The sequence below is a fragment of the Cajanus cajan genome, chromosome 9, assembly GCF_000230855.2.
Source record: "Cajanus cajan strain Asha chromosome 9, NIPB_CcT2T_4, whole genome shotgun sequence".
NCBI classification, from domain to species: Eukaryota; Viridiplantae; Streptophyta; class Magnoliopsida; order Fabales; family Fabaceae; genus Cajanus; species Cajanus cajan.
In genome coordinates this window covers 47,753,209-47,825,297 of record NC_138525.1, presented here as the reverse complement: position 1 = coordinate 47,825,297, position 72,089 = coordinate 47,753,209, and the positions used below count along the sequence as shown (strand labels likewise).

The 72,089-nt window shown below is 36.2% G+C and overlaps 5 protein-coding genes across 10 annotated transcripts; 3 read left to right on the top strand and 2 right to left on the bottom strand.

Annotated features, from left to right (window-relative positions):
- Positions 1-23,063: 23,063 nt before the first annotated feature.
- On the top strand, positions 23,064-23,755 carry LOC109791820 (17.9 kDa class II heat shock protein). The gene has a single exon (XM_020351169.3). It carries the CDS (start codon positions 23,136-23,138, stop codon positions 23,610-23,612), a length of 477 nt encoding a protein of 158 aa, XP_020206758.2. The 5' UTR covers positions 23,064-23,135; the 3' UTR covers positions 23,613-23,755.
- Positions 23,756-27,835: 4,080 nt separating this feature from the next.
- LOC145952124 (uncharacterized) lies at positions 27,836-31,915 on the bottom strand. Its single transcript, XM_083064352.1, has one exon. The coding sequence runs from the start codon at positions 31,913-31,915 to the stop codon at positions 27,836-27,838; it is 4,080 nt and encodes a 1,359-aa protein (XP_082920478.1).
- A 3,428-nt stretch (positions 31,916-35,343) lies between these two features.
- LOC109791817 (uncharacterized) lies at positions 35,344-36,318 on the top strand. Its single transcript, XM_020351167.2, has 2 exons — positions 35,344-35,698; positions 35,807-36,318. Exons 1-2 carry the CDS (start codon positions 35,344-35,346, stop codon positions 36,316-36,318), a joined length of 867 nt encoding a protein of 288 aa, XP_020206756.2.
- A 1,983-nt stretch (positions 36,319-38,301) lies between these two features.
- LOC145952123 (secreted RxLR effector protein 161-like) lies at positions 38,302-38,928 on the top strand. The gene has a single exon (XM_083064351.1). The coding sequence runs from the start codon at positions 38,302-38,304 to the stop codon at positions 38,926-38,928; it is 627 nt and encodes a 208-aa protein (XP_082920477.1).
- Positions 38,929-39,794: 866 nt separating this feature from the next.
- LOC145951668 (uncharacterized) lies at positions 39,795-64,383 on the bottom strand. 6 transcript variants are annotated; one of them, XM_083063392.1, is made up of 8 exons: positions 64,242-64,383; positions 63,533-63,720; positions 62,951-63,008; positions 62,334-62,444; positions 61,488-61,545; positions 61,163-61,259; positions 59,825-59,917; positions 39,795-40,057 (listed from the first exon to the last, which is right to left on the bottom strand). In XM_083063392.1, exons 4-8 carry the CDS (start codon positions 62,410-62,412, stop codon positions 39,989-39,991), a joined length of 396 nt encoding a protein of 131 aa, XP_082919518.1. In that variant the 5' UTR covers positions 62,413-62,444; positions 62,951-63,008; positions 63,533-63,720; positions 64,242-64,383; the 3' UTR covers positions 39,795-39,988. The 6 variants fall into 6 exon arrangements, with proteins under 6 accessions (XP_082919518.1, XP_082919519.1, XP_082919522.1 ...); XM_083063396.1 differs by having other exon boundaries at positions 40,001-40,057; positions 59,825-59,958; XM_083063395.1 differs by lacking the exon at positions 39,795-40,057 and adding an exon at positions 53,598-53,986 and having other exon boundaries at positions 59,825-59,958.
- Positions 64,384-72,089: the final 7,706 nt, after the last annotated feature.

Here is a 72,089-nt window from a genome sequence, read left to right as displayed (position 1 = left end):
AAAATGTTATTCAATTAACATTATTATTGGTCGTATATTAAATATTTTTTTTAAATAATAATCTTAAATGCAACAAATCGTATTCACTATATACAAACAATAAGCAAAAATAAATAAACAAACAAACAACAATAAAATAATAATAATAATAAATAAATAAATAAAAGAAAAATTAAGAGAAGAAACGATACCAAATGAGTTGAATCTTTGAATATGATGATCAAGAAGGTGCTTTTTGGCTACCTTTCACACTACAGAGGTGTCTCACAGATTTTAAGAAATACAAAAGAGAGGGGGAAGAGAGAGAAAAAAATTTCGAGCTCTGAAGAGTACTGGACGAAATTTTTCCGGGCTTGAAAACTGTGCCCCAGACATCTATTTATAGACTTCGGGAAGGGGTCCAGAACGGCCCGTTCCAAAATCGGAACGGTCGTTCTGGACATGGCTGTTGTGTGAAAAATTCGTATACTGGAACAGCCCGTTCTGAAATCGGAACGGCCCGTTCCAGTTTTGAGAATAACACCCAATTTTTTAGACCAGATCGACCTTGGAACGGCCCGTTCCAGATGTCGGAACGGTCCGTTCCGTTTTAGGAACGGCCCGTTCCAGGCCCGTTCCAGCTAACCTTTTACCCCTTTGTTGAGGAGTTTGGAACGGCCCGTTCCAATTTCGGAACAGCCCGTTCCAAATTAGGGTTTTTGGCCTTTTTGGAGCCTTGGAACGGCCCGTTCTGGACCTTGGAACGGCCCGTTCCGATTCTAGAACGGCCCATTCCAAGCCAAAAAAAAAAATACTCAATTTGTGCTTTTGGGCCCTCTAAAGTCCTGTCTTCTTGTCGGCATGCTTCGGGAGCTCCTTCCCTTCATAGTAGATGTCTATTTCATCACTTTTGTGAGTCCAGATAAAATTGATTATTCACAGTTGCCCCTCTTTATTTATTTCTTATTAAATAATCTAAATAAGGTAATTTAGATCATTTATGATAAGAAAGAAATAAAGATGTGAATTAATTTTATCCAGCTATTGTTGATGAAGTAAGTTCTTGAAAGATTCAATGCTTTTGCTTGAAGCTAGTCCAATGCTAGAATGTTGTGTTGGAATCATCAAGTGCTGGTGCTAGATCAACCAAATGTTAATGTTGAATGCTTGTGCTGGAGGGTTGAATGCTTGTGCTTGATCAACCGAAAGCTTATGTTGAAGTAGTTGAATGCTTGTGCTTGATGGAGTGGTCGAATGCTTGTACTGGATCAACTAAATGCTGGTGCCAATTCAATCAAATGTTGATGCTGGATTGATTGAATGTTGATGGACTGGATGCTAATGCTGGAGTGGTCGAATGCTTGTGTTGTATCGACCGATTGTTGGTGCCAATTCAATCAAATGCTGGTGCTGGATTGATTGAATGTTGATGGACTAGATGCTAATGCTGGAGTGGTCGAGTGCTTGTGCTGTATCGACCGATTGTTGGTGCCAATTCAATCAAATGCTGGTGCTGGATTGATTGAATGTTGATGGACTGGATGCTAATGCTGGAGTGGTCGAGTGCTTGTGCTGTATTGACCGATTGTTGGTGCCAATTCAATCAAATGCTGGTGCTGGATTGATTGAATGTTGATGGACTGGATGCTAATGCTGGAGTGGTCGAGTGCGTGTGCTGTATCGACCGATTGTTGGTGCCAATTCAATCAAATGCTGGTGCTGGGTTGATTGAATGTTGATATTGGATCGACCAAATGCTTGTGCTGGATTAGTCGATGGGTCGCGCCAGGTAAATACTGGGCTTATACAAAGAAAATTGTAACTTGTGTCAGGTAAGTACTGGACTTATACAAAAGAAATTGTAACTTGTGCCAGGTAAGTACTGGACTTATACAAAAGAAAAATGTAACTTGTGTCAGGTAGATACTGGGCTTAATAAGAAAAATATAACTGGTTCTAGGCAGATACTGGGCTTTAAAAAGAAAAATGTAATTGGTGCCAGGCAGATACTGGGCTTTAAAAAGAAAAATGTAACTGGTGTCAGGCAGATACTGGGCTTAAAAAAAGAAAAATATAACTGGTGTCAGGCAGATACTGGGCTTTAAAAAGAAAGATATAACTGGTGCCAGGCAGATACTGGGCTTTAAAAGAAAAATATAACTAGTTCCAGGTAGATACTGGGCTTTAAAAAGAAAAATGTAACTGGTGCCAGGCAGATACTGGGCTTAAAAAGGAAGTCATATATGAAGTAAGTGCTTAGCCTAAAAACTCTACGTCATAAGTTCTAGGAAGCAAGAGATGCAAATGAAATGTGATGCAATAATGCAAAATGTTATGAGACACAACTTTCAAGACTTAAACTTTTGTTTATTTCCCTTTTTGTTTTTGCTTTTGCTTAATTTTTCAGAAATTCCTCATCGTGACACACAGTCAAGGATCATGGATGAGTGAGGTCTTTGGATACTTTCATCTTGAATGATAGTTGGCTACTACCTGTGGGTTACCCTTAAGCTGTTGTAAACACTTATGAGTTGAAACAACATTATCCTGTTGGTTGCGCTTTGTAACATTTATCAAGAAATTATCAAGCATACTGTGGCTTTTAAAACTCATAAAAATAATTTGTAATGCCTTGAATTTTTCTTTTTTAGATGTAACATGCATTTCCTTTCAGTATATTATCATAAAATGCAAAAAGAATTGGCAACAAAGAGATAGGATAATCTTATTTAAGAGAGTAAGAATGTGTTTACAAAAGAAGTCATTGTATGACAAGAATGATAAATATGTACAATGGTAACAATAGGAGGTCTCTGTTGTGAGTGACACTTTCCAGATGAACAATGCTAGTACTACACTTCAATAACCTTGATTGCTCGCTAATAAACTTGAGAGGATAATTCAACGTATTTGCCCCAGTTTGTTTTGCTCTACCGTGTCTGGCCCCAATTGATACCTTGAAATTTGGCATGATGCTTATCTGCTAGATTTCTTTTTCGAGTTTTCAACCTAGCATGTCACTTTCAATTTGCTTAGATCGCCTTTTCAGGTTTTCAATCTAACCAGCTCTTTTTTTGTGTTTTTTTTTACCCTAATTTTTGTCTAGATCGCCCTTTCGGGTTTTCAATCTAGCGAGCTTCCCCCTTTTTTTTTGTTGACCCTAATTTTTGCCTAGATTGCTCTTTCAAGTTTTCAATCTAGCGAGACGCTCTAACTTTTGCCTAGATTTCCCTTTCGGGTTTTCAATCTAGCGAACATTTTTTCTTTTGTATAAATGGCCATGAAAAATTGCATTCAACCTTTCTCCTCAATGAGATTTAGTTGATCCAAACGGGTTTGGACCCATTCTGCTTCTTCTAATTTGGCTTTCGTCAATACTCTTAAAGATGGAATTTCAACCTCGATTGGAAGGACTGCTTCCATTCCATAAACTAAGGAAAATGGGGTTGCCCCAGTTGATGATCCTCTTGATATTCTTGTTTGCCGCTCATGTAAAGCAAATGGAAGCATCTCATCCCAATCTTTGTATGTCACCACCATTTTCTGAATGATCTTCTCGATGTTCTTGTTTGCTGCTTCAACTACCCCGTTCATCTTTGGGCGGTACGGGGAAGAGTTATGGTGCTGAATTTTGAAGTCAACACATAATTCTGTCATCATCTTGTTCAAGTTGGTTCTATTATCAGTGATGATTCTGCTTGGCATACCGTAACGACTAATAAATTCCCTTTTGATAACTTTGCAACCACATTTTGAGTCACATGGGCATATGAAGCGACTTCAACCAACCCATTTGGTGAAATAGTCAATAGCAACCAAAATGAAGTGATGTCCATTTGACGCTTTCGGCTCAATAGGGCCAATAACATCCATTCCCCACATTGAAAATGGCCAAGGTGGTGACAAAACATTAAGAAAAGCATTGATGTTATCAGCATACCTCTAGTATTTAGAGCAATCATTTTCCATTTCCTCACAAGTCTGATTAACTGCACAATCAAAATTATTTGATGCAACACTAGCATTATCACTTTTGAGCGCATTTTTTGCATTCTTTAAAGTTAGAATAAGATTGAGTAAAAAGATTAAGGAGAAAGGAAGAGGTAAAAGGTGAAAGATGAATGAATGTTTTTTTGAGATTAAGGAGAAAGGAAAGGGTAAGAGATGAAAAAAGAATGAATGCATTTTATTTAATATTTAAAAGGAAAAACATGAGCCCTTATTTAAAGAAATAAATCTTAAAGCCTTGGGCAGAGCAATAAGACTGACATTACAAGAAAATTACTTAAAATTTGAATTAAAAACCAACAGGCAGCTTGACAATCTCCCAATTGTTAAGTTCCACGTTCAGTGGACAAGCGTGAACCAGACTAGCATGTTCATTCTCGCAAGAGTCTTGCTCAACAATAGCTATTGAGTTTGGAAACTCAAACCCATCACACCAAAAGCTTTCTCACAGATCACTGAGAGGGACCCCATCTACTCTCCTCAATAGAATTAACTGTCGGCCCTCCATGACCTGGTAGAGGGTTATTCCCAATGTTAGGATTGTCCTCTTTAAAGTTTAACCACCCAGCCTTAGTCAAACTTTGTACCTTGGTTTTTAGTGCCCTGCAATTTTCAATGGAGTGACCAATAGCTCCCGCATGATAATCACATTTGGCATTAACGTCGTATCCCCTAGGATATGGTGGTTCTATGGTCTTCATCGGGCAACGTACTACTAGTGAATTTTGTAGTAGGAGAGGGAACAAGTCAGTATAGGAGATAAGGATAGGGTCAAACTCAATTGGTTTCCGATCTTGGGTATTTTGTGACCTCACATGGTTAGAATTTTGGTTACATGGCTGGGTAGATTGAGGTGGTCGTGCGGTAGGTATTGTGGGTGAAGCTTGCAGAGCTTGATGGATAGGTTGTTGAGGATGTGGTGAGACGGTAGTGATATTTGGGTAGACCATGTGAGGGGTATAGAAATAAGGAGGTTGGTTGTTAGGTGACCTAGGGGAGTTGAATGTCACTGCATTTGTATCTCCTTCTTTTTTCTTTCCTGCACCATTTGAAAATTTTCTTGAACCAGCTATTTCAATAGAGTTAACCGCAATCTTCCCACTCTTCATGCCATTCTCAATCCTTTCCCCGATGATGACTATATCAGAGAAATTTGATAAAATATTCCCAATCATTTTATCATAGAACGGTGCTTGTAAAGTATCAATGAACATGGCTACTGCTTCTCTATCAGACAAAGGAGGTTCCACTTGTGCTGCCACTTCTCTCCATCTCTGAGCATATTCCTTAAACGTTTCACCATCTTTTTTAGACATGTTACGTAGTTCAAACCTATCTGGAACCATGTCAAGATTATACTTATATTGTTTAAGGAAAGCATAAGCTAAATCCTTCCAAGAGCGGATATAAGCCCGTTCAAGATGCATATACCAATTTAAAGCTGCCCCAGTTAAAGAATCCTGAAAACAATGAATAAGCAACTTATCATTGCGAGCATACGCTGCCATCTTTCTGTAGTACATGGTCATGTGATTCTTTGGACAACTTGTTCCTTTATATTTATCAAATTCAGGAACTTTGAACTTTGGGGGGAACTCTATGTCTGGAACCAAACAAAGATCGACAGCTTCACCAATATCATAGCTACCTCCTTCCACAACCTTTAGCCTCTCTTCTAGCATTTGTAACTTTTCGCTAGACTGAACATGCTCAATTCCTGAGGTTGGTTGATATCCCCCAGAAGTTTGGTGAAGATTCCCTTGGTTGGTGAAATTAGAATTTTGGGCTTGGTAGGGAACTTGATGTTTGTAAGAGGTGGCATTCATGGGTGGAACCTCATGTTGGGTTGGTGGCATTTGTTTAGGCGGCTGGTTAACCAATGGTTGGTGCTTATCCGGAGGATCCATGATTGTTGGAGGTGTGTAGTTGGGCGGAAGGCCATATTGTGGCCATTGGACCTCTGGAGGGTCAACATGTTGGTCGGGATTGTTAAGATGTAGAGTTAATGGTTGTGCTGGGGCTGGGGTAAAGCCAGGTGGATACGCAGGAGAGGTTGATGATTCTCCTCTAGCTACTGGAGGGGTCCCTTCCATGTTTTTCACTTGTATAGATTGCAACATCTCTATAATTTGGGCCATTTGTTCCTTCAGTTGATTGATATCATTTCTCATTTCTTCGTTGCGTTCCTCCATCTCATCCATGATCTTGGCCTGAGAGCGTGTTCTATAACGATGCCGAGGAAACACTTTGTTTTTTTGCTTTATTGCTTTCAAAATACAAAGTAAATTTTTATGAGTATAAAAGAAAAAAGAAGACACAAATTATTATTATTATTATTATTATTATTATTATTATTATTTATTTAATTTTTTTTTGAAAATATTGGTTTTGTATTCAAATTAAAGAGTGATTCCCCATATCTTAACGCTAGAGGCAAAATCTCTTAGGTTATACAACGGTTGACACTTATTTCAAGGGAGCATTCACTCCTCAATGGATAAGGTCATCTTACTAGCAATGCAGCAATACGAACCACATTTTCAAACAAGGATCAATCATTTCAAGATCAAAATGTGATTAACAATCACTCAAGGGAGAATTCTCTCCTCAATAAATGATGTCTAAAACAAGTTATCAAGTCAAATGTGCTATTATTTTAGCAGATCTTACCTACCCTTTGGAGATCATTTTTTTAGCACATTTATCCTGATACTCTTGCTTAACCTTGATACATTGCTAGTATGATTTTGAATCTCCTCCATATTGAATATTATCAATTATTTTAAGGTTTAAAAGGGAAAGAAAAAAAAATGAGATGAAGACTTAAATTAAATGAAAAGAAGAAAAAAATGAGACAAAGACTTAATTAAAATGTGACTTACTATGCCCCTAATATGCATGTATGCATGACTTTTTTTATCATTTATCTTTTATTTGTTAAAAAATTATTTTAGGCAAGAAAAGTAACCTAAAAAATGATATTGGATATAAATGTATGATGCATGAATGTATTAACAGTTTTTTTTGGTATGAATATATATAAGAAGAGGGATAGAGAGTAGTATAATGTGACCTATTACGGTAAACCTAGGGTAGGAAATTTTTAAGGTTAACACCCTACTTTGGAAGGTCATTAAGTCCACCTATTAGTGCATGGTTTTGTGGGTGGATCTAAAAACTCCCCAAGATTTATTGGTCCCCAGGTTGCCCTTATCATATAAATAAGGACCTAGCGCATGAATTAATCACAAGTAGGGAACATACCCTCTCAATATGATTAACCCATGCAACTAGTAACAACCTGAGCGGTAACTCAACAACGGTCAAGTGAGCATCAAGCCCCTCAATAAAGTCATCAAGCCACCTTCTCTTCTTAGGCTCGCACAGGCTCGGGTATAGAGCCCAAAGTGTGTGAGGTACAAGTGTTGATGGGTGTGTAAGATAACAAACAAACATGCAAATAAAATAAACAAAACTCTAATTTAAACTTAAATCCAAACAAAGCATGCGAAGCAAACAGAAATAATAAAACAAATAAATACAACAAACAAATAAATACAACAAATAAAATAAAAGGAAAGGAAAAAAATAATATTTATAAAGTCATAATTTTGCGCAATTAATTTAACAAGGCCTGACTCTCAAACTTCTCCAGTGAAGTCGCCATCTGTCGTAACCGGGATCACGACGGGATGACGCTAACATTTTTATTTTTCAATGGAGCCGCCACCAATATTTTATTTTAAGGGAAAAACATTGGAAAACCCTTTAAAAGATAATCTTTAAAATTAAAGTTGGGTTCGGGAGTCGATTACATGTAGGGTAGGTATTAGCACCCTACAACGCCTGTAAAAATAGTACCTTTAATTAATTGCGCAAAATTATATGAATTTATAAATATTTAATTTCTTCCTCAAAAACGTATGTGACATATATTTTCTTTCATCTAAGATGCCCCTTTTTTTTTATTTTTTTATATTAGAAAATTATAGGGATTTGGGTTAGCAAATGGCTAATCAATAAACCCTTCCAATAACATGAAAGATAGAATTGCTATTCAATCCATGTTATTGACTTTTATTTGTTGATACTAAAATATGTTTAAAGTGTAGGACAATGAATAAGTATTATATTAACTTTTATGATTTACATGATATTAAAGGGTAGAAGTTCTACTCAATTAATATCATTAACCATAAAAATAAATGTACATAAGAAAAATTATGTTTATATTTTTATTTAAAGAAATAGATTTTGCACAAGGATCCAAGTTAGCAAATGGCTAATCAATAAATCCCTCCAATAACGATAAAAATAAAAATGCTATTTAATTAACGTTATTGGTTGCAACAGATCTTTACTCTTTAGAAAGAAATTTCATATATGAGAGTTTAAGCTAGCAAATGACTAGTCATTAAACCCCAGGACCTAATAATGTTAAAGATAAAAATGTTATTCAATTAACATTATTATTGGTCGTATATTAAATATTTTTTTTAAATAATAATCTTAAAGGCAACAAATCGTATTCACTATATACAAACAATAAGCAAAAATAAATAAACAAACAAACAACAATAAAATAATAATAATAATAAATAAATAAATAAAAGAAAAATTAAGAGAAGAAACGATACCAAATGAGTTGAATCTTTGAATATGATGATCAAGAAGGTGCTTTTTGGCTACCTTTCACACTACAGAGGTGTCTCACAGATTTTAAGAAATACAAAAGAGAGGGGGAAGAGAGAGAAAAAAATTTCGAGCTCTGAAGAGTACTGGACGAAATTTTTCCGGGCTTGAAAACTGTGCCCCAGACATCTATTTATAGACTTCGGGAAGGGGTCCAGAACGGCCCGTTCCAAAATCGGAACGGTCGTTCTGGACATGGCTGTTGTGTGAAAAATTCGTATACTGGAACGACCCGTTCTGAAATCGGAACGGCCCGTTCCAGTTTTGAGAATAACACCCAAATTTTTAGACCAGAACGACCTTGGAACGGCCCGTTCCAGATGTCGGAACGGTCCATTCCGTTTTAGGAACAGCCCGTTCCAGGCCCGTTCCAGCTAACCTTTTACCCCTTTGTTGAGGAGTTTGGAACTACTCGTTCCAATCTTGGAACGGCCCGTTCCAATTTCGGAACAGCCCATTCCAAATTAGGGTTTTTGGCCTTTTTGGAGCCTTGGAACGGCCCGTTCTGGACCTTGGAACGGCCCGTTCCGATTCTAGAACGGCCCATACCAAGCCAAAAAAAAAAAACTCAATTTGTGCTTTTGGGCCCTCTAAAGTCCTGTCTTCTTGTCAGCATGCTTCGGGAGCTCCTTCCCTTCATAGTAGATGTCTATTTCATCACTTTTGTAAGTCCAGATAAAATTGATTATTCACAATGATAACGCTTATAGGCTTGATTTACCCTCTGATGATGGAGTTAGCCCTACTTTTAATGTTAGTGATTTAAAACCTTTTGTAGGTGCTAGTGATGATGATGAGGAGTCTTTAGATTTGAGGACGAATCTTTTTCAAGAGGGAGGGAATGATGGAAGAGCATGGACCAAGGGTCCAACCACTAGAGCTATGGCCTGGAGATTACTAGAAGGCATGACTGCTTCAGAACTTAGTGGGCCCAATGGGCTTGGTGGGCCTAGGGTGCTTCTCACTGGGGCTTTACTTGATTGACACCATGTTTTTTGCAAATTCACAGAATAGGAATTTACTTTACTTTTGGTCTTGTATTTTGACCATAGATTTGAGTTTGTGAACTTTGGGCTTGTAATTGGGCTTCATGGGCTTTTGGGCTTTTGATACCCAATATTGGGTTCATTCTGTTTCTTGTAATTTTTCCTATTCATTGTATTTCTTTGACCATTGTATTTAGGTCATTAGTTTAGGATTTAAGGAGGAATTCTTAATTCAAAGGATTAGGCAAAACTAGGTTTAATTTAACTTGCATTTAAGTTGCATTTTGAGTCACATGGTTGGCGCCACTTTGGCTGAATATCTGTGACTCAAATTCAACCCTAAATGCAACTTAAATCAAACCTAGTGTATACTTAGCACATGGGGACCGGTGATGCACATGTGGGTTAAGGTTTGAATTCAAAATTCAAATTTGAATTCAAATCTTGGCGCCACATGTGAAGCCTCCACATTAGCGCCAAGTTAACCTAATTCCATATCTATAAATGCCTTCTTTATAACACCATGTAATTACTTTTGAATATATGAAATTTGTGAGCAATATTCTGCCAAATTTCCTCAAGAGTCACCGGGAGCATCACCTTCAAACCCTAGGAAAAATCACCTTAGTTCCTACCTTTTGAAGTGAGCTTTCCTTTGTTCCTTAAGCTTGGATGCTTCCATCCATAGTTTAGGTATCCTTTGTCCAAAAACTTCCTTCATTCAAGTGACTTTCAATCCAATTCTACATCTTCAAAGAAGAGGTCCAAGCCTAGGCGAATCCAAGGAGGAGAACACCTACCACTTCTCCTAGTTTTGCCATCAGAAAGGTCCTATCATCCATGTGGTTCGACACGTGATAGCCTATCAGCCACCGAGACGGCTCTTGAACACGGCATTGGTCGTAATAACAAACCTACAAGACCATCAATGGCTTAGCCAGGGTTGTGTTATTAGTTAACCTTCTTATCAACGTCTCAGCCCGGCAAAAGGCCAAAACCAACAGGTAACTCTGATCATACACCTCTCGGCACGATGAATGATCGGTAGAACCCAACACTAGGACAACATAATTGGCTCTACTCCTCAGCAGCCTTATGGAGGAAGCCCATGGGCCAAGGGCCCAACTACTAGGGCTATGGCAAGGAGGATATAAGAGGAGTGGGCCCAAGCTCAAGGAAAGCCCATCACATTGTTTAGTTGGGCTTTGACTCAAGCCCAAGTAGAATAGGAGTAGTGTAGGGTTGGGCCTTAGAGCCTTGTATTTCTTTAAGGCCTTGTATTTCTGGCCATTTAGATTAGGAGGTTCATTTAATGGTCATTTAAATTTAGGGTTATTTAGGTTGCATGTGTATTTGCATTAGAATGTAATTAGTTTCACATTTGGTTTACATTTCGGCCATGTGCAACACATGCACATGGTGTGACCGAAATGCAACTCAAATGGAAGCCTAATGACATTCCGAATGAAGTGCACATGGTGTGATCCGGGTTTAGGCTCCAAAATTTGAATTTTGAATTTAAATTTTGGGCGCCTAAGGTTAAGACCATACCATGGTTTCACTTAACCTTAGGCTAACCCATGGTTCACTTTGACCTAATTTTCTCTATAAATTCTATAAGGCCGAAACTTGTAAACACTTTTAGATGATATACATGAGATTTCTCTTCTTAGAACTCTCCCCCTCCGAAAGTCACTTGATCCTTTCTCTACCCTTCTTGAGCTCCTCTCTTTGTAGAGCTAGGATCACTCATCTTCTTCCGGACTTGGCTAGAGCAAGCCTAGGTCAGCTTGGTGCAACTTGGAGTCTTCTTCCTTGACAACCTTCCAAGGAATCCGAGAAGCATTGCATTGTTCTTGAGAATTCATAAGTGGATTCTCATCAAGTGGTATCAAGAGCTTCGGTCTTCAAGAGATAAGTTCATCATCTTGTCTTTTGAATTTTGATCCGTGGTTCATCTTGTTCTTGTGTTCATCTTGTTCACCTTGTGTTCTTGTCATTTTAGAGTTTAATCTTTCCTAGATCTAATTTTTGCCTTAAAAATTTGATGGATCTAGTATCATGTTGCTTGAATGATTCATTTATGCGTTTATGACTATTTGCTTCCATCAATCATGCTCCAACTCTTTTGCCTTTTAGGAATTTCTGCCTATGATCTTTTTGCTTTACTTGAGTCATAATTGAAATTTTATTCGGTCAATATATGTTTGAGTCATTTTATTTTGAATCCATGTCTAGAAGTAATGTGTAGTTCTTTATTGTTCATCATTCTTAGCTAAGCTTGTTTAACCTTTTTTTTTCATTTGCATTTTGAAAATTTTTTCTGGATTTGGCCGAGATCCTTAGTGTTGTGTGCTCATAATTTTGTGTTTGAATTTGAGTTCATAAACTACTATTAGTTCATTAGTAGTTTTCTTAGAATTTTAGGTTTCCTATACTAGAAAATGTCTTGAACTTTTTTTTCTCTAATCCGTGAGTTTGATTTGTGTGTGAGACTTGTGTGCTGAAAATTGTGTTTAAGTTTCAATTTGAAATTTGAATTGAGATCCAAAACTGTGCATGTGCTAAACAAACAAGCAAGCCTAAAAAGCATGTTGCATTTACATTTCATGTTAACCTAATTTTGTTGCCATTTGCATTTCAAATTTGAATCCGGTTTTGTGCTTAATTCTAAGTGTGACCGAGAGTGGTATTTGCATATTGTGTAAAGAAAAAGGCAATCTCCTAAGATAAAAAAAAAAATATAGAACAAAGTTTCAAAGAAAAGTACAAAAGCAAAGTGATTAAAATAAAAAGTGCTAAACCTAATTTCTAAAAGAAAAAGCCATATAAGGAGTTTTGTTCACAAAGTTTCTTCTCGGTTTGCCATTGTTCATTGTATACATTATGTTTTCAGCTTACATATCTTGAGTGTTTTGGTTTTGTTAATCCATTCTAGATCCTTTCTAGGTTACTTCTTTCTTGTCCTAGCCAACTCTTGTTCTTTGTCATCTATATTGTCTTCTTCTATACTCTACTCTTGTCTTCTTTCATTCTCAAATATCTTTGCTGTTTATGTTCACCTTGGAACTCAAATGTGACCTATGTTTGACCTAGCCTATCTCCTTAGAAGCTAGTTCTACAAGGGTCATCAAAAGAGGACTAAGAAAAGGAGGAGGAAGGGACAAAGGTGCTCTCAGATTTGGCTACCAAAATAACAAACACCAAACACTTGTGGCTGGAATTTTGGTGGCTGCTGGACTTGTTACATCCGTGGAGATCCTTGGAGTTTCAAATTGTTTTGTATTTGAATTTTAAAAAAAAAACAGAGTATTAGTGACGGATTTAGAGACCACATTTTCCTTATTAATTTGAAATTTTGTTGCAAAATTGGTCACTAATCCCTCACTAATTTTGGTGGCTATTTTTAACTTCTCTTTAAGCCACTTGTTACTTTTGGTACACAACCATCTCTCCTTAGGTGTTAAGTTTCGTTAGAACTTGGTGAGAGTGGTCCTTGATTGATCTTTGGTATCTCTCAAGCTCTCACCTTAGGACACGTTTAGATAGTTTATTTCTTGCAATCATACTTGTTTTTAATTGCTTTCATTCGTCTAGTATACCTTAGTTCACAAATCACAAAAAATAATTTTCATTGAAAAAGATTTTTGTGGAGATTAACTACAAAGGGGATTAGTAATTTTTACTTGAAGAGGCTTGGTTATTAAGTGGCTCTTAGTAGCTCACAGGAGTTCATAGTAGTTCTCCAAGAAAAGAAGAATAAAAGAAAAGCAAACCTTAGAGTCGATGGCACAGGCGCCCAACCTTCTCCAAGTGTCAAAAACTAAATAAAACTGTCTCCGAAACAAAAGTGCTGTTCTAGGCTAACCTCATCTAATTTATAACCTAAAAGGGTAAAAAGGTAAAACTACCAAGATAAAAATTACAAAAATAAAAATAAAACATAAAACTTAAAAAGCTGGGACGCGAAGTGAATCACGGCCGTGACTGAGAATCACGGCCGTGATCTTCTCTGGAGCACATCTATGAAGGGTCAGTGGCGTTCACGGGTGTGATTGGGAGTCACGGCCGTGATTTTCTCTGGTGAATCACGGGCGTGATTTAGAATCACGGCCGTGATTTTCCTTGTAGCTCAGCATTTCCTCTTTAATTCTTAAATCTTGATCCTGCTCAGAGAAAACACAACACATACCAAGAAAAGCATAAAATAGGAAAATGATATAAAAATTTATTAAAAACATGAAAGATATGCATGATTATGCTATGAATTCTTGTGAATTAAAGTGCTAAAATACGAGTAAAATACACAACATCATATACATAGTCCTCCAAGTATTTAGTCTTAACCTTGTAAAAAAAAATTGATTTTACAAATTCTTTCTTTAAAAGAAATCTTTCTCCTATAATGGAAGAATTTTCCACTCCCCAAAGTGATAGTAATTCAAGTGATTACAATGATATGTCAAAAGTAACACATGAATTAAGATCACTTAAAATTTGGAAAGAGCAAGAGTCTAAACAAAGATTAAAAGAAAAACTTGAAAGAGAGGCTCAACTTGCTCTTTTAGAGGAGGAAATTCGTGTATTAAAGGAAAAAGAAGAAAAATTACACCACAAGCACCGAAGTAGACATAGCTCCCAAACTCATAGTTCAACCCTAGGAGATTCCATGCATGGTGATAGCCTAGCTTTAGGAGATCATTACCAACAACCTCCTAGAAGATTTCATAGGACCTCCAAAACAAGGGAATCTAGGGTAGATCTCCCTTATTTTCATGGTAAAGATGATGTTGAGGGGTACCTTGATTGGGAGATGAAGGTTGAACAAATATTTACTTGCCATCAAGTGAGTGAAGAAAGAAAAGTATCCCTAGCCACTTTAAGCTTTCAAGGTCATGCCATGTATTGGTGGACTTCACTTGTGAGGGATAGGCGTCTCCATAATGATCCTCCAATTCAATATTGGAATGAATTAAGGAGTGCCTTGAGAAGGAGGTATATTCCCTCTTACTACACTAGGGAGCTTATCAACAAGCTCCAAAGACTCCATCAAAGAAATATAACTGTGGAAGAGTATAGACAAACGATGGAGTTATACTTAATGAGAGATGGCATTAGGGAGGAAGAAAATATTACTATTGCTAGATTTTTGAGTGGATTGACTTTTGAGATAAGAGATAAGGTTGAGCTTCTTCCTTATAGAGATTTGAATGACTTGGTTCAGCTTTGTATCAAGGTTGAACAACAAATTTTGAGAAAGAATTTCAAAACAAGCTCATACTCATCTTCTTACTCAAAGGTTGACTACAAGAGGGAGGGCAAGAAAAATACTTTTGAAAGCAAAATACTTTTGACTCCCCAAAAAATCTAGACAAGGGTAAAGAAAAAGAAAAAGACAAAAAAACAAACACCTCACACACTAGCACTAAGTCTAGTGACATTAAGTGCTTTAAATGTCTTGGGAGAGGCCTTATTGCTTCTCAATGCCCTAACAAAAAAGTCATGATTCTAAGGGGCCAAGACATTTATAGTAGCCAAGATGAAGCTACTACTTCTCCATCTTCAAGTGAGGATGAAGAAGAAGCAAGTGAGGAGGAGTCATGTGAGGTCACTTACCCTTACAATGGGGAACTTCTTATGATGAGAAGGGTCCTCAACAACCAACTTAGTGATACACAATCCCAAAGAGAAAACATCTTTCACACAAGATGTAATATTTCAAACAAGGCTTGTTCTCTCATAGTGGATAGTGGATCTTTGTGCAATTGTTGTGGCACTAGGATGGTTGAAAAGTTAGGCTTGACTACCAAATAAATACTTGAAGGGTCAATATAAGTTAAATAAGAGGCATGCAAAATGGGTTGAGTACCTTGAGCAATTTCCTTATGTCATCAAATATAAAAAAGGCTCTACAAATATAGTAGCTGATGCTTTGTCAAGAAGACATGTTTTGTTGAACATCCTAGGTTCTCAAATATTAGGGTTTGATGACATCAAGGAATTGTATGAGAAAGACCTTGATTTTGATAACTTTTATTCTTTATGTATTCAAAAACCTTATCAAGGTTACTATATTTTTTAGGGGTATCTTTTTAAAGAAAATAAACTTTGTATATCCCAAGGATCTATTAGGAAACTCTTGGTAAAGGAGAGCCATGAGGGTGGGCTCATGAGGCATTTTGGAATTGAGAAAACTCTTTCACTTTTGAGAGAGAAATTCTTTTGGCCTCATATGAAAAAAGATGTTCAAAGATTTTTTAGTAGTTGCATAGCTTGTTTACAAGCTAAGTCTACCACAAAACCTCGTGGACTATACACCCCCTTGCCAATATCCAATGCTCCTTGGGTAGACGTTTCCATGGATTTTATCCTTGGATTGCCTAGGACCCAAAGAGGAAAGGATTCCATCTTTGTGGTTGTGGACCGTTTTAGTAAAATGGCACATTTTATTCCATGCCACAAAATGGATGATGCAAGTAGTGTTGCTAAGTTATTTTTTCAAGAAATTGTGAGACTTCATGGGTTACCCAAAACTATAGTCTCAGATAGAGATGTTAAGTTCCTTAGCCATTTTCGGAAAACTCTTTGGGCAAAGCTAAGAACTAAACTTCTATTTTCTACCACATGTCATCCCCAAACTAATGGGCAAACTGAGGTAGTAAATAGGTCTCTAGGGACTATGTTGAGGGCATTCCTCAAAGGCAATAAAAAGTCATGGGATGACTATCTCCCTCATGTGGAGTTTGCCTATAATAGAGTGGTTCACAAAACCACTAACATGTCTCCTTTTGAGATTGTTTATGGATTCAATCCTCTCACTCCTTTAGATTTATTGCCCCTTCCGGATGTTGCTTCCTTTATTCATAAAGAAGACACATCTAGGGCTGAATTTGTTAAAAAATTGCATGAGAGGGTTCGAAGTCATATTCAATCCCAAACTGAAAAATATCAAAAATATAATAATAAGGGTAGAAAGGAAGTTATCTTCAAGGAAGGTGACTGGGTTTGGCTGCACCTTAGGAAGGATAGATTTCCTTCCAAAAGAAAGTCCAAGTTTAGTCCTAGAGGAGATGGACCCTTTCAGATCCTTAGGAAAATAAATAATAATGCCTATGTCCTAGATTTCCCTTCTGCATATGGTGTTAGTCCTAGTTTTAATGTTTATGATTTGTCTCTCTTTTCAGGACTGACTACCCAAGAGGAGGATGCTTTGGATTTGAGGACAAATCCTCTTCAAGAGGGAGGGGATGATGGAGGAAGCCCATGCGCCAAGGGCCCAACTACTAGGGCTATGGCAAGGAGGATACAAGAGGAGTGGCCCAAGCTCAACGAAAGCCCATCACATTGTTTAGTTGGGCTTTGAATCAAGCCCAAGTAGAATAGGAGTAGTGTAGGGTTGGGCCTTAGAGCCTTGTATTTCTTTAAGGCCTTGTATTTTCGACCATTTAGATTAGGAGGTTCATTTGATGGTCATTTAAATTTAGGGTTATTTAGGTTGCATGTGTATTTGCATTAGAATGTAATTAGTTTCACATTTGGTTTACATTTCGTCCATGTGCAACACATGCACATGGTGTGACCGAAATGCAACTTAAATGGAAGCCTAATGACATTCAAAATGAAGTGCACATGGTGTGATCCGGGTTTAGGCTCCAAAATTTGAATTTTGAATTCAAATTTTGGGCGCCTAAGGTTAAGACCAGACCATGGTTTCACTTAACCTTAGGCTAACCCATGGTTCACTTTGACCTAATTTTCTCTATAAATTCTATAAGGCCGAAACTTGTAAACACTTTTGGATGATATACATGAGATTTCTCTTCTTAGAACTCTCCCCCTCCGAAAGTCACTTGATCCTTTCTCTACCCTTCTTGAGCTCCTCTCTTTGTAGAGCTAGGATCACTCATCTTCTTCCGGACTTGGCTAGAGCAAGCCTAGGTCAGCTTGGTGCAACTTGGAGTCTTCTTCCTTGACAACCTTCCAAGGAAGCCGAGAAGCATTGCATTGTTCTTGAGAATTCATAAGTGGATTCTCATCACAGCCTCTCGGCCTGGAAAAAGGCAGAGAACGAAGGGAAACTCCAACCCTTTACCTCTCGGCTCGGCCAATGGCCGAGAAGGCCAGGCAACGATTAGCACGATGATCATGATTAACAAGGACAAATGCACGATTAAGGCATAATCAGCCGATTAACACCGTATTACCTAATTTGGTAAGTGTTAGAAGAGGCCCACCACGTTCAGGGCCCATGACAGGTAGTATAAATGGGTCACGTAAAACGAGATATGCACTGTTCATTTATTACTCTTGAGAATCGTGCTTGTCCTGACTTGAGCGTCGGAGTGTTTTTTGCAGGTACCTCCCCTCTCTGAAGCAACTGCCCGGAGCTCTCGTTCGACCCTCCAATTACCAGAAGATTATGAGTGTGCCCTTAAACAGGTACAAATACTAAAAAATGAATTCTATCAAAATGATAAATATGTCAAAGTCACACATAATAGGTGGGTAAGAAATAAAGATACATAAGTTCAACAAGAAATAAAGGAAAATAGTGCACAAATGAAGGCAAACATAACATGCTCTGATGAAAAGCCTAATGTTTCAGAGATATCACACATTGAAACTATCCAAACTACCACATGTACACAAGTTTAATAAAAAATATTTAGTCAATACAAGCATATATTATAACAAAGATCTTTTTCAAGTTTTTTTAAACAAATAAATAAAATTAAAGTAATTGATTTTTCGTCACCAAAGACATCATACTCAATACTCAGGAGTTCGAATCCTACCTTGTGGTGCCTCCAACGTAACGAGGAGATTAGTCACTGCTATCGACGGTGGATACTTCAGGGACGAACCAAAAAGACATCATACTCAATACACTCTCTAGTTAAATCATTGTTTCTAGGAGTCAACAACTCAATCATAAAACTGGTTTTTGATTTCAAGTTATTGCTCAACGTGTGAAAATGTTCTTAATTAAGGTATAGACTGCACAACTCTACAATTTCTTTTTCTTACTTTTTATTTTTTTCATTTCTCTCTCTAAATTATAACTTATTTGCAACTTAGTCAATTATATATAAAAAATAAATAAAACATTAAAAATGTCAGATTTCACATTTTAAGTTAAAACGTTTTAGTTGGAATGGATTCCCAATGTGGTCAAGAGTTACTCCTATGAGTTATTATCCTCTTATTTGAAAGAGTAAAGAAATTTTTTTCAAAACTTGTCATTAAATAGAACTTTTGGGCCTTGGAGGAGATCACAAAATAGGTAATATTTATATTTTATCTACATCACATGTTATTTATTTATTTTTTATAAACTTGGGGAAGTTGACAAAATAGGTACTATCTAAACATAATGCTTATTTCACATATTGTAATGCTTCCTTTGTCCCAAAATTCAACATGTCAAAACTTGTAACAATATAGAACCATGTAACTACATATTTAAATAAGTTCTGTATGAAAATTAAAAAAAAAACAATAAGAGGAACATTAGTGAAATATTCTTAAATATATATATATATATATATATATATATATATATATAATTGTTTTTAATACCCATCATTAAAATTAATATTATAATAACCATCAAATAAAGTCATAGAAGTAAAAAAAGAAAGTACAATACTTATATAAAAGGAAAGAAAAAACTGGGGAAGTTGGCACTAAAAATAATGGCCTTAATCTACTTATTATGATCGATAATTATAGTCTGATTTCTCAAAATCATTAAAAACATTAACTTATTACTATCGTTATGTTTATGCATTTATTCAGGGATATGGATGCTGCTAGAGATATGATTTATTTTCATAAACAATATTATTATAAAATTATGTATCTTGATGTCAAAACAGCTAACATATTGCAAGATGAAATTTTATAGCAATTGTTGGTTGTTTCAATTCAAATAAGCTTCTTTGATTACAGAGATCCTCCTATGATGTGTTTTCACTATTAATTACATCACTTTAGACTAGAGTATCAACACATCAGGTAGTTATTAAAAATACATTTGAATCTCTTAGCACTAGGATGTTTAAGGATAAACTTCTAGGGTTGTCATGTTCTTATATTGTATGAAATTTTAGGACAAATATTTTGATAGCAAAAATAGTAATGATCTTGAAGTTCATAACTTAATTTTGGGCTCTGTTTAAATGTTTAAGGTGTTGGTTTATGTGTCCAATAAAACTCAAGTAAATGATATTCAAATGTTGTAAAAAAAAAAAAGGTAAATACAAGCCTGTAAAAACATATGCTCTATTTAGTTCAGCTTATTTTAATTAGCATGATTTATTTCAAGGTAGTAGCTTGACATGTTTATTTATTCCTTCTCTGTGTTATAGTGACTCTAACACTAGATACAATCCAATCTGTGGTCCATCAACAACATCATTCACAAACCAAAAGAATCATATTATGGAGAAATATATTTTTTCACATTAGGAATTCTTTAGTAAATATTGGCCTTCACAATATGTTTTTTTTTCCAATATTATCAACCAAAAGGATTTCTTAGAGTACGTAGAACTAGGCATCAATGAATTGGATTTTATCGGGCAGAAAACTTGCAACCTCAATTGATCAAAAACATATGCATATTCATGCAAAGGAAAATTAATGATTGTAAATATGATAAATACAAACAAAATGTGGTAGCTCAAATCAATCCTCTCCTAAAGTAACAAAATATCTTAACAACAACAATAGTAAACAAGATATTTGGCTAAGAAAAACCCAAATACATAATGACACACTTGTAATGAAGATATTCATTGTGGGGATAACAATAAATAAGTTATTACTGCCTTTCAAAATCCTGTCCAACATGGAAGTTGGTTAAGTTAGTTTATTCATTGCAACTCTTAAAACTAGTTGGTACAAATAATGATTAAGGCTCTAACCAAAAATACATTTGAATCTCTTGTGACTAAACTTGTGCCTAAGAAAGCTTTAGGTAATGAAATTCGGTTGTGAAAAAAAAACTACTTAATACAAGTCTAAATCTTGTTCTTTCCAATTTTCTGCAGTATAAGATGTTTCAGTTTAGTTTAGTTTTTTTGGTATCCCAAATGGTTGGCATGTGTGCTCCTTGTTGTTACAATGATCCTACTACCATAACCAAACCAATCACAGGCTTCTACTAATAGTTGTAATTGCCATAATATCATCGAGAATTGTCTTATGGGGAGCTTTTTTTATTTTTTATTTTTTAACTTTCTCATTAACATGTTCATACTTAATCTGATATATAATTTAGGTTGGTAAAAGAAAGACAAAGATAAAAAAGGTGGAAAGGGATAACAAAATAAAGGATAGAAAGAAGTAAGAGATAAATAGAGAGATGAAAGAAATTATGCATTGCACTTGTATTATCATTTAATCTGCCAACATTTAAACCGTCTAAATACAATAACCCTATTTTATTTTTTGATTAGCACAAAACAAGCTAGTTGTGCAAGGTAGAGATTGAATCCATATTAGTGGAGTCGTCGGTGACATAGTCGTAGGTCAAGTAGCAACCGCAATAAGCATTGTGGAGGTGAAGTCATTCTTCATGTCAAAGAGCGAGCCAAGCAGATCATCTGGAGGAGGTCCTCCAAAACGAAATTGTTCGAGTGCATCGACTCACTCGAGCCAAAGTTCTCGGCTAAGGTTGCTGAGTTGCAGTAATTATGTGCTATCGTTGAGACTTCAAACTCCTTAAAGGTTGTGGAAAGAGGCCGGTAGAGCTTCTTGAGCTCATCAATGAGGGTGAGGATGAAGGGCTTGGAGCGAAGGACCTCCTCCGACTCCTTGTTGAGCGACTTACCTTGAGGATAAGTATTTTCAAGGATTAGAAGTTCGAGCAACACTACATCAGTTCTTAAATAAACTGATGTAAAACACTCCATATTTATATTATTTCTCCTTAAAAATGATGCAATATACTAATTTTTTTTACATTTAATTACAAAAATGTTATTATATTTTATTTCTACATTATTTTTATGCTAATTGATGTAGAAATTATATTGTAGAACAATACTTTTGTGATAGTGAATGATTAGTTTTGGTTTAAGTTCATGTATAAAAATTATTTATTTTTTATCCTTCTAAACTTTCTAAACATTATTTTCTGTCATTATAAAATATCTTTAGTCCTTGTAAATTTTAGTTTTGGTCTCTAAAAAAATGATTTTCTTTAATTATTATCTATCTAAAATCTAAAATAACTATTTTTTGTATCAAACAATGATTTTGAAATGTATGCATAAATAATATTTATTTTAAAAGCTTAAGATACTTTTTAAATATGTCACACACTAATATGGTATCATTATCAGTTATAAATAATACCTAAGAAAAATACTAAACCTTTTAATGAATAAACAAGTAATTAACAATGACTATATGATAATGGAGACTAAAAACAATAATTCTAAATTTTAGAGGGTGAAAAAAATGTATGATTCTAAATCAAAACTTGCTTATTTTGTAGGAACTAAAAATATATTATATTTAAATGAAATAATAAATATAAAATAAAAAATATTTAATATAGAAAGAAGTACCTTAAAACATTTGTTATTACTTAAATTTATAATCATATATAAGGATGGATAGAAAACAAAAATAGCTATGGCTAGTTTAGTTTTATTTTTTTACTTTTGATCAATTAAAGGGACAAAAAATCCCAAAACAGAAAAAAAGAACTACTACATCAGTCTCTCATGAATAGTATTGATACTATCTAACAGAAACTGAACGGAAACAACATTAATGGATAGCCCAAACATTGAAAGCCCGTCTTCCGTGGATAGTGCGAGTCTATCTGTTTCTTGTCCTGGACTGAGCCCACATTACTAACAGATCCACACACCTCTTCACTGGAAAAAAGTGAGGGTAAAGGTCTATAAAAAATTAAAAACCAAACAAATTATCGGTCGAATGAATTGAAGATTATAAAGTCCTATTTCGAATAAATTTTACTTTTTCAGTGAAATTGCTTAACGCAATTGCATATAATTAAATGATAATTACGATGTAAACATATTTAAATTAAATTCTAAATAGTATTATTTTATTCATCTAACATTTTAAAAATTGAATTTTTAAAATCGACTTAACAGTGTGAAATTTTGAAAAGATAGCACAAATGTCATAGCATTTTAAGTTGTGTAAATAAATAAATAAATAAATTAAATATTAATAAGTAAAAAAGAAAAAAAACTCATTTTTGCCTAGATGACACCCCAAGATTCTGGAAGGTTGTAGAAGAACAGAAAAAGGCAGCGTAACCGAAGCTGCTGGAAGTTCCACGGTACTCATTAATTTCCTCCAGAAGCTTCCATTTCTTTCTCGAATGATTCATCTTCTCCATTCAAATACCCATTCCGTGGACACACAAACATAAGAAACACAGCAACCAACGCTAATTCGAAAAGTTCCGAATTCACCAAAGTAATGGATTTCCGCGTGATGGGTTTGGAGTCTCCGTTGTTTCACACGCTGCAACACATGATGGATCTTTCGGACGACGGGGCAGGAGACAAGACACACAACGCCCCAACACGGTCTTACGTTCGGGACGCCAAGGCCATGGCTGCGACACCCGCGGATTTGAAAGAGTGTCCCAAGTCTTACGTGTTCGAGATCGACATGCCGGGGCTGAAATCTGGGGACATTAAGGTTCAAGTGGAGGATGACAACGTGCTTCTCATCAGTGGGGAGAGAAAGAGGGAGGAGGAGAAAGAAGGCTCCAAGTATCTCAGAATGGAAAGAAGGGTCGGAAAGTTCATGCGAAAGTTTGTTCTTCCTGAGAATGCAAACACTGATGCAATCTCTGCTGTGTGTCAAGATGGTGTGCTAAGTGTTACGGTGCAGAAACTGCCTCCTCCTCAGCCCAAGAAACCAAAGACCATTGAAGTTAAAGTTGCATGAGGGACTTGTTTGAACTACTGTACAAATAAAAGTGTTTTCTCTTGTTAAGGGGATTCTCCATGTTTGAGGCAGAGACTTGCCTTTTAGTTGTTAGAAGGTTCTTTTTTGTTTGGTTGTATGATCGTGTTGCAGTGAGTTGTGTTTGTACCTGTCTAAAGGATACACCAATAATCTTTTCGTATTCTGAGGGCCGAACGAGTGCTCCGAACCAATATTCCGGTGTGGGGGAGGTACCTGCAAAAGGCACTCCGACGCTCAAGTCAGGACAAAGCGCAGATATCGATGGCAATTAATGAACAGTAACCTTACCTCGTGACAAGAGCTATTTATACTGACATTTATGGGCCCGGATTCCCATGGGCCTTGGGACGTGATTACCGGATTAGGTAATACGCCTCTAATCGGCTTACTGGTGTACTTAACTCTTAATCCTTGATTATCTCCTTATTAGTGGGAACCCGGGGTTATAGATTATCTGGTGTCCGAATGCCAATCGGCTTCCTGGTTCGGACATTCGGGTGCCGATTGGGTTTCGGTTACCACGTGGCCGAATGGCCGAACCAGATAGCCGATTGGCCGAGCTAGGTGGCCGAATGGCCTTGCTAGTACACTTGCCCCCTAGCCTTGCGGAAGGTATACCTTTGGCAAGGGTACAAAAATAGGGTTCGAAGGGTGATGTGGGAAATCGAAGGGTCGGATGGATATCCATCGTTGGATCGCGAAGATCTGGCGGTTACACCATTTCAAATATTTTGAATTTTCCCGCCCCTCTCCCTTGCTATATATAGTGATGTGTGGTAGGGCCTCTCACGCTTACTACTCGCAGCCGAACAGTGTCATCCGAGCAAGTTTACGGGCTAAACGACGCACGCCGAGTGACCATCTTGAATTTAGATTTTTGGTGAGTCTCATCACATGGCTATTTCCTCCGAAAGCTCTTCGGCTAGTGTGGCTCGGCCATCATCATCTGAGGGGTCGTCGTCTGAAGATTCGGGGCCGAACGCGGATAGGTCTGATGGAAATACAGGTGCGTCCGAAGAGGTTTCAACTAGTGGGAGTGCAGAGATGCCCTTTAAAACTAAGCGTATCTCGAATCGGCAAAGATATGGGCCGTCTGAGGTACTTGATTACGAATGGGTGAACGGGGAGGTTACCTCGTATTATTCACGCTACCGAGACACAGACATGATTACCAACTTGTTATCTTATACCAAATGCCTTCGATTTAGTGCCGAAGAAGACCCGTATCCGATTGGGATTCGTTCGTGCCGAAACGACGCATTTCCGAATCCCGACATGGTGTGCTTAAACAAAGAGGCCGAGAGCATGGCATCTTTCTATGTGTACGATTGTCTTCTTCGAGACTTGAAGGTGAAACTGCCGTTCGACACATTCACCATGGGGGTTTTGAGAGTCTTGAACGTGGCTCCAACACAGCTACATCCGAACAGCTGGGCCCAGCTGCAAGGGTTCAAACACTTGTGCATGTGCTTGGCGATTAAACCTTCTCCTCTACTTTTTCTTTCGTTTTATTCGTCTCGACCATCAGATTTAGCCAAATGGGTTTCCCTTAGCCGTGTGGCGGATCGGCTGCTTTTGGATAGTTTTACCTCATCTTACAAGAATTTCAAAGCTGGATTTTTTCGGGTGACCATTCGGCCTAATGGGAGACGTTTCTTCTTCGGGACCGATGGGAGGAGCCTGTTTCCCTTGTACTGGACGCGTGCCCCTCGGCCGTATGATGTGGTGCCGAATGAGCTGCTCACGGCCGAAGAGCAGCGGAATTTACAGTTTTTGCTTCGACTCCCTAGGCGCTTGCCGACTAGGTCGCTAATAAATGTGGTCGAATCCTCCCGATGGGGAGATGACTTGATAGGTGCGTGACTTTCCTGTTTCGGCCTTTAGGTAAAATCATATTGATGTTCACTTGTTTGTTTGTGCAGGAATCATGGTGACGAGTGGTGCCGATGAGTTCAACATCCGCGACCTTCTGGCCGGTCGGATTCAGCAAGCTCGAGCATCGGGGATCGTAGGCAGCTCGGCCGTTGCACACGTACCAGGTCCGAACCAAGACAACCGAGTGCCCCCTACTCCGGAACGGAAGCGGAAGAAGGTCAAGAAGGGGAAAGAGGTGGTTCAGGAAGGGCCGAAACAAAAGAACAATGAGGAGCGGCCTGAAAAAACAAAGAAAGCTAAACATGCTTCGTCTTCGCCGGGTGGGACGACCATATGCGTGCCCCCCATGATTATGTCTAGGAACTTTCTGAGTGAAGAAGTGACTGCTGAATCGCTGGTTCGGCCACATGCCGTTTCTGAACAAGGGCGCGAGTTCTTAGGCCAATATGATGCCGTAGCCAAATGGAAGTACTTTTGTGAGGTGCAGGCTCGGTCGTTAGCACTCGCACAGCATCTCATGATGGAGCCCATTGGTGAGTTAGTGCAACTGAGGCGAAGGGTAGAGAATGCCGAAAGGGAAATGGCCGAGGCTGTGGCGACCGCCGAGGATGCTCAACAAAGGAATCGGCAACTCGCGGCCGAGCTAGATGTGCAACGGCGCAATAACGACACTCTTCGGCTAGATATGCAAAAGGCTGCGAACGAAGAGAAGCGTCGCCTGGAGGAAGCCGAGGCGGAACTGAGCAGGGTGAAGGAACAGGCCAAGGAGCGGATTGTTGCCCAACATGAAGCTGGGTTTCGCCATGCTCTTCGGCAAGCACAACAGTTTGGCCGTTTCGAGGAGGGTTTTGAATTTGACATGTCGAAAGACTTTTACCAAGGGTCGTTCATGTCATTTCAAGACATGCCCCCGGGGGCCGTTCCTGATAGTGATGTGCCGACAGAGGATCCTGAGGCCGAGGAGACGCAGGACGGTTCGGATGGTGAGACTGAAATCCACCAGTCGCGACCGGAGCAGAATGCCGAGCCGGAGGCGCAAGTGGATGATGAGAACAATGCCGAGGAGTAGTCATGTAGGGGACTTGTTCTTCCTTTTTTGTATGAAAGGCCGATAGAGCCTAGTAGTCGTTGGAATTTTAATTTTTTACTTTGCTTGTAGCCGTGTTCAATATTGTTTAATGCTTATTAATGAAAACACTTCGAATTTATAACTTCATTTCGGCTTTACTTGCTTTCGCTTTTACTTGCTTTCGACTTTATTTGCTTTCAGGATGAGCAATGCCAAGTGCATTCACCGAAATATTTTGCCGAGTGGGTTCACTTCGGATTGCTTGACTTTTTGAGCAATACCGAGTGGGTTCACTCGGATTGCTTGGCTTGTTGAGCAATGCCGAGTGGGTTTACTCGGATTGCTTAGCTTTTTGAGAAATGCCGAGTGGGTTCACTCGGATTACTTGTCTTTTTTAGCAATGCCGAGTGGGTTCACTCGGATTACTTGCCTTTTTTTTGGCAATGCCGAGTGGGTTCACTCGGATTGCTTTGCTTTTTTAGCGATGCCGAGTGGGTTCACTCGGATTACTTGCCTTTTTTGAGCAATGCCGAGTGGGTTCACTCGGATTACTTGACTTTTTGAGCAATACCGAGTGGGTTCACTCGGAGTGCTTGGCTTGTTGAGCAATGACGAGTGGGTTCACTCGGATTGCTTGACTTTTTGAGCAATACCGAGTGGGTTCACTCGGATTGCTTGGCTTGTTGAGCAATGACGAGTGGGTTCACTCGGATTGCTTGACTTTTTGAGCAATACCGAGTGGGTTCACTCGGAGTGCTTGGCTTGTTGAGCAATGACGAGTGGGTTCACTCGGATTGCTTGACTTTTTGAGCAATACCGAGTGGGTTCACTCGGATTGCTTGGCTTGTTGAGCAATGCCGAGTGGGTTCACTCGGATTGCTTAGCTTTTTGAGCAATACCGAGTGGGTTCACTCGGAGTGCTTGGCTTGTTGAGCAATGACGAGTGGGTTCACTCGGATTGCTTGACTTTTTGAGCAATACCGAGTGGGTTCACTCGGATTGCTTGGCTTGTTGAGCAATGCCGAGTGGGTTCACTCGGATTGCTTAGCTTTTTGAGCAATACCGAGTGGGTTCACTCGGAGTGCTTGGCTTGTTGAGCAATGACGAGTGGGTTCACTCGGATTGCTTGACTTTTTGAGCAATACCGAGTGGGTTCACTCGGATTGCTTGGCTTGTTGAGCAATGCCGAGTGGGTTCACTCGGATTGCTTAGCTTTTTGAGAAATGCCGAGTGGGTTCACTCGGATTACTTGTCTTTTTTAGCAATGCCGAGTGGGTTCACTCGGATTACTTGCCTTTTTTGGCAATGCCGAGTGGGTGGGTAATTCTAGGTGCAAGGTAGTTCTTAGCTGACCTGGTTTTCTGGAACTGCTTGCTAACCTGGCTAGTTGATCGGCGCGTTCATTGTTTTCTCTTGGCGTGTGTCGTACTTGTATTTCATCGAACTTGGAGCACATGTTGTGGAAGAGGTGATAATAACGGAGCAGGTTGGGATCCTTTACTTGAAAGTGATTGTTAACTTGCTCCGACACAATCTGTGAATCTGTCCAGCAAATTAAACGCCGAACCCCAATATCATCTGCCAATCTTAGCCCTGCTAATAGCGCCTCGTATTCGGCCTGATTGTTGGAGGCTCGGAATCCGAAGTGCATTGACTGCTCAAGGATAATCCCCTTTGGTCCTTCAAGAATTATGCCTGCCCCGCTGCCAACGTTGTTCGAAGAGCCATCAACGTGCATTGTCCATTGATCGCTTTGGAATTGACCACTAGGTTGCAACTCATTAATGAACTCAGCCCAGTGTTGTGATTTAATCGGCCCCCTTGGCTCGAACGATATGTCAAACTCCGACAGTTCAACGGACCATGCCATCATCCGGCCTGCGAGCTCGGGTTTCCGTAAGACCTTAGCGATAGGGCAGTCAGTTCGAACCACAATCTTATGTCCCTGGAAATATTGCCGCAATCTCCGAGCAGTGTGAACCAATCCGAGTGCCACTTTTTCAAGTAATTGGTACCGACTCTCCGAGTCTTGCAACATGCGACTGATAAAATAAATGGGCACTTGAGTTTCTTTTTCTTGTATCAAGACTGAGCTAATGGCTTCCTGGGAGACACACAGGTATACCACAAGGGCCGATGATGGGTCGGGCTTAGAGAGTATTGGGGGCGTTCCGAGACGCAACTTCAACGCTTGAAAAGCCGTTTCACACTCTTCGGGCCATGCGAATTTCTTTGTTCTTCTTAGAAGTTTCAAGATTGGTTTTGCTACTTCTGTGAGGCATGGGAGAAACCTTGACAGAGCTGTAAGCCGACCAGCCAATCGTTGTACTTCTTTGACACTTTGAGGACTTCGCATTTCGATCACGGCTCGGCACTTATCAGGGTTGGCTTCAATGCCTCTGGCCGAAAGCATGAAGCCAAGGAATTTGCCGCCTGCGACTCCGAAGACGCACTTTTCTGGATTGAGTCTCATGTTATAATGCCGAATTTGGTGGAAGATCTCACTCAAGTCTGTGATGTGATGATTAAGGTTATTGGATTTGACAACCATATCGTCCACATAAACCTCCATATTTTTGCCGATCTGACTTTTGAATATTTTGTTCATAAGTCGTTGATACGTTGCACCGGCGTTCTTAAGGCCGAATGGCATTACTCGATAACAATAGTTAGCCGAGTCGGTGATAAAAGCCGTCTTCTCCTCATCCTGTGGGTGCATTTGGATCTGATTATATCCTGAATAGGCATCGAGAAATGTCAACATGTTGTGCCCCGAGGCACCATCAACCAGACGATCAATGTTGGGCAAAGGATAAGCATCCTTTGGGCAGGCTTTGTTCAGGTTGGTGTAATCCGTGCACATTCGCCATTTTCCGTTTGGTTTTTTGACCATAACTACGTTAGCAAGCCATGTTGTGTATTGTACTTCCCGGATGAACCTCGCTTCAAGTAGTTTGGCCACTTCATTTTCAACCGCTAGTTTCCTTTCGGTGCCCATCTTCCTTTTTCGTTGGGCTATAGGCTTGGCCTCTCGGCAAACAGAGAGCTTGTGGCACATAACCTTAGGATCGATGCCTGGCATATCTGAGGGGATCCATGCAAAAAGATCTCCGTGCTTCTGAATGACCTTGCTTAACGCACGGCGATCTGATTCAGATAATCCGGCTCCCAAGTACGTGACTTGCGATGTATCGGGGCCGATCCGGACTGCAACTTTTTCTTCTATTGACTCCATTCGCTCGTCTGCATTCATTCTTGGATCCAAGTCCCATGCCGAGGATTTATCTGCTACCATAGGGTTTACCACGTGAACTCTCCTTGACTTCGATTGCTTTTCTTCCACGGGGGCTACTCGCAAACTAGCGAAGTAACATTCTCGAGCTGCCTTTTGGTCGGCATGCATTGTAAGAATTTTTCCCTTGTCGGATGGAAATTTCATTGCGAGATGTGGTGTTGAGACAATAGCTCCCAACCTATTCAATGACGGCCGACCGAGGAGAATGTTGTAGGAAGTATTAGCATGTACCACTATGTACTTAACTTGGATTTCCTTGTACTCTTGCTCGTTGACACCGAAGCGAGTGAAAAGCTTAATGTACCCCTTGGTACTGACTCTTTCTCCCGAGAATCCAACCAAGGGATCATCGTATGGCATGAGTTCTTTTTCTGAGATCCCCAACTGTTTGAAGGTATTCCAGTACAAAATGTCGGCCGAACTGCCCTGATCCACCAAGGTTTTCTTGATTATGCAATTGTGGATTTCAACACTAATTACCATTGGATCGTCTTGTATGGGATCGATCCCTTGGAAGTCAGCGTCAGTGAAGGTTATAGCGGGTAATCTTCGAACAGGTTGCCGACTGACCATATTGACCGACCGGACGGCGCGTAAATGCCTCTTTTGCGCCGAAGAGGTTGAACCTCCTCCCGCAAATCCCCCCGCGATGGTGTTGATGACTCGCCTATGGGAAGATGTCGGCTCATCTTTTCTCTCACGTGATCTGCTTCGCTCGCGGCGAGGTCTATCGGCGCGATTTTGCCGAGGTGGGTCATGTCTAGGTTGACGTTGGCGTTGCGAATCAGACCGATCCACGAACTTATGAAGCTGCCCTTGCTTGATTAAATCTTCAATTTTGTCTCTGAGGGCCGCACACTCTTCGGTAGAGTGCCCCCTATTGCGATGGTACCGACAAGATTTACTAGTATCGGCGCGCGGTGGCGTGGCAGCTCTTTTTGGGACGGCCAGAACCTCCGATGTTAGAGCTTGTTCAAGAACTGCAGCGCGGCTTGCATTGAGTGGAGTGTAGTGAGTGTACTTCGGACCCCGCGTTGGCCGATCCCGAAGTGTGATCTCCTTACCTCGCCCCCGATAGGATGGTTCCGCCGGTTTTTCGGGCTTTCCTGACGGTTCAACTCGGGCTTGATTTCGGAACTCGGCCAACTCCTCCATCTGCATATATTTATCTGCTCTTCTTCGCAGGTCGTTAATATCTGTAGGAGGTTTCTTGCAAAGGCTATTGACGAATGGCCCCGGCTTTAGCGCTGTGGTCAGATGATGAAGCGCTACGGCCGGGTTGAGGTCTCGAATTTCTAGGGCTGCCTTATTGAACCGATCCATGAACGCACGAAGCGTCTCCTTCTTGTCTTGCCGAAGGCTGACTAGTGACAGAGAGGTCAAGCTATGGGGACGGCTTGTCGCGAACTGGATAGTGAACTGTGACGACAAGGTGCTGAAAGAATCGATTGAATTGGGAGGTAGTCGGGTGAACCAACTCAAGGCCCTACCTTTGAGAGACGTTGGGAAGATACGACATAAGGCAGCGTCGTCCGTAGTGCTCAAGGTTACCTGCGTAAGGAAAACATCGAGATGTTCATCAGGGTCAGTGGTACCATCATACTTATCAATAGGTAAAGATTTCCAATTGTCCATCAAAGAGAGTTGCATGATGGATGAAGTGAATGGGTGTCGGTGCGATCCGATAGTTGCCAAATCTGTGGGTCGGCCTACTGTTGGTATGACCGAAGGGAATTTTTGAGGTGCCACCGCCGAGGCATGAGGGGCCGAGGTGTGTACTGCCTGGGATTGATATGACCCCTGGGTTTGCGTGTTAGTAGCCTGAGTAGGTTTCCACGATGAATCTTGATTTCTCAACGCCTCATTCTCGGCTCTCAAGGCTGAAAGCTCCCTCGCATCCTTTTCTCGCTGCTGCTTCATTTTCTCCATCTCTCGCTTCATCAGTCGAACAGTCTCCGAAAGATCAGTTTCATCTACCACTTCCACGTGCTCTTCTTCTTCGGTTTGATGTTCTTCCATGTTCGTTCTCCTAGTTATCGCCATTGCTTTCGCTCAGTTGATCTTTTAGAATCGTTTCGGTTCGGCCCCACGGTGGGCGCCAAAATGTACCTGTCTAAAGGATACACCAATAATCTTTTCGTATTCTGAGGGCCGAACGAGTGCTCCGAACCAATATTCCGGTGTGGGGGAGGTACCTGCAAAAGGCACTCCGACGCTCAAGTCAGGACAAAGCGCAGATATCGATGGCAATTAATGAACAGTAACCTTACCTCGTGACAAGAGCTATTTATACTGACATTTATGGGCCCGGATTCCCATGGGCCTTGGGACGTGATTACCGGATTAGGTAATACGCCTCTAATCGGCTTACTGGTGTGCTTAACTCTTAATCCTTGATTATCTCCTTATTAGTGGGAACCCGGGGTTATAGATTATCTGGTGTCCGAATGCCAATCGGCTTCCTGGTTCGGACATTCGGGTGCCGATTGGGTTTCGGTTACCACGTGGCCGAATGGCCGAACCAGATAGCCGATTGGCCGAGCTAGGTGGCCGAATGGCCTTGCTAGTACAGTGTTAAATGAGAAAGAATTATGTATTATCTTAAAGTATGATATATCTAAACTTAAGTATCTCTTGAACACAAATTTATTTTTGCAATGATTTGTAATTACTCTGTATAGATCACATATCTTGTGACAATTACCATGGACATCCACCATAGATACATTATAGCACAAAGTGGTTGTTTTAATATAAAAAGCTGGTTCCAAAAACTTGTTTGAGCATCACCAGTTTTCATTTTTAGGACATCTTCCAATTTAGAATTTCATCATATATAGTATTTCACGCAGTAAAGAAACTAAAATCTTTTTGAGCAGAGATTTTGCAGATTAAATGAAGACTCAGCCTTTTATTAGCAGTCAGAACATTTCATATAGCTTTACCTAGCAAAGCTACAACTGGTTCATAGTTTTGGTCACGCATTTTTTGGGTTCATTATGTCTCTATCTAATCATGTGTATACCCATATCGGTTCTAAATAAATATCTTGTGTTCCTAAGTATATCCAATAACATAAGTATGTTTTGGATACTAATTGATCTGCATACTATAACATCATTACATTAACTAAAGTTAATCTTTCATGTAAGAAATTAAATGGGATAATTTGATTAAAAAGCATTTCTTAATTATACAACAAAGAAATATAATTACTATCTCGGTTTTATCTTTATATAAGACTCATTCATCTTTTAAAAAAAGTTAATTTAATTAGTAACACTAAGTTATCGATAATTTTGAATTTTTTAAGATTAATTATTTTTCACTTAATTACTATTTACCAAATAATCAATATTTGAAAAGAAAATATTAATAATATGAAAATTAGGTGTATTATTTTTTTTAAGATTCTGATAATAATGTTTAATTTTTTTTGTTTTATTCAGCACGTTATTAGTTTCCTCCAGAATCTTTAATTTCTTTTTTGAATAATCCATGCCCCTTTAATTACCACCACCCTTAGAAGAATTTTTTACTGTACTAGAATTTTTTTTAAAAAAAAATACAAAAATAAACCTTCCGCTAATTTATTTACAAAAATAAACTACTTTATTATGCATGATCAGAATTCGTTCTCATGAGAATCGAATTTTGACTAGCACAGTAACATAAATTTCTCAATTGAATGTTTGAAGGTAATACATTTTTCCTGCCGAAATTTGATCCCTCGAAATTCGAATTCCGTGCAAGGATTAAACTTTTTTTTTTCCAGTAATTTTAATATATATATATATATATATATAAATTAAATATTAAAAATAGTTATATTTATAATAAATTAGAATTTTAATAAGTTAAAAAATTAATAAGTTAGATATTTTCCAGAAATGAACGTTTTTGAATGAGATGGATACTTGCTATTTAAAATTTTTGAATTGAAAAAATTATAACTTGCAAGGAAGCTTCGCAATGTTTTACATGCAATTATTAACTATCTCCGTAATAGTGACCAGTTCCACAACAAGGACGACGTCTGTTACGTGGTGAATTTTTTCATTGTGGTTCTTGCCCTTGGAATCCAGGATCAAGTTGTGGAGGATTTAGGTCATTTTGAAGGGCCATTTGTTGGAAAGCATTTGAGGAGCTATCAGGTTTATTTGCAAAATTCGGTTGATAAAGAGACTGCATGTAACTTTGTGCTGAAGATGAAGTTGTAAAATCAACTCCAAATAAGTTTGTAAAAAATTCATCTGAAGTAGTTGTAAACGAATGCCTTCTATCAATTATGTTTGCTTCAAGCGTGATGTTTGGTGGAGGAAATGTAGTCTTGAGATATGATCGTGTGGAAGACGTACCGGTATCAAATGATGTGGTAGTCCCTAGTTGTTGATGGCTCCTCCTTGGATCTTGTAGTAGTGGTGGCATAGATAGGAAATGGATGGAAATGACAATCTACCATTCCATGTATTCTCGTGTGTGACACAATGGGCCTTGCATTGGATGACCCTTTAATGTTAGTTCACGCCTATTGTTCCACACATCTATCTAGTGTGCGTGTCTTATGATCCAATTTTCATCTTGTCTTCCTATCATGTCAATTACGTACAGATCGTCCAAATTGTTAGGTGGAGAAGGGGCTTCTTGGAAGAGCCTAAACTGTAATCTGACTCTATCTGTTTGATGCCATTCAACAATTGCAAAGCAAAGGATGGCAGTACATGAAGTCCACAATTGTGCATCTCTATAAGCTTCCATGGGTATTGAGGGTTGCATGTTGATATTTTGTATTTTGTAACTCTGTTTTAATTGGTTAATAAGTGTATTGCTTTACTGCAATGATAGTTACAATTTTTTGAATTATTTCTCTTTATGATGAATTTAATATGAATGTGTAACTATTACCTTTAAAATGGCTCCTATTATTCTAAATAAAAGTACCACCTTTTCATATTCTCTTTTCTCGTTTTATTATCAGTGGTATCAAGAGTTAGGTTAAGAGAAAGGCAGTAGTCCAAGAGTGTAAAAAAAAGGAGAGAGAGAACAATTATCCCACCAATGACTTTTGAAAATTTTGTGCAGTCAGCCATTCCACGTTTTGATGGTCACTACGACCATTGGAGCATGCTGATGGAGAATCTCTTGAGATCCAAGGAGTTCTGGTAGGTTGTTGTAGATGGTGTGGCAACACCAGGGGATGGTGCAACTCTTACAGATGCCCAACAAAAGGAGCTTGATGTGATGAAATTGAAAGACTTGAAAGCCAAGAATTATTTGTTTCAAGCCATTGATCGATCTATCCTTGAAACTATTCTTTATAAAGATACTTCCAAGGATATTTGGGATTCAATGAAAAAAAATATCAAGGCTCCTCGAGAGTTAAACGTGCTCAACTTCAAGCTTTGAGAAAAGACTTTGAAGTCCTTCAAATGAAGGATGGTGAGTCTGTAACTGACTATTGTTCAAGGACCATGGATATTGCTAACAGTATGCGATTTCATGGTGAAAAAATGAATGATATAGCCATTGTTGAAAAAATCCTACGCTCCTTAACACCAAAGTTTGATTATGTGGTGTGCTCAATTGAAGAGTCAAATGATATTGAAGATCTCTCCCTAGATGAGCTTCAAAATTCTTTGTTGGTCCATGAACAAAAGATGAATAGAAGTTCAACAATGGGGGAACAAGCATTGAAGGCTTCTACCAATACTCCTTCATACAACTCTAGAGGAAATGGTAGAGGTAGAGGTAGAGGATGTGGGTGTGGAGGTCATGGAAATAGAGATTTTAGCAAGAACTCTAGAGGCAACCATGACCAATTTCAAGGCAATGATAGAGGGAGAAATCATAATAAATGAAAGGTAGAATGCTTTAGATGTCATAAATTTGGTCATTATGCTTCTGAATGTTATACTAGACTGCCTAATCTTAAAGAAAAGCGTGAAAGTTCAAATTTTATCAAGGAGAATGAAGTAGAAACCCTATTGATGGCAGTTGAAGATGCAAAAGACAGCGAGGCAAAAATTTGGTATGTTGATACTGGCTGTAGTAATCACATGAGTGGAAGTAAGTCCTCTTTCTCATATTTAAATGAAAATTTTCATTCTACCGTGAGCTTTGGTGATTGCTCTACTGTGAAAGTGATGGGAAAAGGTGATATAAAAATAAAAACCAAGAATGGTTTTGTAGAAACAATTTCTAATGTGCTTTATGTCCCTGACTTGAAAAGAAACTTGTTAAGTGCTGGTCAATTACAAGAAAAAGGTTATGAAATTTTTATTAACAAAGGTTATTGTGAAATTATTGATCTTGTTCGAGGTGCTATTGCAATTGTAAAAATGAGTTCAAACAGGTTATTCCCATTGAAAATTGAAAGCATTCAATCTGGTTTGTTGGCTAAAGTTACTGATTCTGCTTGGTTGTGGCATATCGTTATGGTCATTTGAGTTTTAGTGGACTGAAGACCCTTGAACAAAAAGACATGGTAACAAGCCTTCCACAAATTACTGTTCCTTCTCATGTATGTGAAGAATGTGTTGTTAGCAAACAACATCATTCTCAATTCCCTAATGGAAAATCATGGAGAGCAAAGAGTGTTTTGGAATTGGTTCATTATGATATTTGCGGTCTAATAAATCCTTCGTCTAATGGAGGTAAAAAATACTTAATTACTTTCACAGATGATTTTTCTAGAAAAACTTGGGACTATTTTTCGCAGGAAAAATCTGAAGCTCTCTCTTCATTCAAAAGCTTCAAAGCTCAAGTTGAAACTGAATCGGGAAAGATTATTAAGTCTCTTCAAACAGACCATGGTGGAGAGAATTGTTCAAATGAATTTTCTATTTTTTGTGAAAACACAGAATCTGGAAGGAGTTAACAACAACATATACACCACAACAAAATGGTGTCTCAGAGAGGAAAAATAGAACCATTCTCAACATGGTACGGAGCCTCTTGACTAAGAGTGGTGTTTCAAAAGATTTTTGGCCTGAAGCTGTTAACTTGAGCGTGCACATTCTAAATAGAAGCCCCACATTTGTTGTGAAGAATATGACACCAGAGGAGGCATGGAGTAGAAGAAAACCAACTGTGGACCATTTCAGGATTTTTGGGTGCATTGCTTATGCTCATATTCCTGACAAGAAAAGATCAAAGCTTGATGACAAAGGTGAAAAATGTATCTTTCTTGGTGTTAGTGATCAATCAAAAGCATATAAACTGTATAATCCTATCACTAAAAGATCATTATTAGTCGTGATGCTGTTTTCAATGAAGAAAGATTTTGGGAAAATAACAGATGAAACAAAGCAAATACTTGCAAACTTTGATGGAGATAATGAAGATGAAGAGTCACAGCCAATGGAGCTAGAAGAACAACAAATTCTAACAACCACGTCTGAAGAAGAGAGACCTCAACGTGCAAGGAGAAGGCCTACATGGATGTCTGATTTTGAGGTAACAGGTATTGAAGACCCCATTACTCATTTTGCTTTGTTTTCAGAAAGTGACCCTACAACCTTTGAAAGTGTTGTTAAAGAAGAAAAATGGAGAACAGTGATGGATGATGAAATTGATTCCATTGAAAGAAATGATACTTGGGAACTGTGTGATCTTCTAGATAGGCACAATACCATAGGAGTGAAATGAGTTTTCAAAACAAAACTGAAAGAAAATGGTGAAGTGGATAAGTATAAGGCACGTTTGGTGGCTAAGGGTTACAAGCAACAATATGGGGTTGATTACACAGAAGTTTTTTCACCAGTTGCAAGGAATGACACAATCAGGTTGGTAGTTGCATTAGTGGCACAAAATGTTTGGCCTATTTTTCAACTAGATGTAAAATCAACATTTTTACATGGTTACTTGGAGGAACATGTATTTATTGATCAAACCCCTGGCTATGTGAAAATAGGAAATGAGAACAAAGTTTACAAACTAAAAAAGGCTCTTTATGGGCTAAAACAAGCCCCTCGAGCTTGGTATAGTCGCATTAAGTCTTATTTCATAAAAGCTGGTTTTACAAAGTGTCCTTATAAGCATTCATTATTTGTTAAATCTGGAGAAAAAGGAAAACTTCTTATAGCATGCTTGTACGTTGATGATCTTATGTTTACTGAAAATTGTAGTTTCATGTTTAATGAATTCAAGAAGTCTACGATGAATGAATTTGAAATGACTAATCTTGGCATGGTGCTCTACTTTCTTGGCATAGAAATAGTGCAATCAAAAAGTGGAATTTTTCTTTCTCAAAATAAATATGTGGGAGAAATTCTAAAAGGATTTCATATGCATGATTTCAATTCTGCAAACACTCCACTAGAGTGTGGTTTTAAGTTATGCAAAGATCATGAAGGAAAAAAATAAACAGTACACTTTACAAACAGATTGTGGGTAGCTTAATATATCTAACTATAACTAGACCAAATATAATGTATTCTGTAAGTTTGATTCGCAAGTACATGGAGAATCCTACAGAAATGCATTTACTTGCTGCTAAAAGAATCCTTCGTTACTTGCAAGGAATAAGAGAGTTTGGACTATTTTACAAGAAATGTGAAAAGTTCAATCTATTGGGGTTCACTGATAGTGATTATGTAGGAGATCAAGATGATAGAAAGAGTACTTCAGGGTGTGTTTTCATGCTTGGCACAGGCGTTGTCTCTTGGTTCTCTAAAAACCAACCTATTGTTACTTTATCAAGCACAGAAGCAAAATTTGTTGCAACAATTTCTTGTGCTTCTCAAGCCATATGGCTAAGGAGAATCCTTGAAGAGTTGAAATTCCAGCAACATGGCACTACTAGGATATTTTGTGACAATAATTTAGCAATCAAACTTTCAAAGAATCTAGTACTATATGGAAGAAGTAAACACATTGATGTCAAGATTTATTTTCTAGGAGATTTGAGAAATGATGGAGCCATTAAATTGATTTATTGTTGGAGTGAAGATCAAGTTTCTGATATTTTCACCAAAGCACTCAAGAGAGAGTCATTCATGAAGCACAAAAGGTTTCTTGGGGCCTGCATGCTAAATTTTGTGAAGCCTTTAAACTGAATGTTAATAAACATCAGTTTAAGGGAGGGTCTGTTGATATTTTATATTTTGTAACTCTGTTTTAATTGGTTAATAAATGTATTTCTTTACGGCAATGACAGTTACAACTTTTGAATTATTTCTCTTTATGATGATTTTAATATGAATGTGTAATTGTTACCTTTAAAATGGCTCCTATTATTCTGAATAAAAGTACCACCTTTTCATATTCTCTTTTTCTTGTTTTATTATCATTGCAAGTCTTGATATAGGCCCCATAAAAACTACAAAAAAATATATATAACTTTTGTTAATTAAGATAATATGTAAAACAAAAGAAAATAAAAATAATTTAAAATTGTGCTATGAACATTTACCTGATTAGTTTGAATGTGGTCAAACATGGTTCTGTACCCCACAACATCATTATGAGGTTTATTCGGAAAGTTTAGCACTCTACCCTCGCTCCATCTACACACTAAAGGGTATGTTGGTGGATTACTGGAAATTGGCGCAATATATGGCATGCGATACCATGCCCAAGGCATTAAAAGTGATGCACAACCACTCATTGTTTTGCTCCCAACTTTCGTTGCCCTGCACATTTCCCCGTACAACATAGCTAAACAAGCACTCTCCCAACTATATCTTCTAGTTCTTCTAAGGTTAGTTAGTAAAGATAAATACATAAGATGAACTTTATTGCCTATTTTGTTAGGCATCAAAACACCTCCAATCAAACCTAATACATATGCCCTAACATGGGCATGAACTTGTTCCTCTAATGGTTGTTCTGGTAATGGCAACATGTTATCTCTAAGCCACTTCAGTTTTCACCATAGAGCCAACTGTGACACCCTCTACCTTGCATACCATAACACAAATAATAAAATTTGAATAACATAATCTTTCATTATTAAAATACCAAACGTATTCAGATAGAGAGCACCACATCCATAACTTAAACAAATAACATAATCAGCAAAAATTACAAAAGAAATAAGGCTAAGGTTTTCAAAATAATTTAATAGCAATAATATCCTAATCTAATCTTATCTACGTCCGGATATCACATGTCCCATCAGAGCGAAACCCAACATTGAAGCCTAAGCTTCATCACCAACATTCTCAGCCTCATGCTGATGATCACCTGTACAACAACCAAAGGAAAACAACACAAAAGAAAAAGGAATGAGAAACATCTCACTCTGGCTCACGGTGTAGGAATACACATCGAATAGCATAACACAAACAAGACATGTATATATACATAGCATAGATGGATTAACAACAATATCACATCCCACTCATCCAAGACATTAAAATCACTTTAACATTTAACATTAAAATGAACATGTAATGGACACGAACTACATATTATCATGCATGTGGTGCCAGTAACACATCACATGGTGCATTGCCGCTAGAAACACACGTAGAGTAGTCTAGGAGTATATGCCAGGTCACACCCTCTACGCACTCTCACTAGAAGGACATACTACCAGAGTCTAGTCGAGATAGCTAAGCCGCAAGATACATTCCATGCACATAATGGACGAGATTGGGACTTACAAATCGAGTTATCCCCAAGGACTAATCCCCAAGCTTTTACACAAGGGGGCCTTCCCTAGCAGTGTATTCCATATCGTACCCTTAAAAACATTTATGCAAATGATGCATGTAAATTAAGACTCTATGCATTCTTATATCACATTATCATGTCTCATGATCACATATCATTATATCTCATGTCTCATATTCACTTTTCAAATTGTCTCATCATGTCTCATCTGTATATAATGAATATGAGACATGAGATATAATGATATGTGATAATTGTAGACACCCAATTTCGTCCAGGGGCATACAAACAAGAAATGGACGTCTATTATCAAGAAAAGGAGTTCCCAATCATGGAAATATCAAGACATGACATCAGGAGGCTAAAAGCCCAAAAAAAAGCTAGTTTTAGTAGCCCGGAATGGGCTGTTCCAAAACTGGAACGGGCCGTTCCAATTTACAAAAAGTGCCTAAATCCCTAAACTGGAACGGGCCGTTCCAAAATCGGAACGGGCCGTTCCAGGCTCTTTAAAGAAGGCTAAAACACACATTTGGAACGGGCCGTTCCCAAATTGGAACGGGCCGTTCCAAATAACAAAAAAGGCTTGAATTTTTCATTTGAAACGGGCCCGTTCCAGAATGGTTTTTATGTGTTAAACGCGCCTCCGAAACGGGCCGTTCTGATTTTAGAACGGCCCGTTCCAATACACTAAATTAACACATAACGGCCAGATCCAGAACGAGCCGTTCTGGACCCTGTCTGAAGCCTATAAATAGGAATCTCGGCCACATTTTTTGGGGACCCCGAAAATTTCGTTCGGCACTCTCTAGAGCTCGAAATTTCTCTCTTTTTCTCTCTCTCTCTCCTATTGTACTTCTTGAGTATTGTGAGGCATTTGTGTAGTGTGAAAGGTTGCCATAAAGCACCTACAATTTCAATATTGGAAGATCCAATAAAGCTTGTTACGAGGTATTATTCATCAATCCCTTGTTCTATTTTTCTCTTCCTTTATTTTAATTATTGCTAGCATAAACGCAATCATGTAGATATTTTAGAGTCAATTGTTAATTTAAATTTTAAATCATGTAAATAATCATCAATAAAAGGGGATATAATATTTAATTTATTATTTCTTATCGCATTAACTTCATCATAGGGTACCGATTTAGGGCGTTGTAAGGGTGCTTAATACCTTCCTTACACGTAACCGACCCCCGAACCCAATTCTGGTTATCAAGGCCATTATTGGATCTTTTAAAAATCTTTTCTTTTTCCAATGTTTTGAGTAAAACATTGGTGGCGACTCCATGAACTCATTTTTTAAAACCATTAATTAAGGATTAGTCTGGTGTCCGGGCATTCCTTAATTGATGAGATCTTTAAAAGGATGTCTAAACCATTAGTCGCGAGATCGGAAATTTTTGGGTTGCGACAGATGGCGACTCTACTGGGGAAGTTTAAAGAGGGTCAGGCCCATTTAATTGATGAAGATAATAGAATAAAAAATAATAATTTAAATATTTTTCCCGCTTTATTTTGTTTGTTTTATTTGTTTGGCTTTCATATCTGTTTGCCTGTTTAAATTCAGCACTTGTTTGGAATAAAAATTGTACGCAAACCTTTGCACACAACAGTTCCCCCTACACCCGAGGGCATGAGGGTATTAAACATAGGGAGTGGTTGACGTACGACCGGCCCAAGTTTGGCCTTGGAGCCTGCGAGCCTTGTCGGAAATCACACTCAAGGTGATAACCGGTTACTCTAGCCCGAAATACTGCGACAGACCTTAGAGTTTGCCAGGTGACGGTGACAGAGATACTGGGTCCCTATAATGGGGGCACCTTGGAGGCCTTAAAGACCAGTGAGATTAGTACCATCCTATACAAAGCACTTTTCTTGACAAGGACCACAGACCAAGGATTTGATCATGATCGTTCGTGGGTGTACGTTGATTGAGCATATGTGTGTGCATTTGTTTGTATTACTTTGTTCTAATAAGAGTGGATTGGAATTTTAAAATAGGCAAACAAATAATATAAAAAATAATAATAAAATTTTATACCCCTTTGTACATTCTTAGGTCAGCATTCCATTAGCATCATTTATGTAGTTTCCTTTTTGTAAAAAAAAAAAAAAAAAAGAATCAATAAAAATCAATATAGGTAGTCTCATCTTTACCATGCATCATTCCCCTTTAGATAATAGAAACATGATAAAGATTAGGCAAAAAAAAAGGACATGCATTCTAGATTAGTTCATTAATTTCATTCATTTTATTTTATTAGCTAAGGAGGATTAGATTGCCTATGTGTAGAAAGTTAAGAAAAGTGAATGCTCTAATATACGACAGTATCTGCTTTATAAAGAAAAAAAGCCCAAATCAATTTTTTTTAAAAAAAATACTATGGTTGGGCCCTTGCTTTGATATGTTTGTCGAAGTAAGTCTTCTTAGAATCTAATATAGATTCTCACTTAATACTGTTGAAATCTATTTAAGCATTCACAAATAAACAAATCAATGAGACTAATATTTATTATTCTCAACTTTCTCTACATTCTGCATAACATTCATTTAGAACATATCCCTCCTTGTAAAAGAATAAATAAGAATAAAAAGGGAAATTAACCTATGTGCGTTAATCGGAAGTAATGGAAACAAGCCATGCATAAAGAGTTGAGGGTAAAGAACTCCACAATCATTAAGACGCCAACTCTTACCCTAAGAGGATAAAGTCGTGTCGTGCAACCGTGAAATCCAAAGGGAATGGATGGATCCACACTCTTAACGAGTTGCAAGCTAGTAAAGAGAACCTGAGGATGACGAATCTCTCAAACACTAAGGCAAAACGATTAGAGCTTTCTCAAAAGGTGATTTCAACAAGAGAGAAGCATTGCTTGTTAAGAAGTTGCTAGAATGAAAACCCGCAAAGGGCGTTCTAGGCAAAAAAAAAAAAAGCAATATTTGTTCGAGCTGAAAATCAAGAGACAGCTTGAATGTTCCTCTTCAGATTTCATAGAAAGCTCTATCATCGCTTCTACCCATTCCTACATCTCAGGAAAGATACGGGTTGAGAAAACCTTCATGAGAGAAGAAGCCAAAGGCCCTCCCTCTACACGAAATCTTCTGAAGCCCCACATCCAAGCAAGTGGAGGACTAGCTCTACAGTTAGATGACCTAAGCCTCTCTAAGGGGCAACCTCCTTCTTTTTCTTTGTGTACGAATCACGAACTTGGGGCATGCCCGGGCCCTCAAGCTACATTAAATGGGCACGTGTAAATTGACAATTATATCTTAATGCCATACACTTTTCTACTTTATTTCTCTTCTCCCTTTTATCTACTCTAAGCCTCGTCAACAAACCCTAAGTGAACAAGTACATTTGAAATAAGGACGTCATTAGAAACAATGGCTTTATACACCATAAAAAAAAACATAAAGATCAGTCAAACTTGGTATGACTTGTGGATAAAATTCCAAACGAAATCAGTGCCAGGGGGCATCCCCCTTCAATGAAGGAATGAAAAATGATCACAAATGCTGCAAAGACAAAAGCCTGGCAGGAACCCACTAAGGGGGCTGCGCAAAAGTTAGGGCAAAATCTGCTAGGCAACCCACAATTAACAAGGGTAGTCTAGGCAAAAATAAGGATCAAAAGAAAATGTCCGCTAGGGAACACATCTCAAGTAACCTAGGCAAAAGTTAGGACAAAGCAGCATCCCGAGCTGAAAATCGAAAGGCGGCTCGAGAAGATCATTTAATCAATATGTAATCCCAAGTCATCGCTTAACTCTGAAGGAAATAATAAGCTAACGTGAAAAATGATTTCCTCACTTTGAATGTGCTTGTTCATCAGCCTAAACCACTAGCCTACCTCGGCCAGCCATTCTTCTATAAACCATTTTTGAAAAAATCCTTTCTACCAAAACTTTTACAAAAAATATATATATATCATCTTCCTCTCTTTCCTCTTGACCTATATGGCATTAAGATAAATTTGAAAGATACATGGAATATGCACAGTGAATACTCACAAGGAGAAGATGGAGGTGTCCTAGAACAGAGTCTAGGTACACTTAATCAAAGGGCTAACATATCATATCCGGTACAAGCAAGAGGGCCGAACTACACAAACTTCAGGTTCAAGAAGCAATACTGAATTCGACAGGGCTAAAGGCTAACAGTCCATGTCATTGATCAATGCGCATAGATTAATTTCTTGAAAGTAAAAATAAATTTTCATTTTAAGCACTAGCATAGAAGCATCATTGCATAACATGCATATGGCACAAGCGTACACAAAAGGGTATAAGTTCATTCAAAAAAAAAATCCAATTCATTCCTACTTTGCATTTTCTTTTGCATTCTTGCATTCTTTGTGTGTGTCTATCCATCACTTGTTGGAGGAATCAAGAGGCCAAAGCACTCGTAAAAAAGGATCAATAACTTGATAGTGCCTTAAAGCCAAGATCATGTCAAAAAGCATAGCCCCAACAAGGGCATTCCATATAAGTGGTTTCATATAGCCACCAAGAAACAAAAGACATGTCAACAACAAGATGGGATAGAACCAGACAAGGAAGAATAATCAAGTCCACAAGCATGAAGAAGGCCATCACGCCTTACTCCTCAATCGAATGAAGGATGATCTAAGAGAATGCCAAGACCAGGATTGACTTCCTAACCAGAGCCAGGAGTGGCTTCCAAAGTAATACTCATCAATAAAGATTCAACAAACATCATCATGGGAATAGATCTCTCCACCAATGATGACAATAAAAAAGCAAAAACATCAGAAAAAGGAAAGCTTCACAAATATTGAAAAAGCCGAAGCATTTAGAAAAATAGCAAAAAAGGCAAGCTTCAAACATGAAAGAGCCGAAGCTAAACAAAAATGAATTTAAAAAAAATCTATCACAAGCAGCGCCTGGAGAGGCATCACAATACTCACATGGCAGGGGCAACACCAGAATCTCTGTCAACCATCTACTCCTTTGCCTACCAGCACAAGGGCACCACTTACCAACAATCCTGGTCAAAGGGCAATCACATCACCATCACCGGCAGAAGGCCTGGAGAGGCTATGAAAATACTACGGCCTGTAGAGGCTATAAAAATACTACGGCCTGTAGAGGCTATGAAAATACTACGGCCTGTAGAGCTATGAAAATACTACGGCCTGTAGAGGCTATGAAAATACTACGGCCTGCAGAGGCTACGAAAATACTACGGCCTGCAGAGGTTACGAAAATACTACGGCCTGCAGAGGCTACGAAAATACTACGGCCTCCAGAGGCTACGAAAATATTACGGCCTGCAGAGGCTACGAAAATACTACGGCCTGTAGAGGCTACGAAAATACTACGGCCTGCAGAGGCTATGAAAATATTACGGCCTGCAGAGGCTACGAAAATACTATGGCCTGTAGAGGCTACGAAAATATTACGGCCTGTAGAGGCTACGAAAACACTACGGCCTGTAGAGGCTACGAAAATACTACGATAGCGAGGGTACCGCCGAGTTCCTCGAAGTCAAAATCGGGATTATCGTCGAGCTTCCATCAGTGGGCCGGCTGAAGCCCTAAATATCAGTCCAGCCTGGAGAGGCTGAGCTCATAATATACTCCCTCTTCAACAAGCAACAAATAAAGGAACACATTATCACAAGGGAAACAATGCAGAAGCACCAAAGAGACGAAGAGAAGACCCGGACGAAATGTCTACGTCTTTCCTTGCCTTTGGAAAAGCAACACATTACTATTCCAAAGGACAAGTAAAGAAGGGCAGCTGTAGACACCCAATTTCGTTCGGGGGCATACAAACGAAGAAATGGACGTCTATTATCAAGAAAAGGAGTTCCCAATCATGGAAATATCAAGACATGACATCAGGAGGCTAAAAGCCCAAAAAAAAGCTAGTTTTAGTAGCCTAAATTGGAACGGGCCGTTCCAAATAACAAAAAAGGCTTGAATTTTTCATTTGAAACGGGCCCATTCCAGAATGGTTTTTATGTGTTAAACGCGCCTCCGGAACGGGCCGTTCTGATTTCAGAACGGCCCGTTCCAATACACTAAATTAACACATAACGGCCAGATCCAGAACGGGCCGTTCCGAATTTCAGAACGGGCCGTTCTGGACCCTGTCAGAAGCCTATAAATAGGAATCTCGGCCACATTTTTTGGGGACCCCGAAAATTTCGTTCAGCACTCTCTAGAGCTCGAAATTTCTCTCTTTTTCTCTCTCTCTCTCTCCTATTGTACTTCTTGAGTATTGTGAGGCATTTGTGTAGTGTGAAAGGTTGCCATAAAGCACCTACAATTTCAATATTGGAAGATCTAATAAAGCTTGTTACGAGATATTATTCATCAATCCCTTGTTCTATTTTTCTCTTCCTTTATTTTAATTATTGCTAGCATAAACGCAATCATGTAGATATTTTAGAGTCAATTGTTAATTTAAATTTTAAATCATGTAAATAATCATCAATAAAAGGGGATATAATATTTAATTTATTATTTCTTATCGCATTAACTTCATCATAGGGTACCTATTTAGGGCGTTGTAAGGGTGCTTAATACCTTCCTTACACGTAACCGACCCCCGAACCCAATTCTAGTTATCAAGGCCATTATTGGATCTTTTAAAAATCTTTTCTTTTTCCAATGTTTTGAGTAAAACATTGGTGGCGACTCCATGAACTCATTTTTTAAAACCATTAATTAAGGATTAGTCTGGTGTCCGGGCATTCCTTAATTGATGAGATCTTTAAAAGGATGTCTAAACCATTAGTCGCGAGATCGGAAATTTTCGGGTTGAGACAATAATCCCTAATCCTTGCTTGTATGTCTTGATTCACATTCTTGAAGCTTGAATCTAGTTCGGTCTCGTGCCGAGTTCTTTAGAGACTTTGGATTCCTTCTTCTCTTCCTCATCCTCATTTCTTTATCTTGATGGCTAGGAATTGAGGTAAGAGAAGTTAAGATGAATGGTTAATTGATTGATTGTGTTGCATGTGAGTAGGATTCTCGATTGTTATATGAATTGGATGGTTTTCGAATTTTGAAGGTTGTGTTGGTGGCGATTTTGGTGAAGGTTAGGAAAATGATGCATAATTGATGATTTTGATCTCCTTTGGAGTTGCATGTGTTCTTTCTTGGTGAATTTTGAGTTATAAGATGTGTATGCATGTGTTAGATTTTTTTTATTTCAAGTAGATGGAGGAAATTTTTGAAGTTTGCATTCGCAAATTTTTGATACCATGTCGAGCACGCCTTTGTGGCGTTGAGCGCAATTCCAATCAGAGGGCTCTGTCTCTATCATGTCATGCGTAGAATTGATGGCATTAGATGTGAAGGGAAAAACTCATTTTGACTTGGGTCGGCTTCGGGGGTGGTTTGAATGGTGTCGAACATGATAACGCAAGAAGGTCTGTAACTTGGTGGTGTTGAGCCCTAATTGGGTGGCGTCATGCGTGATCAAGATAGAGACTCCTTACTTGGAGGACATTACGTGCCACTAACTTGACGTCAAGCATGAGTCTGGTATAGGCTTTTTGCCTGATAAGAGGTCAGGTGTGGGTTTTGCCATGTTAGACGTGAAGTTCCAGGATTTCTTCAACTCGACCACGTTGGATATGGTTTGGATGATGCTAGGTGTGAGTGAGACAGAGAGTTTCCTACCTCAATGGCATCGAACGTAGGATACTTGGATGATGGGTGTGTTTTGGAATGTTGTATGATGAACATGAGTAAAGGTATGAGTTCTATAATTGATGGAATCATGCTTAGGAGGGCAAGAGGTGATATTTGAAGGATCCAAGAGGAATAAGCTAGACATGAAGATTTGGGCTAGTTAGAGCCTAATGGGCCCAGTGGGCTTGGAAGGCCCAAGTTGCTTCTCACATGGGCCACACCTTGAGACATCCATTTTCTGCTATGTTGTATATATTATATTAGTATAGATTTCATATATTTTGTGTTCTAAATTGTCACATTTTGAGTTTCCTTTGTGGATCTATAATTTTGAAACAAATTCTTGATAGATCCAAGTGGTTTGATTGCAAATTGCTTAAATCCGCAATCACCAATGTGTTAGGATTCAACTTGTGCCAATTTTGATTGATTTGAGTCTTCTTCATTTTGTGTTTGCTTGATTCGGTCATCTTCATTCAATTGCATGTGTTTCTTTTGAATTTTTGAATCTAAAGTTTGTCTTAGGTCATGTTTAGTCCTTATATTGTAAAATATATTCAAGATGTGCTTGGTTGATCTTGTGCTGAAATTTTTTGAGTAATGTTTAAGTTTGGCCGAGACTTGTCTTTGATCATAAGTGCTTTGGTGCTTTTATTTTTACATGTTTGAGTTCATATTCATCATTAGATCATTGGTGAATTCTTTAGTGTTAGGATTCTATGATGTCTTGATGAGTTTTCAATTTTAAATTTGCTTCCGAAAATCATAAAAAAAAATTCAAGGTTCTTCCAATTGTGATCCAAATTGTAAGCCAATTTTTTAAATCAATTTTAGTGCATGACCTGAACCTAATTGGATCTAGAAAATCATTCATAAATAACGAAAAAAGTTTCCAAAAGATTTGACTTGAAAAGGAATCAATTCAAGGACACACCAAAAGCATGCACTAGAATTTGAATTTCAAATTGATTTTTCTTTAAAATTCGGAACCTATATGTGCTTGTAGTGGCTGAAAAATTCTAGAAAAAGGCAAATATACTTCTCCTTGAATTATAAAAGAAATTTGAAAAGAAAAATTAAAAAAAAATATCTATATATAGAAAAAAAAATTTAAATCAAAAGTCGAGAAGATAAAAGTATTGAGAGTCTTAATTTCTTGCTTTGTTTTGTTGGCTTTCTTTGAGTCTTGTCAATATACAATTATTCCTTTGTTTGGTATAAGCTTGCCAATTGTGCTTTTTATTTTTGTCAAGTTTTCTTTCTAAAATTCCAGTGTTGGAAGTGGCTTCAAATCCTTGCAAGAAACTCAAACATTGGCTCAACAAGATTAGAAAAGAAGGATTGTTAATTCTAAGGCCAATGCACTTAGAAATTTGACCAAAATTTTGTCCTAGAATTTCTAAAAATTATTTCACAAGAGTGTTCCTTCCTAATCATTGTGAGCAGCCATTATTTGTTGTGTTTTTGGTGTCTAAATTGTGCAGGTAGCAAGGAGGAGGATTAGAGACAAAAATTGGTTGTTGGAAAAATCTGTCACAAAATCCGTCACTAAATTTATGTTTTTAGGTAGTTTTAATTTTCTTGCAATTTTCTGTATTTCTGTATTTAGAAGCTGGTCAGGTATATCTAAATCTTAATAGCTCACTCACGAGTAGTTCTAGTGGAAGTGGCTTGAAAATTTCATATGTTCTTCAAGTTTCCCCTTAGGAATCCGGCTAGCTTTTGATCTTTACTCTTTGCTATTGTTTAATTCTTTTACTTGTTGTTCATAGCTGCGTCTAGCTTGTATAATTGTTAATTTTCACGTTTAGATAGAATTCAAGAAAATTTTTGTTTGAAGAAAATCATAAGCATTAAAGTTTTTGTGAAAAGATTTTTGGAATTGAAGCTAATATAAGGGGGTTTAGTAATTTCCACTTGAAAAGGCTTGGTTATTAAGTGACTCTTAGTAGCTCACCTCCCTTGATAGTGCCATTTGTATACTTAGACCTCTAAGTGTTTAGTTTTGTTCCTTGAAAATAAAAATTCATTTTCTTTTTTCATTGCATTTTAAAACTTTAAAATTAACTAATTGACTAGTTTGCTTCACATTTTCTCTTGTTTTTTTTAAGCTTGCAAATTGAAAGTTTTAATTGTCAAGTTTGTTGTATGCTTTCTCGTTGACGTTTAGGGGAAACAATTTCTAGGTTCCAAAGGCTTAGTGTTGTTTAGAACTACATTAAACTAGTAATCTTTAGCCCATTTTTGTTTAGGAATTTTTGAAAACTTTTTTTTGAAAACTATTTTTGTTTAATCATGAGAAAATATTCCTCAAGTGGTAGTGACTCAAGCTCTCCAAAAAGTTTTTCACATCCTACTCAAGAGCTTAAAACACTAAAATTTTGGAAAAAGCAAGAAATGTTAGCAAAAGAAAAAGAAACACTTGAAAGAAAAGCACAACTTGCAATTTTGGAGGAAGAAATTCGCATTATTAAACAAAAGGAAAAAAACTTTTGGCAAAAATAAAATTGAGAAAAGAAAAGGAAAAAGAAGAAAAAAGATATTTCTCTTGGAAAAGAGTAAGGAGGAAAATATCTCCTCTAAAGGACTTGTGAATGAAGAGAGTTGTTCTATCACTAAAACCCATTTGCAAAATACTCTCTTCCTACATAAAGACCTTAACTCTTGCCCTTATGCTACCACTAGTTATGAAGTAGAGATTCTAGAACAAAATATTTTAAAAGAAAAAGAATCCCAACTTCAAGATGTATTGAAGAAGGAGTGTACTACACTTAGTTTTATTCCTTGTGCTACTTCCTTGGAGGTGCCCAAGAAAGATAGCCCTCATCTCTTTAGGACTCCTTCCACCTTAGTTGTTCTAATAATGAACCCAACTTTTGGTCTATATTGTTTGATAGATACATCTCGTAATGCCTTATATTCTATTTTTGATTTTATGGGAAGTTCATCTTCACTTGAATTTAAATTGATTCCTTCCCTACAAGACAAATATAGATTATATGAGTCTTCAAAACTCCATTTGACACTAATTTCTCATGACTATCTAACAAACAATATGGTCCAAACTTGTTTAGGCAATTTTCTAGAAGTATTTTCTTTGTTTTCTAGGGAATTCCTAGGTCATTATCTAGGATACCTTAGGCAAGATGTTTTTGTTTTTAGGGATAAAATTTTCAATTTCTTTAGTCTTAATTTCACCACATTTCTAGGTTTTAGCTACACACATAGACTTTGTTTAGATAAGGATCGTACCCCTAACCTTAGCAAGTTTATTAGTGTAAATTTCTTTGATAGGATTTATAGATGGACATTTCTTAGGGTGTATACTCCATTGTTACCATTTGAATATTTCACCTTTCATGCATGGTATTTTATTATTGAAGGTGATGATGTCTATCATATAGACCCTCGTGACTTGAGGAAAAATAATTTTCAAGAGGGAGGGAATGATGGAATCATGCTTAGGAGTGAAAGAGGTGATATCTTGAAGGATCCAAGAGGAATGAACTAGACATGAAGATTTGGGCTAGTTAGAGCTCAATGGGTCTAGTGGGCTTGGAAGGCCCAAGTTGCTTCTCACATGGGCCACACCTTGAGACATCCATTTTCTGCTATGTTGTATATATTATATTAGTATAGATTTCATATATTTTGGTCTTGTATTTTGGACCACATAGATTAGCATTTTTGGGCCATAGGCTTATTGGGCCTGTTTTTGGGCTTTATGGGCCTTTGGGCTTTTGGTACCCAATATTGGGCTTATTTTGTTTCTTTTATTATTTATTAATGTTTGTGATAGGTTGGCCATTGTATTTAGGCCATTAGAATAGGAATATAGAGGGAAAGTTTAATTAGGCAAAGTTAGCTAAAATTAAGGTCACATTTAGGAGTAATTTGAGTTGCATTTGGTGCACATGGGCTAATCCACATGGTGCTGCACATGGACCACCCAAATTAATATCAAATTAACTCTAAATGCAACCTTAATGCACATGGAATCAACTCTTGGACGTGCACCTGGGGCTGCCAAGAAATTTGAATTTCAAATCCCATTTGAAATTCAAATTTTTGATGCCAATTGTGCTCCTTGAGTTGGCACCATGATGCTTGCTTCCTTAGCCTATAAATTGGACATCTCTCTTCATATTTCAGCACTTTGAACCTTAATGAGATTTCTGAAAATACACTTCAGCCAAGTCTCTCTTAAAGTCACCCCAAAGAGTCCATAGTCTTAGCCTTAGGAATTCTATTTTCTAAGCTTAGTTCGTGAGCACTCTTTTGAGTTTCTAGCTTGGATGCTTCCATCTTAGCTTAGGAATTCACTCTTCTTGGTCCTCTAAACTGCTCCATGTCCAGAATTCTTCATCAAGGAAGAAGATTCGTGAGCTTGGAGAAGGAAAAGGAAGCAAGTTCTTTCACTTCACTTGCCTACTCCATCAATAATTCTATGTATGTTGATTGAATTTGACATATATAGATGTTTGTATGGTGTTGGATGATGATGAGCATATGTATGTGGTATATTTGTATGAGGTTGTTGATCTCTATGTGTATTGACTAGACGTGATGTATATAGATGATGTATGCATGAAGTGTGGATGTTGAAAATGTGGTATGACATTAAGGCAAGTTGATGAACTTAAGACTTGAGGAGAGAAAAATGTTTTGAAAATTGAAGATCTCTTATAGGGAATCTTGGAGTGGTGATCGAGTAGACCGTAGGTAGAAAACCTTCTTTGAGTAGGTGTGTCTTTTGGATTGGATTTTAAGGTGGGTTGATATCTCCTTTAGGTCTTTAGTTAGTGGTTGAGTAAGATAGTAGGTTGAGGATTACAATTCTTAACTAAGTACCTAAAAAGGTTGTGTGGTTTCTTGAGGATGACCAGTGGGCTAACTCCACATGTGGCTTGGTAATGCATGTCAAGGTTATGGTATGTCTATACCCAACTGTACCACTCCTAATGGTAGAACTGAATTTTTCTAGTATAAGTGAAAAATCCTGAGATATTAGTGGAGGGATTATTATCCCATTTTGTTGTGATCAAGTTGGCGTTTTAGGTGCGAAAATGATTGGGTTAGTTCGGTAGGATGGAGTCACTTAAACTGTTGATGTTATTATAATATATTCGTAGGTGAATGCGTGACAACGCATTATTGAGATGTGTGCATATAGTGTATGTTGTGATGTGTTCACACTAATTTAATCTTTTTTAGCATCCTACTTAATTTACAATTTTTCACGTATAATCTCTTAAATATAGTATTTCAAGAATAATATTATTGAATAATAATCAAATAATAGTTAAAATTATATGTTCAAATTCTAATATAATTTGTGGGATTTTTTTAAATTAGTTATTTTTTGACTTTTAAAATTGATTATTTGTCTAATTTTAAAAGTGTCAATTTTTTAAATTTGGACTTTTAAAGTTGACTGAGAATTGGTTTAAAGATTTGATTTTTAAAATCATTTGTGAATAAAATAATTTAAAAGTATGTTATGCAACAATATTGAAAAGCTCCCCACCCAAAACAAACCTTTTAACTCGAACAATGGCTTCAACAACTTTGACAACACCTACTCCACCCCCATGTTTGAACCCTTTCATCCCTTGTCACCCTTTCCCTACTTTTTCTATAGCTTTTCTGTTAGCCCAATGCACTTTTCCATAACCATTGTATCATTCTATTAGAACATCCCTTTTTTTTCCCACATTGGCTGTGATTTCAAATTCTTCGCTCGATTTGACTCTTCCTCAATGGCCAAATACACCCCATGAAGCTCTTCACCCGCCTTGTACGCCCTCGAGTTCTAGCCCCCTTGTTGAATCTGGAAGAATAAGAAGACGAGGACAAGGTCATTAGCATCAATTTCGTCTAAGGTAAAAACTTGAGGAATAGGGACAAGTCCATTCATAGAAGAATCAAATTTGTGTTCCTTCAGGACCAACACGCCTTTGGAGGAAGAGAAACACTTACTAGTAAGGTAACAAAACACACGAAAAAGGGAGAGAAAAAGTGAGAGACCACTAGACACAGTTGCAGAACAACAACCTTGGATGATGGGATGACGAAAATAAAAAAAACAAGAGAAAGGAGAACAAAGATTCTTGAGAGAGAAGAAGAACTTTACAAGAAAGAAAAAGAGAACATAAAGTGAGAGGGAAAACACAAACTGGACACTTTTTAATTTCCTTTTAAAAATAATTGTAAAACAACCAATTTAGAAAATCCTATTTAAAATTATTTATTTAGATAAATGGTTTTAAAAGTGACTTTTCTAAATCGGTTGTTAAAAGGCTCTTATAGGGGTTTTAAAATCGGTTATCATATAACTAATTTTAAAAGTGACTTCTAAATTGATTTTTCAACAATCAATTTAGAAAGTATTTGATTTAATTTTAATTATGTCATTGCATCAGATTTAAAATTAGGTATCTTGTAACCGATCTTAAATCTCTAATGATAAAAGTTTTTTTTTGCACTAATGCAAAAAAAAGAAAATTGAACTCAATTTTTTTTTTTTGTAAATTGAGTCGAAGTCAAACATGAACCTACAAATTTAGATTTATACCATTGTCAAAAATTTTAATAAAAAATATTGATAAGCAAAAGTGTACTACGATTTGTGCTAAATGCCAAATAAAAAAAACAATTGGAAGTCTTTGGTAATCAAGTCTTATATATATGTGTGTGTGGGTAAGGATCTACTTACTCAAAAAATAAGTCTTGATAGCAAAACTCCATGAGCATGTGACTTTTGGATAATAACATGTATATAATAGGTAAAACTTCGTCGAACTTTTGTTATTCGGGTCTTTCAATAGAATACAAATCTTTAACATCTACAAATTATAAAACTTGGGCTAAATAAAATCATCAATTCCAAAAATTAATTCTTATAAGAATTGGTATCTAATAAATAAATTTCTAATGAGAAAATGAAAAGTGTGATAAATTAATTTCAAGTAGGAACAAATGCAAATGTAGGTCATTAAGGGTACTAGAAGGTGGGCCAAGAATTTTTTTACTGAAATATTATTTTTTTTAAAACAATTTACCCAAAAAGCATCTGTTCCAATTTATTTACACAATTAGAACCCTTTACAGTTCACGCTTAGAATTCATAAAACTAGGCCCGTTCTGCTATCAGAATGGGCCGTTCCAGATGATAAAAATAACACATAACGAATGGATCAGAACGGCCCGTTCTCGTTAAGAACGGACCGTTCCAGATTCAAAATTAACACATGACCAGTGGAACTAGAACGGGTTGTTGTGGCCACTTCTGATGTCTATAAATAGCAGACTCAGACATTATTTTTTGGTTCGATTTTCACTTGTCAAATACCTCAAATATGGACATCATGTACTCCCATTATTTGTTTTGCAATTGTTGAATGACACCAATCCAATAGAGTGAAATTGCAATTTCGTCTTTTCCAGGATGTCCCTTCTCCACCCAATAATTTGGATAACATGCACAAAATTGACATGAGGGGAGGGCAAGATGAAAATTGGGTTACAAGACATGCTCAATGGATCGACATTTGGAACAATAGACGTGAGCACACATTGATTTCACACACAAGAATACATGGAATGGTACATGGCCAATTCCATCTGTTTCCTATCTGTGCCACGACTACTACAAGATCCAAGGACCCATCAACAACGAAGGACTTCCACAACATTTGAAACTGGTGCAACTTCCATGCGATCGTATGAAGAGACTCATCAACATGTATCAAATCTTCCACACAGCATGACCCCACAAGAAAACATAATTTACAGAAGGCATTCGTTTGCAACAACCTCCACGGCGTAATCTAGGCCCTAACAGGCATCACCCTCATTGTGGAACTGGACACCATTACGAAGATTAAAAAACTTATATAATTCACTCTATCTTAATGTTATCATTTTTTACTTTTAATGCACTATGTCTCTTTGTTAATGTAATATGAATTTTAATGTTATGCATTTTTACTTTTAATGCACAAGGTCCCATTATATTCATCTCGTGTTTTCAAGTTTAAGACACTGTAACTTCATACTTCAAAGGTGTCTCATTTAAATCTAGCTTCAAACTTAACATTGCAACAAAAACAATCTACCCTTTCAACACAAACACAATGTAGTCTTAGAGACTAACATCAAGTAATTAAATTTATTGAATATTAACATTATAAATATAACTAAATAAATTTATTAAAACTCATTACAACAATTAATGGTGGCGGGAACTAAATCCATGACCAATATTTGGATATGTCTTCCTAGTGTGACCAGGGGTGTGACAATAGGAACTAAAAAATAATGTCTGAGTTTTGGTATTTGATAAGTGAAAATCGAACCAAAAAATAATGTCTGAGTCCACTGGTCATGTGTTAATTTTGAATTTGGAACAACCCATTCTTAACGAGAACTACCTCATCATGTGTTATTTTTATCATCTAGAACAACCCGTTCTTAACGAGAACGACCTCATCATGTGTTATTTTTATCATTTGGAATGGCCCGTTCTGATAGCAGAACGGCCCGTTTTGAATCCAGTTTTACGAATTCTTAGCGTGAACAATAAAGGGTGCTAGTTGTGTAAATAAATTGGAACAAATACTTTTTGGGTAATTATTTAAAAAAAAAATATTTTAGTAAAAAATCCATGGGCCAACCATAGTATTTATAATTTTGTTTTAAATTTCAATTATATTATTAATTTATAAATATACAAAATGTCTCTCCTTTGTACATAAAATTATTTATAATTGAATTGTTAGAAGAGTTAAGATGCTCATAACTTAATGAATTACAAATTCAACTAATAACCTAATTAAAACAATTACTTCTATGATTTATCAAGATAAAAATAACAAATATTATTTTTCAACTTTCAATACTTATATAAATTGGAAAAAGATAATTTTACATGTAGCAACTATTGGTGTTTATGACCACATTAAACACTTTGCATTTTAACCGTAACTCATCCAAGGACACGAAGAAAGTTGTTGTGCATTGGGGGGTTTCAACACATATGTCTTTATATCAGTATAATATTGTCTATTTTGAGCTTAAATTTTCATGAATTTTCTTTTGGTCATCATCTAAAAGGTTTCATACCTATAAGGATATTCATATATTTATAAATTCATGTTTCTCCGCGTTTCGATGTTGTGGGACATTGTATGTACTCCAACAATCTTCCTCTCAAACAAAGGATTGTGGTTTCATCCCCCTTTCAGTGGAAGCCACCTTTGTAATCCATGAGTATTCAATAGTGACTCTTAAAGCATAACCACCATCATCGCCAATAAGTTTTAGATATTTGCATTACCATTAGCCCACATCAACAATAAATGTTGCCTGACCTAGCTCACCATTAACGAGACACACCACTTGATTTCCACATTATCAAGACGACTTTCAATACAAGCAATCTCAAGACATTCATCCACCACCTCTTATCCAATACTAGTTTAAGTCTATCTCTTAGTCGAAACATTGTCTTTGATACCATTGTCTTGATTCTACTTTAAACCATATAGGTTATTTCTCAACCTATAATCCATTTAACAATATTCCAATATTCTCTATTTGAGTTTATCAGAAATCTATTGACTATATCAAGATATGTTATATCTAGTCTTGTGTGCACCATTGTATATATCAAACTACCCACTCCAGATGGACAAGGAACTTGTTGCATATCTAATTCTTGTAGTGTATTAGGGGTTCACACACTGCCATATTTTTATAATAAGACCTAGACTTACTGTTACTTTTGTCTTTATCACTCTTTTGTTCTTTCTTAGGCTTTTCTCCATATTTTTATAATTACAAATACCTCTCAATGAGATTAAAATATGGGAGTTCCTTCCATGGTTGATGATAGTGTGATGAAGGGAGACACCTTGCCCATGATCTAGGCTCACCAAAGGGTAGACAAAAGGGAGGTTTATGGTGACAAGGGAAGCTAGGCGTGAAATGGTTGTAGGTGGCGGAAGTGATTATGGGATGGTGTTTGGTGCTCACAAGGTTGGCTCACTCCAAAAGTGAATGGAGGCCACTCTAGGGTTCCCACTCTCCAAGGGTGGAGATAGGAGAAGGTTAGCCAAAGTTAACCTAGTGACTAAGGAGAGGATTTGAGGCACAAAAGGCTCACTCAAATTCTATATAATCCAAAGTATTTACAAGTGGTGGGGTGTTGGGTATTTATAGGAGGGGGGCATCTAGGGTTGCATTTGGAGTAGGCAAATGCATTCCAAATGAAATGCAAATGAACCCTAGATGCAACTTGGTGGCCAAGGATGGAATCTATGGGTTTAGATTGGCTATATCTAGGTGCATGATAAGACCATGCAACCTTTGCCCTCCACTTGGGCCTAAGCCTTTCTAACACCAAAAATAGGTCCAAGGTCACCAAAAAATGCGTCACCTCCTAATGTTAAACCCTAGCCCAAAATTAAAACCCTAATCATCTAGAACACCCCATAATACAAGGGTAAAATGGGAAATACAAAAGAAAATAAATTCTAAGTCCTAAACACCCCAAAATACAAGGGTAAAATTGGAAATACACTACTAGAAAAATTAAAATTAGAGAGGGAACAAATCCGTCACTAATTTTGATAAAATCCGTCACAAATCAATTAGTGACGGAATTTGTGACGGAAATGATTCCGTCACAAAATTTGGCGTCACAAAATATTTAGTGACGGATTATTTTTTCCGTCACAATTAGTGACGGAATTAAGGCATCACAAACAGTATAATTTCCATCACTAATTTCTAATAATAAATGTTTAGAAATTAATAAAAATCCGTCGCAATTTGTGAGGGATTAAATCCCTCGCAATTTGTGAGGGATTAAATCCGTCACAAACTGTAGTTTGTGATGACTTTAATTAAGTAGAATCCGTCACAATTTGCGAGGGATTTAATCCCTCGCAGTTTGTGAGGGATTAAATCCCTCACAAATTGTGAGGGATTAAATCCGTCACAATTTGCGACGGATTTTATCCGTCACTAACTGGGATGAATCCCTCACTAACTGTTGATGACTAAATTTCAGGGAACCATTTGTTTTTAAGAGTCTGGTAATCGATTACCTATACATGTAATCGATTACTAGACAATGAAAATCATATGTTCAAAATTTACTTATTAAAAGGTTCTCTGGTAATCGATTACCCATTTATTGTAATCGATTACCAGAGCCTATTATTGAAACAATTTCAATCAAAACAAAAATATCAAGTCTTTTTTATGAAAATGCATGATATCATTTAAAATGAAGATAAAAGAACAATACAGACATCAAGAGGAGTTCCCAAGATTAATGATGTGCTTAATCGGCAAGACAACACATGAAAAATAATGAATGACCTCTATCAGTGTAACTTTGACAATAAAGCTTCATTGGAGTATATCCATAGCCATGATACTTTTCATCATTTAGAGATCAAAATCCACAAGGCACACATTTAGGCAAAGAAACCCCTTCAAACAATACACATGAAGCAACCTAATTTTACTAAGCTAGATTGCTTATATAGTGATGACCTTATACCTATCTACCAAACATACAATTAATAGAGGCAACATGTTCCAAATCAAATCATACAAAAATTCAAATACAGGGGAAAAAATTCTTAAAATTGATTACCTTTTTTCCCGGCCTAACAAGCATCAAGGCCACCTCAGCAGCAGTATTTGCAGTAGCAATAACATCAGTTGCCCTTCCTGTGACAGGACCTTCCTGAAGAACATGAGTGTGAGCCACAGCCGCGATGAAACCATCTATATGACAAGCCAAATCACTACAAAGTCTAAGAATAACAAAAAATATTGGTCAATATTCGATGATATAACTATATTTCTATAAGCTTAAAAATAAATCCAAATACAATTAACGAGAATTTGGTTATCACTTATTCACTTTCTTTTTAGGTAATTAGTTGTCACTTCTTAAACTACACCCATGTTGTGCATTGTTGTGAAGCTTTAAATAGCTGATCTTGAGTTGGGATAAAAGTGGAGGTTATGTTAGGCACTCAAATTCTAACATAAAACATTGTTGAATCTTTTTGACATGCACAAACATGTGATTGTTTAATGGTTAATGCTGGATAATTTGGTAGAGGTTTAAGAAAGGCTAGATGAATGAAGGAGAATCACTTTGATCTCTATTTAGAGGAATGAAGAAGACATACAGAACTATACCAACTACAAAATGGTAAAGCTCATCATAGCCACACTATGAGCATATGGGAGAGAGTAGTTGATCAAAGATCAAGACAAGATTCATTCAGTAGAGAACCAATTTGGTTTTATTACTAGGAGGTCAACCATGGAAATAAATCAACAATATATCTTTTGCAAGGTTGATGGAGAAATGTAAAAGGAAATGAAATGATCTACACAAGGTTTTCATCAAGCTGGAAAAGAGAGTATGCTAGACTGACTAGATAAGATTTGAAGAAGGCATTTAAAAAGAAAGGTGTTCATTTGAATGAATTTTTGCTGCCAAGAATGGTGACGAGTCAGGGAAGTGCGTTTGATTTGGATTATCTTATTTGTGTTTAGAAAAACTTATAATCAAAATGCTGCAGAGAGAAGCTATCTTTATATAAAAGTGATGTAGCTTACTCCAACATACAAAAACAGCCTCTTATACAATTGAGAGCCAAGCAATTTTAGCAAAGGGTGTATTATAAACCAAAACAATCTGTTAGTTCTGTAGAGATTCAAGGAAAAAATATACTGAAACTGACCAAATTAAATAGTCAAAAAGGAGGGAAACCTCAAGGGAAGACAAGGAACATAATCAAGCTTGTTCATACCCAATATTGTACTACATTAACCCCTTATCCATGATCATTACAGATGTTCATTATTCAAGGAATTTCTTTATATTACAAAAAAATTGCTCTAGAGAAAAAGAAAAAATACCACGCATATTTACAGAAAAAGAGAATGATCCTTTAAAGTTTAAACAAATTACCAGTGTTTCCTTTGAGTAGTAGTTAATTTGAGGTAAAGCCAATACAGTTGTTGCAAACCAATTTGTAACCTTGTCAACAGTAAGCTCACCAACAAACCTAACACGGAAAATAATGTATAGTAATTCCATGCAGTAGATTTTTTTTTTAAACCATGCAGAAGAATATGACTTATGCAAGTAGACTCACTAAACACATGATATAATAATTTGTATGACCTAATTTAATTTAAATGTGAATTACCCTCTGTTAATAAAGTAAAATAGGAATTACAAAATTTGAATTATCTATTCTCAAATCAACCCTTGGTTTTATAATAAAACTCACCTATTAATACATTTAGTAGCTCGACATCCAGCAGGAATGGCAACAAGAGATGGAATTCCTGAATTAATATTTTCAATAGGTCAAGACAAGGCACATGTGATCCTTATCACCTAAAATCTGAAACATTCATCTACCATTTATGACACAAAACAGCCATTTGTAATTGTAAGTCAAGTAGAATTACTGGAAATTTTATAAAACTTTTACCCCTTTTCGGATATTGAATTTCAGTTATAAGTAACACTTACTAACACATACACACACACACACTTATTGAGCTCTGCTGGTGGGTGTAACGGAAAATTGAAAATGATTTAACTTCTCACCACCCCTACATTCTAACAAATTTTTGCTCAAATAGAAGGTCAATCAGGTAAATTCAAATCTTTAACAAATCAAAAATTTGATTTTCACCTCTATCAAATTCCCAATTCCTCTATTGAAAATATTCTCAGCAGCAAATGAAACACTCAATTTGTAGCATAGAAGGAAAAATCAATAACAAATCAGTTTTATACAAGTATACCTAGATATATGCAACATATCTGCTATAAGGAAAAGCTCAGGAGTCCCTAACACAAGTATGTATAGACAAAAAAACATACTCAGAATTAACAGCATACCTGTAACTAGTCTGATTTGGGTAAAACACACAATCTTTACAATGAATTTACAAAGTATAATTGTAAGTTTTGCAAAGAATGTTCCTTGTTGGACCATTGTTAAAAAATATAACAGGAGGTAAAAAAGAAACTATTTAAACCTGGGAATAGTTTTTGACACAGATCCTGTAAGATGAACAGAAACAAAAAGACAAATAAAAATTTGTTTGTATTCAGCACATACCATTTCTAAAAAATGGCTTGCCTATTGATCTTCTATCAGCAAGGAATATGGCAAGCTCCTTCTCACGAAGCTCCACCATACCAATGTTTGCAACCAGATCCAACAAAGAAGCTAAAAACAGAAGAATAATAAGAATAACCTTATCCTTAAACTAGTGACCAATATAACACTCTGCTTGGATATCAATTAGCTTCAGTCCATGGAAAATATATAGAACAGCTACAAAAATTTAATTCTGTACAAGAAAGGAAATACTGCCCAAAAAAACTAGTACCTAGCCTTTTCTTTTGTCCACAGAAAACTTCCAAGAGAAAGAGAGATACAGAAACAGAGATAAGGAGGGGGGAGAAGAAGCATTGATTACACCCAAAACTACAAAAATTATCCCCTTATCATAAAACAAGCTTTCAAATTTCTCATATTAGCTTTCATCTACTTGGTGAGAAGGGAATTCTCTCCCTTTTCTAGCAATACCATTTTAAAACCTAAAGATTAACTCAAGAAAATTAAATGCTATTATTAACCATAAAAGGATAACATTATCTCTATATTCCACAGTTACATATCATGTGCATAAAAAAAAAAATTATGCCAGGAGTTCAGTTCAAATAACATACCAATCTTATTCCATGACTCAGAAAATTGAGCACAACGTTCGCTCCCTGATGAATACAACTGATACAAATACATTCAGCATGTACTTCAAGTTAATACTTTTAAAGCATAAAAATAAAATAGATAAAGATAATAGAATCAAGCAAAAATAGTCAGTACAGTAGGTTTATTAAACATATATGCTTTAGTATGAGATTTTAGTGTGGGGTTTATAAGGCCTTGGGCTCTCCAAACTACAATGGCTAGCTTTTGTGGAGTAGTTCTCCCAAGGTTATTGTCAATATCAATATCCATATATTGTCATACATCCCAGTTAACATCAACTAAATGTTTCATTTTCTAGTTTTTTTTGTTCTCCCTCAATATCTAAAACTATATAATTTCAACAATGATCAAGACAGCATTAACGAGTTGAGGCAATATTTCTTTAGACAATTTTAGAGCAAAAATCTTGGATGATTGCAATACTTCCATTGAATTGAAGTAGCTCAATCAATAAAAGATATTAATATTTCTCAAATAAAATATGCACTTGATGTTTTGGAAAAATGAAACTGCAAATTAAACTAAGTGCTTGGACTTACCGATCTTGTTCATGCACCAGAGTCTCCATTAATTTAGTACAATCCAATATATCTCCAATGCTTTGAAAAGAAAATCTCATCCAACCTGTACAGGGCGATCACCAAGTATTACTCTGCCACCATACTTGATGGCTTCTTCATATCCCACACGAAACAGAGCCAGGAAGGACCTCAAGCTTACTAGCAATCTGTCAGAATGTTAAGAAAGAAAAAGGAAGGTATAAGATAAGTATAGCATTAATAAATAAGAAAATGAAAAATATTAATAATTGAAAATCAAATAAGGATGATACATATGATTCTCAAAAAGAAAAATAAGGATTAAAAATTGTAAGTAGATAAAACAATACGTGAATTTGAGAAAAACAATTAAAAAAAGTAATTTTGGATAAAAGAAGTATCAACAAGAACATATATTTTTCTACATGATTGTTTAAAATTAATGAAAAACTTTTAGGTGAAAGAAAGCATGTTAAAAAGAAGTAGGTTAATTATGTGTGGATAAAAAGGAATTTATAAAAGAGGAAATTGTTTGATTAGTAAAGGATAGTGGGATCCCATCCCATGAAACAACATAGTGGGTTTGAAGGAAAAGGAAGAGAAGAAGAATAAGGAGAAAGGCGAAGGGTAAAAATGCGAAGAGGAAAAGGCATTAGAATTTAAGCAACGAATGAAAGAAAAGAAGCAACTCTAGTTTAGTTTCCCATACCAGAGCAGACCAGACCAGACCAACGCACCCTCTTCTCTTCTCATTCCCTACAACACCGTTTACCAACTAAGCTGGAGGGAATGGCCACCGCACCGGCGCCTCCTCCGGTCAAGTCGCAGCCGCTCCACAACTTCTCCCTCCCCTTCTTGAAATGGGGCGGCACCGCCAAGAACCACACCAGCGCCGCCCACCACCACCGCTGCCGCCGCCCTCCCGATCACGCCTCCGAGCCTGACTCCGACCCCGACTCCCTCTCCCGCCCCCACCGCCTCGGATCCAGGACCGCCCGCAACCGCTTCGCCCTCCCCCTCAAGCCTCACCACCACCACCACCACCACGCCGCCGCCGCCATCTGGAAGGAAAGGAATCCGCTCCAATCTGCAAAAGAAGGATCTGAGTGAAGGAAGAAGAAGGCGCATTGGAAATGGAAGATTGGGAATCGGAAAAAGCGTACCAGAGACGACGAAGAGACGGAAGAAAATTGGTCGGGGACGAGTGGGAAAGAAAGACCAGCGACAAATGAGAAGAGGGGGAGAGAAGCCCTAATTTGTTCAAATCATTCTGTGCGGGAGAGAAAAAGTGGAGAGAAATGAGAAGAGCGGGAGACAAGCCCTAATTTGTTGAATTCATTTTGTGTGTGACCCTCACATTATTCATTCTGTTTGTGTCTTAATTTATTATTTAATATTTACTTTTATATAAATATAATTGAGGCAAGCAATTAACTTGACGGGTCCACTGCTACCTAATCTGAAGTTAATTCATGGGTCTTTCTGTACGTGTAGTTTAAAAAGGGAGGATTTGAAGATTATTTGTTGATTGGAATTAAAAATTAAAAATTAGCTGGATAAGAATTTCATGAAACTTCTTTCGAACAATATTATATCATGTTAAAAATTAATTTCAAAATGTTTAAATATCTAAATAATTAAAATATTTAATGAAATATACTATATATTCTTTAAGTCAAATTTTTTGAGAATTTAATGATCATGTACAAATAATGTAAAGTAATTGTCAACTAATAAAAAATTATTGTTATATGATTGTTTACTGATTTATTATGAAATTCACTTCCTGTAAACAGGTATTGACCAATACGGTAAAATCAAGTGAGTAAATGATAATGAATTAACTAAATTACTAAAATTCTAAAATATATTTTAATTAAAAATAATTTTTTGGTAAATATAGTAACTAAAAAGTATTATAATAAATAATTAAATTAAAAAAGAATAAATTTTATAATGATTATTTTTTTAATGATGTTAAATTAAATATTCTAATTATTTTATAATAAATTAAAATGAAAATATAATAAAATATGTTAACCAATATTTTAAATAAAATATATTAAAATATTATAATCAAAAGAAATTTAATATTAAATCAAAATATTATATAAATCATAACTAAAATTATAATAAATATTTTGATATTAAATTTATTATATATTAAAATTAATTACATATTTGTATCAAAGAAATTGCTCTAGATTTTAGATTTTATTTATTATGTTTTATAATAAATAAAATCCAATATTAAATCAAAAGATTATAACAATTATAACTCAAATTCAGGTAAATATCTTTCATAATCAAAAGAAATCCAATATTAAATCAAAAGATAATAAAAAATTATAACTAAAATATTTATAAATTTTCTAATATTAAATTTAGTATATATATTAAAATTAATTAATTAAATATTTGTATTTAAGAAATTGTTGCAGAGTCGGATCTGCGAGCGGTGATTGAATTGGTGGATGGAGAAACACTGAAGAAGAAACACCAAACCCAACCACAATCCAAATGAACGCAGCGACACGCAGTGAAAATAAAAATAATTTAATTGGAAATAATGTTATAATTAAATTTATATTGACAATGAATGAAATAAATGAAAAATATAATAGATTGTGTGGCAAATTATAAAATTGTCTAAATCCTCAATTCTAGGAGATAAATTGACTATTTGTTTGAAATTTATTGTCTTGGAAACTTTTTCTTTGTCATATGAAAATATTTTGCACACATTAAAATTAAACACAAGATTTTCTAGTAAATTTTTTTTTTGCTAGGCAGATTTTCTACTAAAATAAATTATAATATGTGACCGCAAAATATTTAATCACTACATTAATTTATAAAGTTACCTTATTAGGCATTTTTTAACATCTAACTAAATCAAAAATCCCTAAGAATATTAATAAAAATATATTTTCATTAATTAAGGCTGAGTTTAGACATGTAGACTTCTAAAATTAAAATAGATATCTATAACCTATAAAGGTTAATATTTATAAAATAGATATCTAGAGCCTAATAATGGTTAATATTTATAAATCTTATTATGTATATACAAGTCAATAGTTACACATTTCATACATAGTTAATTAGTCACATATTTTCACTTGATCTAAAAATTAAATAATCACATATTTAAATAGCCCAGAACGGGCCATTCTCAAACTGGAACGGACCGTTCTAGACTACTAAAATACCCTATTAAAATTAAATCGGAACGTCCCGTTCTAACACATAAATTTATGATCAATACGCAAATACAGAACGGCCCGTTCCCAAAGTGGAACGGACCGTTCTAAAATACTAAAATAGCCTATTAAAACTAAAGCGAAACGGGTCGTTCCATACGTGGCTGTTGTACCTTAAAATTTGATTCCAGAACGCGCCGTTCTGGTGTAAGAACGGGCCTTTCTGGTTTCAGAACGGACCATTCTGGTTTCAGAACGGGCCGTTCTGGATATACATGTTTTTTTGTTGTTTTTCTTATATTTAAATATAAATGTATAATTTTAATATCACTATGGTTCCTATGAAAAACCTAAAAGTATGTTTGGATGAGAAATTTTAATGGGATAATTCATTTGTTTGAAGAATTTTAAATTTTTGAGGTGAAATACTTTGTTTCGATGGAGAATTTACAAAGAATTAGAATTCCAAGCATTTGTCAAATTCTTTGAAATAATAGAATTTCAAATTCTCCCAAAAATGTAAGAATTTGAAATTCCTCATATTTTTTCCCCTTATTTCACTTATATATTTTATCTTATATCTTCATATTTTTAATTATTGAATATTAAAAAATAATTTAAAAATTATTAAATATTATCTAAATTAATTTTTAAAATTATTAAATATTTAAAAATTGGTTAACATTTTTTTATTAAATTTTATTTAAAAATCTCAACATATAAATATATTTTTAAAAGCAATTTTATCATGATAGAATCAAATTATCATATCCAAATTAACAATTTAAAATTTAAAAAAAATTAAATTGACTTATCTAAACAAAATATTTTAACAATGATATAAATTGAAATCAAAGTAATTCAAATACCAAGAATTTCAAATTCTTTAAATTTGTAAAATTACTCATCCAAACACACCATAAGGGAATGCAATTGTAAGAGACAATTATATGAGTAAGATGTTTATTGTATGGATTAGAGTACTCTGTGGGTTCTTAAGAGAACCCTGAGAGAAACAAATAAACTATGCAAAAGTATAAATATAACATTATATATTAATATACTTTTACAAAAATATAAATATACATATCTTATCTACTATATTTATATTTTTGTAAAAGTATATTAATATATACTAAGTTATATTTATCAAATTATTAATTTATCTATAAATATACTAAAAATATTATTGATATTAATTTATTAGCAATATTAAATTATTAATAATATATAAACTTTATTTATTTAGTAATAATAAATATATATCATTTGTTACATTAATAAAAATTATAGTATATGTTAACTTAAATAAGCAAATAATTGTATAATTTTAAATTATTATATATATATATATATATATATATATATATTAAAATTTTAAAATTATTAAATTTTTAATGGGAGAGATTCAAATTGCACAATTATGATTTTTGAGGGACTAAAATTGTTCAATTAAAAATTAAAGGACTAAAATTGCACAATTACAATTCTTTTAGGGACTAAAATTATCCAATTAAAATCTTAGGGATCAAAATTGCACAATTACAATACTTGAGGGATAAAAAATGTAATTAAGCCAAAATTAAATTAATATTCTTTTTTTTTTTGTATTTCACAAGTTTTTTTAAAAATATTTTTAATGAATTTCTTAGTTTCTTATGTTCAAAATTGACAGTTTTTTATTTAATTAAATGAATTTCATAATTTTTTCAGTCCTTTAATGAAATAAAATATTTTTAATTTTATTATTTTTTAAAAAAAAATTAACATATTTTCTTTAATTATGCATAATTCTTAAATATAAAAGTTTCATAAATAAAATTTAATATTTTGAGAGGGAACAATTTGTCACAAATTTTTTCACAAAATATTTTAACCTATTTGTGACGGAATTTTGAGAGGGAAAAATCCGACACTAAATTTTTTCATTTTAGTGACGAAATTTGTGACGGATTTTTTAGAGACGAAGTTCATTCCGTCACAAACATTTTTTTTTATTTAGTGATGAAATTTGTGACGGATTTTTAGAGACGAAAATTTTTCCGTCACAAAATCCGTCACAAATTTTTTCTTGTCCGTCACAAAACTTAAAATTCCCTCACAAAATGCGTCACTATTAGCGATGCTATTTTTTCCGTCACAAAATTCGTCACAAATATTAATTTTTCTAGTAGTGATACAAGAAAATAAATTCTATGACTAAAATACCCCAAAATACAAGGGTAAAATAGAAAATAAAATAAATGCTAAAAAAAAACTTAGGAGCTAAGGTCCAAAAATGGCCTCACTATCCCATTCCTCTTGCCTCCTTTAGTATATCACCTCTTGGTCTTCTCGGCCTTAGTGTTATTCCATCATTCCCTCCCTCTTGAAAAGGATTTGACCTCAAATCAAGAGGTTCTTCATGGTAGACGTCACGACCAACAAAAACATAAAAGTAAGCATGAGAGGTAATAGTATACGATATAGATGGAAAGTGCATCCTAAGAGGAGTGCCACTAAAAATGCTAAAAAGATTTTCTAAACTAAAAAGACTAGACTCCCTAATGCTAAGGATAGGATCCTCCCCATGATGAAGTCTAGGTGTATAACCAAAACCTAAAAAGGTAAAAAGACTAAAACTATAGCACACTAATGTATTAGTCCTAAAAACTAAAATATCTTGTTGGAAGTGCCCAATGTAATGTCCTAGGTATGTATTGGAAAATAAAGAAAACTTAACTAAAAAATTACCTAAACAACTTAGTATTGCATAATTTGTTAGATACATAGGAAAAAAAGGTGTTAAGAGGAGTTTAGAAAACTCATATAATCTAAGTTTGTCTTGTAGAGAAGTATCCAAGTTAAGTTCAAATAAATTTGAACTTCCCTCAAGAGCAAAAATAGAAAATAGGACACCATGAGATGTATCCAACAAATCATACAAATCTAAAGTTGGGTGCTTTATGAGGACAACTAAAGTAGAAAGAGTCTTAAAGAAAGAAGGCTTATCTTCCTTGGGCACCACCAAGGAAGTAGCACAAGAAGTGGGACTAAGTGAAGTCCACTTCTTCTTCACTAAATCTTGAAGTTGAGATTCTTTTTCTTTAAAAAGGATTTGTTTTTGAATCTCCACTTCATGACTAGTGGCAACGTGAGAGAAAGAGTTAAGGTCTTGATGAATAAAGAAAGTTTCTTTTAAATCATTTTCAATGGGCAAGTGACTCTCTTCAAGCATAAGCCCTTTGGAGGAAACATTATCCTCCTTACTCTTCTCTAAGAGTGTTGGTTGTGTTTCATTTTCTAACCACTCTTGAACTTTCTTTATACTTTTATTTATTTTTTCTTTCTTTTCTCTTTTCTTTTCTTTTTCTTTTCTTTCAAGTTCTTCCTCTCTTTTTGTATTTTCTTCCTCATGCATACTCCTAGGAACTCTAACTTCTTTGTCTTTTTGATATCTAGGTGGAACAATCCTAGGGTGGGATCCACGAGTTTCTACCAACTTTGTAAGTAAATTTCTTATTTCCTTATTATTCTTTTCAAACTCTTTTTCTTTTCTTCTCAACTCTTCCTCTCTTTTTATATTTTCCTCTTCTTTTTTTCTTAGGTACTCTTTGAGTTGCCTAATTTCATCCCTAACACTAGACCTAGTACTACAAGAATTATGACCATGGACACTAGAATGATCACTCATCTTTGATCAAGAAAAGGTTTTCACAAATTGTTTTCAAAAAGGTTTGAAAAAGGTTTTCACAAAGAATGAGTGATAAAAGGGTTTTCACAAAAGGTTTTCAAGATGCAAGATTGGTATGAAAAGGCCTAAGTATACAAATTGAACTATCAAGGGAGGTGGACTACTAAGAATCACTTAAAAACCAAGCCTTTTCAAGTAAAAATTACTAAGCCTTTTCACACTTTTCTCACAAAACAATTTTTTTTTTGCACAAAAGTTAAGTGTGTGTGTTGTGCACGCCCCCTAGTAGGAAAATGAAGCCTTCTAAACGAAACAAATAAACAAAGTAAAGTCCTAGGCAAATATACTACCAAAGCTTTAAAGCATGCAAAGGAAAGACTTAAAGCATATGCTAGTCGGTTTCCTAGGTGAAGGTTTTCAAATCACCTTCAAACTACACAAAATTACTACCAAAAAAAAATGAAGAGGTTTAAAATGGCCAATTACAACCCAAAATGGAAGAAAGCAAAGGCCAAATACAAGAAGGCCAAAAATAAAACAAGAACGAAACAAGTAAGAAAAAGAAATTGTTGAATCTCCAAGTCTTCAAATCTCCACCCCTTCACAATGAACACCCAAGGTTAGCCTTTCAATGGTGTTTGCACTCTTTGATTTGGTGTGATCCTCCAAAGTTCCTTGAACTTAAATCGGACAGCCCCTCCACTCAATCCACCAAGAAAGTGTGTGGTGTTTAAAAGCTTTCCTCACCTAGGTCAAGAAGAAAACACAACCCAAGAGTACAAGAGGCCAAGGAAGAAAACTAAAAAGGCACAATTAAAAAGGCTAAACTCAAGTGGATTTGTTGAGACAAACTTAAGAGTAGAAAGAAAGACTCAAAAACTAAAATTAAGGCACATTAACAAAAGGCAAGCACACCTAGAATGGCACTAGAATAGAATTTATCAAATAGGCTTAAAAGAAAGTAATGCACTTAATGTGTTTGATTAAATGTCTCATAAAGTCAATAAGCATTGTCCAAAAGTCCAAGAATAACTCCAAGTGCCAAGGTATGAAAATTTGGTCCAAAACTCCACAAGTCTAGCAAAGGTTCCCTTTTTCTTTTGTCTTTGATTCTTTTGATTTTGTTTCTTTTGTTTCTTTTGACACTTGACTAGGTCACGGTTTTGAGGTCCAAAAGTCCAACTAATACTCTTTTTTTTTTTGAATTTTATAGTTCTCCTTTGCTTGGGTTTTACACTTGTGTTTGTTAGTTTGATGAGTAAGTCCTTGGAGTATCCTTTTAGCAACTTACAATGGCTTAAAGAGACAAGTTTTGAGTGTCTTCTTAAGGTTTTTAATGTGCAATGTCCAGCAACAAGAACTTGCACATAAAAGGAATTTTCATACTCAAAACATCAAACAATACATAAGCATGTTAAGTGCACCAAGGAATACACAAAGTGGCCGAAAATTTTAAAGCAAGTATGTGCAAAGAAATTAATCACACATGATATTTTAGGAATGTAGAACATGCTAGAACTAATTAGCATGCATGATTGACTCTCTAAAGCACATCAAGGACTCATGGCCGTTTTATCAAACAAGTGGCATGCATGTCATTTTTTGTTCATTTCAAAGGCTAAACATAAAAACTTGGAATTTCTTTCAAGGTAGTTCAAAGGAAACAAGCTTATGACAAAAG

Coding starts and splice junctions, on each gene's coding strand:
- LOC145952124 (XM_083064352.1), bottom strand. CDS start 31,915: ATGGCGATAACTAGGAGAACGAACATGGAAGAACATCAAACCGAAGAA.
- LOC109791820 (XM_020351169.3), top strand. CDS start 23,136: ATGGATTTCCGCGTGATGGGTTTGGAGTCTCCGTTGTTTCACACGCTG.
- LOC145951668 (XM_083063392.1), bottom strand. CDS start 62,412: ATGGTGGAGCTTCGTGAGAAGGAGCTTGCCATATTCCTTGCTGATAGA. Junction 61,546..62,333: donor CAAGCCATTTTTTAGAAATG/GTATGTGCTGAA, acceptor ATATTAATTCAG/GAATTCCATCTCTTGTTGCC. Junction 40,058..59,824: donor TTGTTAGGCCGGGAAAAAAG/GTAATCAATTTT, acceptor GTTGTTGTACAG/GTGATCATCAGCATGAGGCT.
- LOC109791817 (XM_020351167.2), top strand. CDS start 35,344: ATGGATATTGCTAACAGTATGCGATTTCATGGTGAAAAAATGAATGAT. Junction 35,699..35,806: donor CAACCATGACCAATTTCAAG/GCAATGATAGAG, acceptor CTAATCTTAAAG/AAAAGCGTGAAAGTTCAAAT.
- LOC145952123 (XM_083064351.1), top strand. CDS start 38,302: ATGTATTCTGTAAGTTTGATTCGCAAGTACATGGAGAATCCTACAGAA.